Here is a 71,015-nt window from a genome sequence, read left to right on the forward strand (position 1 = left end):
ACGAAAGTAGAGCAAGGCTTTTACAGTAGAGCCAACTAGTCCACAAGTTTCCACCAAAGGGTCCCAGACCTGCACACTCATTACGTTTCCCTGCCTCTCTAACAGCTTCCAGGCCCTAGAAAATGAGCCTGGAATTACAGTGTGTGTGTGTCTGTGTGTGTGTGTTTGTGCGCGCTAGCTTATGTGCATTTGTGTGAGTGTGTAAGTACGCTACCAGTCAAAAGTTTTAGAACACCTACTCATTCAAGGGCTTTTCTTTATTTTTACTATTTTCTACATTGTAGAATAGTGAAGACATCAACACTATGAAATAGCACGTGGAATCATGTAGTAACCACAAAAGTGTCAAACAAATCCAAATACATTTTATATTTGAAATTATTCAAATAGCCACCCTTTGCCTTGATGACAGCTTTGCACACTCTTGGCATTATCTCAACCAGCTTCATGAGGTAGTCACCTGGAATGCATTTCAATTAACAGGTGTGCCTTGTTAAAAGTTAATTTGTGGAATTTCTTACCTTCTTAATGCGTTTTAACAAATCAGTTGTGTTGTGACAAGGTATACAGAAGGTAAGATGAAGGTCAGTCAATACAGAAAATTTCAAGAACTATGACATTTTCTTCAAGTGCAGTCGCAAAAACCATCAAGCGCTATGATGAAACTGGCTCTCATGAGGACCGCCACAGGAATGGAAGGCTAAGAGTTACCTCTGCTGCAGAAGATAAGTTCATTAGTTACCAGCCTCAGAAATTGCAGCCTAAATAAACGCTTCACAGAGTTCAAGTAACAGACACATCTCATCATCAATTGTTCAGAGGAGACTGTGTGAATCAGGCCTTCATGGTCAAATTGCTGTAAAGAAACCACTACTAAAGGACCCCAATAAGAAGAAGAGACTTGCTTGGGCCAAGAAACATGAGCAATGGACATTAGACAGGTGGAAATTTGTCCTTTGGTCTGGAGTCCAAATTGGCAATTTTTGGTTCCAACCGCTGTGTCTTTGTGAGACGCGGTGTGGGTGAACGGATTACCTCCGCATGTGTATTTCCCACCGTAAAGCATGGAGGAGGTGTGATGGTGTGGGGGTGCTTTGCGTGTGACACTGTTTGTTATTTATTTAGAATTCAAGGCAAACTTAACCAGCATGGCTACCACAGCATTCTGCAGCGATATGCCATCCCATCTGGTTTGGGCTTAGTGTGACTATCATTTGTTTTTCAACAGGACAATGACCAAACACACCTCCAGGCTGTGTAAGAGCTATTTGCCCAAGAAAGAGAGTGATGGAGTGCTACATCAGATGACCTGGCCTCCACAATTCTCCGACCTCAACCAAATTGAGATGGTTTGGGATGAGTTGGACCGCAGAGTGAAGGAAAAGCAGACAAGTTCTCAGCATATGTGGGAACTCCTTCAAGACTGTTGGAAAAGCATTCCAAGTGAAGCAGGTTGAGAGAATGCAAAGAGTGTGCCAAGGGGTGGGTATAATTTGTGGAACGTTCCAACAGGAATCCGTTCCAAAAACTTCGTAAATAACAAGGTTGCCAACAAGCAATGCATACAGAGTCGTATAACAGTAGAATGAGATACCGGGTGGGAGTGAGCTATGTAATTACGTTTTTCACTCACCACGTTTATTCGGAAAAAAATGTCTCTTCGTTCTAGTAGCCTCCACCATTTCTCATTCGTTGGTTTAGTTATTATTTCCGGTGTTCCTGCATTTGCGGGTGAACTCTGTTGCGCCTCAATTGGGGAATCGCTGTGGTTGAAATGTAACTAAGCAAGCCCCAGTATTTTATTAGCTAGGTGGCTTGTACACAATTGTTACCGATGATACTGTATATACCTACTCGTACTACAGAAGCATGCATTGTATTTTGCCAAGTTCTCTCTGTGTTAATCCTTTTCCCCAAATATAGCAGGTAACTTGTGTCTATGTCGATGTTTTTGAGTTCATCTTGCCTAGTTAAATAAAGATAAAATAAATTAGAACATGTAAAATATATACTTTGACCTATTTCAGGTAACCCCAAGATGCTTGATTCACTACACCTGCTTTTGAATAACTTTCCAGTCGTTTTTGCTTTACATTCCGACTTTTGAACGTCTGTTTATTGGACATATATATTAGTGTCTAATAAAAAATAGCAACTTATGTAAAGCATCCCATCTGTGTTAAGGTTAAAGTGTGTGTGTGTATATATGTATATATATATATATATACACACAGTGCCTTGCGAAAGTATTCGGCCCCCTTGAACTTTGCAACCTTTTGCCACATTTCAGGCTTCAAACATAAAGATATAAAACTGTATTTTTTTGTGAAGAATCAACAACAAGTGGGACACAATCATGAAGTGGAACGACATTTATTGGATATTTAAAACTTTTTTAACAAATCAAAAACTGAAAAATTGGGCATGCAAAATTATTCAGACCCCTTAAGTTAATACTTTGTAGCGCCACCTTTTGCTGCGATTACAGCTGTAAGTCACTTGGGGTATGTCTCTATCAGTTTTGCACATCGAGAGACTGACATTTTTTCCCATTCCTCCTTGCAAAACAGCTCGAGCTCAGTGAGGTTGGATGGAGAGCATTTGTGAACAGCAGTTTTCAGTTCTTCCACAGATTCTCGATTGGATTCAGGTCTGGACTTTGACTTGGCCATTCTAACACCTGGAAATGTTTATTTTTGAACCATTCCATTGTAGATTTTGCTTTATGTTTTGGATCATTGTCTTGTTGGAAGACAAATCTCCGTCCCAGTCTCAAGTCTTTTGCAGACTCCATCAGGTTTTCTTCCAGAATGGTCCTGTATTTGGCTCCATCCATCTTCCCATCAATTTTAACCATCTTCCCTGTCCCTGCTGAAGAAAAGCAGGCCCAAACCATAATGCTGCCACCACCATGTTTGACAGTGGGGATGGTGTGTTCAGCTGTGTTGCTTTTACGCCAAACATAACATTTTGCATTGTTGCCAAAAAGTTACATTTTGGTTTCATCTGACCAGAGCACCTTCTTCCACATGTTTGGTGTGTCTCCCAGGTGGCTTGTGGCAAACTTTAAACAACACTTTTTATGGATATCTTTAAGAAATGGCTTTCTTCTTGCCACTCTTCCATAAAGGCCAGATTTGTGCAATATACGACTGATTGTTGTCCTATGGACAGAGTCTCCCACCTCAGCTGTAGATCTCCGCAGTTCCTCCAGAGTGATCATGGGCCTCTTGGCTGCATCTCTGATCAGTCTTCTCCTTGTATGAGCTGAAAGTTTAGAGGGACGGCCAGATCTTGGTAGATTTGCAGTGGTCTGATACTCCTTCCATTTCAATATTATCGCTTGCACAGTGCTCCTTGGGATGTTTAAAGCTTGGGAAATCTTTTTGTATCCAAATCCGGCTTTAAACTTCTTCACAACAGTATCTCGGCCCTGCCTAGTGTGTTCCTTGTTCTTCATGATGCTCTCTGCGCTTTTAACGGACCTCTGAGACTATCACAGTGCAGGTGCATTTATACGGAGACTTGATTACACACAGGTGGATTGTATTTATCATCATTAGTCATTTAGGTCAACATTGGATCATTCAGAGATCCCCACTGAACTTCTGGAGAGAGTTTGCTGCACTGAAAGTAAAGGGGCTGAATAATTTTGCACGCCCAATTTTTCAGTTTTTGATTTGTTAAAAAAGTTTGAAATATCCAATAAATGTCGTTCCACTTCATGATTGTGTCCCACTTGTTGTTGATTCTTCACAAAAAAATACAGTTTTATATCTTTATGTTTGAAGCCTGAAATGTGGCAAAAGGTCGCAAAGTTCAAGGGGGCCGAATACTTTCGCAAGGCACTGTATATATATATATATATATATATATATACATATATACACACACACACTTTAACCTTAACACAGATGGGATGCTTTACATAAGTTGCTATTTTTTATTAGACACTAATATATATGTCCAATAAACAGACGTTCAAAAGTCGGAATGTAAAGCAAAAACGACTGGAAAGTTATTCAAAAGCAGGTGTAGTGAATCAAGCATCTTGGGGTTACCTGAAATAGGTCAAAGTATATATTTTACATGTTCTAATTTATTTTATCTTTATTTAACTAGGCAAGATGAACTCAAAAACATCGACATAGACACAAGTTACCTGCTATATTTGGGGAAAAGGATTAACACAGAGAGAACTTGGCAAAATACAATGCATGCTTCTGTAGTACGAGTAGGTATATACAGTATCATCGGTAACAATTGTGTACAAGCCACCTAGCTAATAAAATACTGGGGCTTGCGGTCATTAGTTACATTTCAACCACAGCGATTCCCCAATTGAGGCGCAACAGAGTTCACCCGCAAATGCAGGAACACCGGAAATAATAACTAAACCAACGAATGAGAAATGGTGGAGGCTACTAGAACGAAGAGACATTTTTTCCGATAAAACGTGGTGAGTGAAAAACGTAATTGCATAGCTCACTCCCACCCGGTATCTCATTCTACTGTTATACGACTCTGTATGCGTTGCTTGTTGGCAACCTTGTTATTTACGAAGTTTTTGGAACGGATTCCTGTTGGAACGTTCCACAAATTATACCCACCCTGTGCCAAGCTGTCGTCAAGGCAAAGGATGGCCATTTGAAGAATCTCAAATATAAAATATATTTTGATTTGTTCAACACTTTTTTGGTTACTACATGATTCCATGTGTTATTTCATAGTTTGTCTTCACTATTATTCTACAATGTAGAAAATAGTAAAAATAAAAACCCTTAAATGAGTAGGTGTTCTAAAACTTTTGACAGGTAGTGTATGTGTGCGTGCTTTCTTATGTGCATGTACAGTATGTGTGTGTGTGTGTGTGTGTGTGTGCGTGTTGGTACACTATCCCAGTGTCAATATTAAACAGGCTCATTTTTGTGATAAACTGACATCAATTATGACTGATTCTGGTGTCTGACTGTTATGTCATCCCTATGACAGTTTAAAGAAGCCCACCCACAGTTCAGTTATCGCATGTCTGAGCAAGTAGGACAAAAGTAGACCTGAAAAACATTGTTTCATGTGATTTCTAGACAGATTGGGGATTTAAATGGATTGAGAAAGAGGAAGGAGAAACCATGGAAACAATACATGTCGTGTTGCCTATATTTCTTTTGCTATCGGAAATCCTCTCATTATCATACACAAACAAATCACATCTGACATAACTATTGATAAACATTTTGCACTAATAGTACATTTCAAGCACGGGTGCAACTTTCACTGGGGACGGGGGGGACGACATGTCCGTCCTCCCACCACATTCTTAAAGTGCATTTTTGTCCCCCTCAAGTTTATTGGAATGTGATACAAAACAAGGAAATAGTGTGCTTTAGGACCATTCGGTTGCCTCCGAGCGGTCGGGTAGGCTGTTTGGAGTGATAAATATGTCCCACCCACTTCTTAAACCAAAGTTGCACCCCTGATTTCAAGTAATATCAAGCCATAAGAGAATACAAAATATGCCTCCTCACAGGTGCTTCCTCACTTGGTATAGCATTTACTTTGTACCGATAACCATTCTACCCAGGTTACCTTGACTGGTTTTCCTGATCATGGTGCAGTACTGTAGTGTTTGTCCACGCTGAAGGTCTGCTCATCAGTGAAACCCTCCCGGGCACAATACCCACAGGCAACCCCATGCCAGGCCTACCCCCTAGGATCAAAGACTCAGGAGCACGGAGAAGTAAGCCCAGACAAAGTACACAGACCTGAGCTTTCATTTATAATAGTCAATGGCAGCCACTCTTAGACATGAAAAGGAGCTCAATATAAAGTTGAAAAGGTCTGGCTAGCATGCATAGGGAGAGAGTCAAGCCAGGGCCAGTTACTCAATATTGATGCAAATCTCTCATATTATTCTAAATTGTTTCCCCCATCCCAGTGTAACTGGGGTCACTGGGCTCAAAACAGTGTTTCTCTGCATCACAACCCCTCTAACAGTCCAAACCGGTTGAGCCACCCAAAGGATTCAAAAATTGGATGGCTCCAACCACATTTCAAGCTAGCTGAGGGGTGCGCTCTAGTTATTTAAAACACTGTTACACCGGCTTTTGGGTGGAAAAATAAACCATTAAGATTCAGTTCTGCAATGCCCTCGTTTTTAAAACTGTCACTAGAACCCAGTTATGCACATGTGCTGGAGCAGTCAGACCCCACACAATCCCAGGGTATTGGTTTTAGCTCATGAAACCAGTAGGCCTATCGCATTCCTTGCAGGGTTGGGGATTAATTCAAATTGAAGTCAGTCAATTCAGGAAGTAAATACAAATTCCAGTGAACTGGCATTATTTCTGAAACAACTTCTCAAACTGAGAAGCATTTTTTGGGCAAAAGTGTCAATGATTGACTTAAAAGCACTTCCTGAATTGACCCGAAATGTTTAAATAAAGCTTAACATAGGTCATTGCAGTGCATCAGATGGCCAACACTAAAGACACTTTAAAACTGTTATTTTATTAAGGAAAACAGTGAAAGAGACGAGTTTGCGGTAAAAGCTTGTAAGGTACATTTTAAAACTCTTGAGACTGGACGTCTTTGGCATTGCTGCCGTTGTCTTTCGGTTGCTTGCTCTTCTTGGGGAGTAACACGGCTTGGATGTTTGGAAGGACACCACCCTCCGATATGGTGACCGCACACAGCAGCGTGTTCAGCTCCTCATCGTTCCGTACAGCTAGTTGGATGTGCCGTGGAGCAATGCGCGACTTCTTATTGTCACGGGCCGCGTTGCCCGAGAGCTCCAGGACTTCAGCGCAGAGATACTCCAGTATGGCAGCGAGGTAGACTGCAGCTCCTGTACCAATGCGGGCAGCGTAATGTCCCTTCTTCAGCAGACGGTGAATTCGGCCTACAGGAAACTGGAGACCTGCCCTGACAGTGCGACTTGTGTAAGTCTTCGATTTGGAGACAGCTTTCTTTCCACGACCGGACATCTTGTAGTTTGGAGATAAAGTACATGTTTATTAGTGGCTGTTGAAATTACTCAAACATTGACTCAAGTGCATCGCCAATATGCAAGCCCTCCTGGGAAGAGTTGTGAATGCAAATAAGCTAATGCACTGCCCTTCAGCTGGTGCCCACTCAATCACTACAATCCCACAGGCACACTATTTACACAGTTAACAGAACTACCAGAACACTTGCACTTTAAATCAAAATATAGAAAGTTACGAGGACAAGGCATTACACACAAATGAGAAATTAGCAAAAAACGACACATGTCTATACTCACGGCGACAGGCTGTTTGCAAAAACTAGAAGAAGCCTAAACTGGAAATAACAGCAGCCATAGAGCCTTTTTTATGAAGGGAATAACAAGTTTTCCCAAAGTCACATGTCGTAAATACTTATGTCTGATTGGATAGCCGATTAGAGGAAATTCACATGGGGTCCAATTCCAAATCGAGCCCTAGGCCCTACTCCTTACTACTCTGGATATATATACAGTACGTTAGCAGATCCGATAGGGTAGGTGGAAGTTGTACCATCTATTTTACACCTATTCTGTGTTCAGATCATTTCACATTAGTCTACCAGAAAATGTTATATTAGAAGAGTGTTTCCCAACTCCGGTCCTGAGTACCACAACAGTACACGTGTTTGTTGTACCCGGACAAGCGCAGCCGATTGTACTTGCCAACTAATCATCAAGCCCTTGACAAGTTGAATCAGGTGCTTTTTTTCCGGCGCTACATCAAAATGTGTGCTGTTGGAGGTACTCGAGGACCGGAGTTGGGAAACGCTATATCAGAAGAGAGGAAGGATGAAAGCCAGCATGATGATAATGGTGTTTTTGTGCCATCTAGTGAACAAGGATATTCAATTCAATTCAAGGGGCTTTATTGGCATTTATTGGCCAAAGCGTGGTAGATAATATACAAAAGTGAAATAAACAATAAAAATTAACAGTAAACATTACACATACAGAAGTTTCAAAACAGTAAAGACATTACAAACGTCATATTATATATATATATATATATATATATATATATATATATATATATATATATATATATATATGTATGTGTTTTATATATATATATATACAGTGTTGTAACAATGTACAAATAGTTAAAGTACACAAGGGAAAATAAATAAGCATAAAAATGGGTTGTATTTACAATGGTGTTTGTTCTTCACTGGTTGCCCTTTTCTTGTGGCAACAGGTCACAAATCTTGCTGCTGTGATGGCACACTGTGGAATGTCACCCAGTAGATATGGAAGTTTATCAAAATTGGATTTGGATATTACTCTCCGATGAAGTAGTCATGTTGAAGAAGTCCCGCCCACTTTGGCATGGATTGGTTGTTACTATGAAGGGGGCGTGTCAAGATTCAGGGTGAAACACCAATCGTATCAAATGTTTTATTGACGTAATAACGGAGTGCCCAGAGACTTCCGGAGACTTTCACACATGTGAAAAAAACATGGGGACACTATTTAGATGTTTTTCTCTATAGCTCGTATTTGTTCTTCGGTCAGCACCAAGAAATAACAATCTTTAGCGTTTTCTGTGATTGACTTAACATATTTTCTTAACCTGTTTTCAACATTTGTCGCGTTAGCAAACTTTTCAGCTCTCAAGTTAGGCAGCTAATTTAAGTTAGCCACCTTGGTAACATCTAGCTATCTATCATGGATTACTCGGACGAAAATTCGGTACAATTCCACGGGGATGAAGAGATTATAGAAGTCATCGACCTTAACGAAACAGAGCAAAACCCAGGTAATGATGGTTGCATGCTTAGCTAGATAACGTTAGTTGGTCAGAATCAGATGCTTCAAGGGGTGTAGTTTAGTTAATGTCCTTATAAATGTATGAGGACTTGCTACATGGACTGGCATTAATTGAGCAAAATAAATTGTCTCTTGGACGCTGGTGGCATTGTCTTGGTTAGACCTTTTATGAGTTAATGTCGTGGTATAAAATTAAGAGGTACATGTGTCAAGTACAGTAATACCTCACTCTGACGGTCAGATGATTTGGCGGATGAGTTCGAGGACGTGGACGTCGGAGAGACTGAGAACGGAGACGATGAACAGGAAGACTGGGATACCGACGACGAGATGGAGCAGGAAAAGGAGCAAGATGACAGCGAACTCACCTTTTCCAAACACACAGGTACTAGTTAGCTAACTATATCACCTGACTAGTGCTTTTCTTCAGTCTCTTCACAACTCAGTGGCAGTTGCCGGTAGTAGGTCCATCTCACTATCTTGTCCATCACCGCCACCACTATGTGGATAGGATTTGACCGTAAAGGGTGGATGACTTTACAGTCATTTCATGTATTGAAGGGAAGGAGACAGGGTAGAAGCTATTGGATAGGCCAGGGACATGTATGGGTCTCTTTTTTTTAATTTTCTTTCTGTTGTTACATTGACTTGTGTTTTCCAGGCTCCGTGTTCTGTGTGAGTCTGGACCCAGCCACAAACAGCTTGGCTGTGACCGGAGGAGAGGATGACAAGGCCTATGTCTGGAGAGTGAGTGATGGGGAAGTGCTGTTTGAATGTACAGGTGAGTCTCCATACTCTCCAAGCTGTCATCAATTAGTTGTTGTGCTTTTAATTTAGCTTTGACATCCCAATAGGACATTTCTTTATGCTACAGGATAGTTGAGCTCAGAATAAACAGATATTTGTGTTGCTCCCAATATTTAACCCCAGTCCTTCTTTTTCCACAACCGTAGGCCATAAGGACTCCGTGACAAGTGTTTTATTCAGCCATGATTCTTCCCTGGTGGCCACGGGGGACATGAGCGGGCTGATCAAGGTCTGGAAGGTGGAGACCAAGCAGGAGGTGTGGTCCTTCGAGGTGGGAGACCTGGAGGTGAGGGAGAACGCAGCCCGGCCCGAAACAGGGTGCACATATTTATTGTAGACCAGCAGGAACACACTGCCACACCTGATTCAGCCTGATTAAGCTAGGTAGTTAAATCAAGTTTTGGCATCTGATGTGTGTGTGTGTGTGTGTGTGTGTGTTAGTGGATGGAGTGGCACCCTTGCGCCCCGGTGCTGCTGGCGGGCATGGCGGACGGTAACGTTTGGATGTGGAAGATCCCAGGGGGTGACTGTAAGACCCTGCAGGGCCCTGGTTGCCAGTCGACCAGTGGAAAGGTCCTGCCAGACGGTGAGACTGTCTCCCCAGCCAAGCGTAAAGGACAATTCAGCACAGAACACTCTACCATGATCTGTGCTGCCAGGTTGAACATGTAACAACTTTGTCTTTTATCCACAGGGAAGAGAGCTGTGGTGGGCTATGAAGATGGCAACGTACGACTTTGGGACCTCAAGCAGGGAAATGCCACCCATGTGATTAAAGGTGAGTTTGGCCAAGTTGTCGCATGCCTGAACAGAGTATGTGACAATCCTCACTACTGCCAGACGGCAGGATGTGTGTCATGGTCACTGGGAATAGGTGTGGAATACCTCATGAAAATCAGTGTGGATTGTGTTTATTAGTGTGCATAGCTTACTTTCTATCTAGAGCAGATGACCAAACCCCAAATCCTAATCTTGACTTTTCTGAGAATAAAACAATAATAACTGCCACTGGACCAGCGGTAAGGAACAACTTCTATCCCCACTCAACTGTCTCCTCGCTTCTCTGGCCCACTCAGGTCATGATGGACACCAGGGGGCGCTGACGTGCCTGGCCTGTAACAAGGACGGCTCTCTGGTGCTGACGGGCTCCGTGGATGGCCGTGCCAAGCTCATCAACACTGCCACTGGCAAGGTGGGCAGCGGGCACTACTGTATTATAGAGAACACATAACTACTGTATTATAGAGAACACATAACTACTGTATTATAGAGAACACATACATACTGTATTATAGAGAACACATACATACTGTATTATAGAGAACACATAACTACTGTATTATAGAGAACACATAACTACTGTATTATAGAGAACACATACATACTGTATTATAGAGAACACATAACTACTGTATTATAGAGAACACATACATACTGTATTATAGAGAACACATAACTACTGTATTATAGAGAACACATAACTACTGTATTATAGAGAACACATAACTACTGTATTATAGAGAACACATAACTACTGTATTATAGAGAACACATACATACTGTATTGTAGAGAACACATCACATACTGTATTATAGAGAACTGATTTGAACACAGCAAACAATGACCTCATTGCGTGCCAATGATATCACCAGTGCTTCTTTGAATGACTGTATTTCTGCCCAATCACTGCTGATTGTCTTGAAATCTCGCTTGGTAGATAGCCAATGGGCTGAGGTAAACGGCAATATTTAATGTTTATATCCGGGAAGACCAGCTTTTGAACGAAATTCGAGCGTAACAGCCATTTGCCATTGGAATTTCTACCCGAAGGAGCCACTTTGTTTGCGCGAAGCAGTATTGAGTCAAGATCATTTTCCGCTATTTTATTGAACGAATTATGGCGAGTAAATCTGGAAAATCAAAGGCAAAGTCCAGGTATACAGATCTACATGATATTATTGACGAGATTGATAGAGAAAGTGACACAGAATTACAAGAAGATCTATCGGATTGTATGTCAAGTTTGGACTCCCAATTTGAAGACATGTTTTTGTATGGTGAAGATGCCATTCTCGATCGGTAAGTAATTCTCGTGCTGTTGTTTGAAATATTTGACATATACAGTGCCTTGCGAAAGTATTCGGCCCCCTTGAACTTTGCGACCTTTTGCCACATTTCAGGCTTCAAACATAAAGATATAAAACTGTATTTTTTCATGAAGTGGAACGACATTTATTGGATATTTCAAACTTTTTTAACAAATCAAAAACTGAAAAATTGGGCGTGCAAAATTATTCAGCCCCCTTAAGTTAATACTTTGTAGCGCCACCTTTTGCTGCGATTACAGCTGTAAGTCGCTTGGGGTATGTCTCTATCAGTTTTGCACATCGAGAGACTGAATTTTTTTCCCATTCCTCCTTGCAAAACAGCTCGAGCTCAGTGAGGTTGGATGGAGAGCATTTGTGAACAGCAGTTTTCAGTTCTTTCCACAGATTCTCGATTGGATTCAGGTCTGGACTTTGACTTGGCCATTCTAACACCTGGATATGTTTATTTTTTGAACCATTCCATTGTAGATTTTGCTTTATGTTTTGGATCATTGTCTTGTTGGAAGACAAATCTCCGTCCCAGTCTCAGGTCTTTTGCAGACTCCATCAGGTTTTCTTCCAGAATGGTCCTGTATTTGGCTCCATCCATCTTCCCATCAATTTTAACCATCTTCCCTGTCCCTGCTGAAGAAAAGCAGGCCCAAACCATGATGCTGCCACCACCATGCTTGACAGTGGGGATGGTGTGTTCAGCTGTGTTGCTTTTACGCCAAACATAACGTTTTGCATTGTTGCCAAAAAGTTCAATTTTGGTTTCATCTGACCAGAGCACCTTCTTCCACATGTTTGGTGTGTCTCCCAGGTGGCTTGTGGCAAACTTTAAACCACACATTTTATGGATATCTTTAAGAAATGGCTTTCTTCTTGCCACTCTTCCATAAAGGCCAGATTTGTGCAATATACGACTGATCGTTGTCCTATGGACAGAGTCTCCCACCTCAGCTGTAGATCTCTGCAGTTCATCCAGAGTGATCATGGGCCTCTTGGCTGCATCTCTGATCAGTCTTCTCCTTGTATGAGCTGAAAGTTTAGAGGGACGGCCAGGTCTTGGTAGATTTGCAGTGGTCTGATACTCCTTCCATTTCAATATTATCGCTTGCACAGTGCTCCTTTGGATGTTTAAAGCTTGGGAAATATTTTTGTATCCAAATCCGGCTTTAAACTTCTTCACAACAGTATCTCGGACCTGCCTGGTGTGTTCCTTGTTCTTCATGATGCTCTCTGCGCTTTTAACGGACCTCTGAGACTATCACAGTGCAGGTGCATTTATACTGAGACTTGATTACACACAGGTGGATTGTATTTATCATCATTAGTCATTTAGGTCAACATTGGATCATTCAGAGATCCTCACCGAACTTCTGGAGAGAGTTTGCTGCACTGAAAGTAAAGGGGCTGAATAATTTTGCACGCCCAATTTTTCAGTTTTTGATTTGTTAAAAAAGTTAGAAATATCCAATAAATGTCGTTCCACTTCATGATTGTGTCCCACTTGTTGTTGATTCTTCACAAAAAAATACAGTTTTATATCTTTGTTTGAAGCCTGAAATGTGGCAAAAGGTCGCAAAGTTCAAGGGGGCCGAATACTTTCGCAAGGCACTGTATATATTCAGTAATGAAATGTTTGTTGTGGCGCCATATGGCTCTACATTTTGGGTGTTTGTGTGTCTGTAAATATTATATGTATTTTATCTAAACATGGAACGGAACAGAACCTTACCTTAGTGATTTACGTTCCCTACTCTAATATAATCTGTGTTTCTGTGTCTTTATTTCACAGTCTGCTGTCTCCGGCTCCACACCTACCCCCGCCCTACCAGGTGGGAAGTCTGTGACAAAGAAGCGGAGGTGGGGAAGAGCGAAACCTGCAATCAGAGAGGAGGAGGGTCGTTGGCACTCTGTGCTGGAGGAGGATGTGTTGCCTACACCTCCAGTATTCAGACCAATAAGGCCATCAGGACCTCAGCTGGACATGACCTCTAAGTACAGCCCCATGCAACTTTTTCAGCTGTTTTTCACCTCGGCAGTTGTTGATTCCCTGGTGTCGAACACAAATAAGTATGGTGCTAAGAAGCAGGCAGGCAAGAAAGAGGGATGGAAGCCCATTTCCATGTCAGATCTTTTTTGTTTCATGTCAATGGTCATGTACATGGGTCTTGTGAAGCTAAAAACCCTGAAAGACTACTGGAAAACTGCTCCCCTCTATCAACTGCCTTTCCCCTCCACTGTCATATCATGCAAAAGGTTTCTGACAATCTCACGGGCGCTTCATATCAGTGACCCAGAAGTTGATGAGGACAATGAGAAGATGAGAGGCACAGCAAGGTTTGATAGGCTGTGCAAAATAAAACCTCTCTACCCCAGCATCGTTGAGGCTTCAAAACCTATTTTCAGCCTGCCCAGAACGTTTCCATCGATGAGAGGATGGTAGCTTCAAAGGCCAGAATTGGCCTAAAACAATACATGTGTAACAAACCAACTAAGCGGGGCTGAGCGGGGTACCATGCGATGGATCCGTGAAGATGGCCTGCTCTTTGTGAAGTGGATGGATACCAGAGAGGTGGTCATGTGCTCCAGTATCCACAAGTTGATATCACGTCGTCACGTCGTCAGGCGTGTGAAAGGTGCTACTGGGCCATGGACCACAAAAAATGTCCCCATTCCTGCAGCCATCAAGGACTACAACAAGAGCATGGGAGGTGTGGACCTGTCAGATGCACTGATTGGCTACTACAATGTTCTCCACAAGGCAATGAAATGGTACAAGACATTTTTCTATCATTTCATTGACATTGCTGTGGTGAATGCCTTCATCCTCCAGAAGGAAATGGCTAAGAGCTGTGGACAGCCCCCCATCTCACAGCTAGCCTTCAGGGAGCTGCTCATCCATGTCCCCTCTACCCCTGTCCCCTCTACCCCTGTCCCTTCTACCCCTGTCCCTTCTACCTCTGTCCCCTCTACCTCTGTCCCTTCTGCTCCAACCAGTTGTGTTCACCTGCCCCAGATTCATCTCTGCAGGCATGAATGTGCCTCGGGGCAAAAAGGGCACAGTAGGGAGACGTCGTTGTGTTCTGTGTCACAGGAAATGCCCCATCACCTGCACCAGCTGTTCAGTAACCCTCTGCTTTACAGCAGAAAGAGACTGCTATTGGGCATGGCATCAGAATAACAATATTTTGTAGAGGACTGAGGGTCTTCACAATATTGTACATTATACATTGAATGTGTGTAAATAGTTACCCTTGTTATTTTACATTTTTTCAAAATGTCATTTGGGGGGGGGTTAGAATTGCATTTGAGTGTTTTGTATATAGTCATTTACTTCAAAATGTTCTTCATTCAAACCACCCCCAGCATCCTATCTGTATGTTTGGATGTTCTTGTTCAGTTGAAAGATGATGCAGCAACAATAAAAACAGAAAACATATGTTTATTTCCTTGTATTTTCTTCTACCAGATCTATGGTGTTATATTCTCCTACATTCAATTCACATTTACACAAACTTCAGAGTGTTTCATTTCAAATGATACCAAGAATATGCATATCCTTGGTTCTGGGCCTGAGCTACAGGCAGTTAGATTTGGGCATGTCTTCAGGCGGAAATTGAAAAAAGTAGGGGGTAGCTCTAAGAGATTTAAATTAACAAACTATAGTTTTGGCAAGTCTGTTAGGATATCTACTTCGCGCATGACACAAGTAATTTTTCCAACAATTGTTTACAGATTATTTCACTTATAATTTACTGTATCACAATTCCAGTGGGTCAGAAGTTTACATACACTAAGTGCTTTGCTGCAGGAGGGACTGCTGCACTTCACAAAATAGATGGCAACATGAGGCAGGAAAATGATGTGGATATATTGAAGCAACATCTCAAGACATCAGTCAGGAAGTTAAAGCTTGGTTGCAAATGGGTCTTCCAAATGGACAATGACCCCAAGCATACTTCCAAAGTTGTGGAAAAATGGCTTAAGGACAACAAAGTCAAGGTATTGGAGTGGCCATCACAAAGCCCTGACCTCAATCCTATAGAACATTTTATGGGCAGAACTGAAAAAGCATGTGTGAGCAAGGAGGCCTTACAAACCTGAGTCAGTTACACCAGCTCTGTCAGGAGGAATGGGCCAAAATTCACCCAACTTATTGTGGGAAGCTTGTTGAAGGCTGCCTGACACGTTTGACCCAAGTTAAACAATTTAAAGGCAATGCTACCAAATACTAATTGAGTGCATGTTAACTTCTGACCTACTGGGAATGTGATGAAAGAAATAAAAGCTGAAATAAATAATTCTCCCTACTATTCTGACATTTCACGTTCTTAAAATAAAGTGGTGATCCTAACTGACCTAAGTTGGGGAAGTTTTACCAGGATTAAGTGTTAGGAATTGTGTGAAACTGAGTTTAAATGTATTTGGCTAAGGTGTATGTAAACTTCTGACTTCAACTGTAACTACTGTAGGATAGAGACCTCGTAACTACTGGAGCTACAGTAGAGACCACGTAACTACTGGAGCTACGGTAGAGACCACGTAACTACTGGAGCTACGGTAGAGACCACGTAACTACTGGAGCTACGGTAGAGACCACATAACTACTGGAGCTACGGCAGAGACCACGTAACTGCTGGAGCTACGGCAGAGACCACGTAACTGCTGGAGCTACGGTAGAGACCACGTAACTACTGGAGCTACGGTAGAGACCACGTAACTGCTGGAGCTACGGTAGAGACCACGCAACTACTGGAGCTACGGTAGAGACCACGTAACTGCTGGAGCTACGGTAGAGACCACGTAACTACTGGAGCTACGGTAGAGACCACGTAACTACTGGAGCTACGGTAGAGACCACGTAACTACTGGAGCTACGGTAGAGACCACGTAACTACTGGAGCTACGGTAGAGACCACGTAACTACTGGAGCTACGGTAGAGACCACGTAACTACTGGAGCTACGGTAGAGACCACGTAACTACTGGAGCTACGGTAGAGACCACGTAACTACTGGAGCTACGGTAGAGACCACGTAACTACTGGAGCTACGGTAGAGACCACGTAACTACTGGAGCTACGGTAGAGACCACATAACTACTGGAGCTACGGTAGAGACCACATAACTACTGGAGCTACGGTAGAGACCACGTAACTACTGGAGCTACGGTAGAGACCACGTAACTACTGGAGCTACGGTAGAGACCACGTAACTACTGGAGCTACGGTAGAGACCACTTAACTACTGGAGCTACGGTAGAGACCACGTAACTACTGGAGCTACGGTAGAGACCACGTAACTACTGGAGCTACGGTAGAGACCACGTAACTGCTGGAGCTACGGTAGAGACCACGGACCACAGAGGACAGGGGGAATGAAAACAGTACTTCTGGGTTTACATGGTGGGACAGATGACGTGATGACATGGGGAGATTGACATGCATTATTCACAAGAAATTGTTCTGTCATGTTCAAGGGACCAACATGGTATGGGTTTTCGAGATGTGCTGTCCTGCTACTTATCAGTTGGTATATGCTGTATAACTGGAATGTATCTAATGGGGTGTGTAGGTGTTGGGTGTGTTCTCTGTGGACGAGGGCAAAGCCAAAGCCTCTCAGGAGGATGCTGAGGAGACCAACTCGGTGGAGTCAGTGGGGTTCTGCAATGTGTAAGACTTCATGTTTTTAACATAAGACCAGAATCACAAGTTAACTTTAAATGAACTACATGGCATACGGTGTGTAACAGTTGACATGTTTTGAACGATGCCGTGTTCTCTGTTGTCCAGGTTGCCTCTGATAGCGGTGGCGTATCTGCATGGGACCCTGGCTATCTATGACCTCTCCTCACAGGTCCTCAGACACAAGTGTCAGCACCAGGTAAGAAACCAGCCATCCAACAGGCTCACAACCAAACCCACAATAATCCTCTGATCATGGATTGTAGAGACGTGTTGCTCTGCTATTTTCATATGCCTTGTTATATGCTCTATAACCGACTGTGTGTGTGTCAGGCTGGCATTGTTAAACTGCAGTGGGAGGAGTCATCCTCTGTGGTGTCCACCTGTAGTCTGGACGGGGCGGTGAGGCTGTGGGATGCCCGCTCGGGAACCATGGTGTCAGAGTACCGTGGCCACCAGGCGGAGATCCTCGACTTCACACTTAACAGGTACACACACCAACACACACGCTTATCACAGATCCTAACCTTTTCAATTAGGCTTATGCACAAAACGTCTGACCCTGTATCAGTGGTTATGAGGATCTTGTATTGTACTTACTTGGGCCAGAAAGGCTCCTATTCTCTTCTGACTCTCTCTCCTCCTCCCTCACAGAGAAGCCTCTATGGCGGTCACTGTCTCTGGAGACCACCGGGCCAAAGTCTTCTGCCTCCAACGACCAGACCGTTGATAAGAGGAGCAGAGGGAGAAAGAGCGAGAGAAATGTGGATGGACTCAATCCCGATCTCGCTTTGTCGACAATGCACCTTAAAGGCAATGTTCCCGTTTTTGTGGAGACCGTTTTAACGGTGGACACTGCATATATCGTCTCAATCCGAAGTTGTCCTTTAAATGGCGCATTGTCAACAAAGCGAGATCGGATTGAATCCCAGCCTTTCATTGTGTTTTCTCACAACTGAGGGTTTTTGAAGTGTCTTGTATCGATTGTGGTCTGTCTGATCTATAGTAGACCTGCAGTGTTCTAGAAAGTTCTAGAATTGCCAGCCATTCTACTCAGGTTTCTCAAGTAGAACCCACACAAAATATATGCATTCTAAGTGGTGTGGTAGTGTAGATGTTGGAACACGTCAACCTAGAGGCAATGAAGCATCTACCAGTAGACCAATGGGATACGTCGTGTGGTCTTTGATTTATTACTAAATACACTTACAATCTATACCTTGGTGTTCCCTGTGCGATTTGGATTGATGACAATTACGAATACACATTAAGGTAATAGAGCTACGTAGAGATGGAGATCTCGATGATGTCCCCATCATTTCTGGTGATTTGTGGAGTGTAATCCTCACTTTCCCCCTAAATCACCCCAATTATGTCAACTCAACCTTATGTAAATATATTGGGCCCAGTTGAAATACTTTAGAAATGAATCCGTCCTTTCTTTTCTGAAGTAATCACGAATCTGGATTGGTGGAAATAATGTGCTAACTTTGCTTTCCCCTACCCCATCACTGACCTTAAGGAAACATGGAAGGAAGGGTGCATCTCTGAAGTATTGGGACAGAGCCATGGGCTTTGTTCTGCTGTTTGTTGGAACCATTAAAGATGTTTTCAACCCAAGTCTCTAGGTTGTCCTGGTTCATTCCCAGCATCAGCTCTGCCTGAGAAGGCTTTGTGCAGACCGTCATTGAGTCCCATATTGTCTCTCAAATGGCACCCTATTCTCTATAGTGGTCTTCTTTTGACTAGTGCTGTGGTCAAAAGTAGTGCACTAAATAGGGAATAGGATGCGATTTGTTACACACTGTAGGGACCAGAACACTGCTGTGATTAGAGGTATGATAAGCATACTACAAAGTCAACTGCATCATCAAGAGATGATGTCATTTGTAATTTGTTGTTGTAAGCTTGGATCTGTGTGCTTGATCTAATGCATTCAGCCACGCTACAGGGTGCCCTAGCCAAAATAGCTTCTAGGCTATCTAACATTATACAGATATGACTCAGATACAGTGCATTTGGAAAGTATTTAGACCCTTTGACTTTTTCCACATTTTATGTTACAGCCCTTATTCAAAAATGTATCAAATAATGTTCCTCAATCTACACGCTACCCCATAATGACAAAGCGAAAACAGTTTTTTTTGTGGAAATATATTGAAATGAAACTGATACTGTATTTACATAAGTATTCAGATCCTTTGCTATGAGACTTGTAATTGAGTTCAGGTGCATCCTGTTTCCATTGATCATCCCTGAGATGTTTCTACAATGTGATTGGAGTCCACCTGTGGTAAAATCAATTGATTGGACATGCTTTGGAAAGGCACACACCTGTCTATATAAGGTCCCACAGTTGAAAGTGCATGTCAGAGCAAAAACCAAGCCATGAGGTCAAAGGAATTGTCTGTAGAGCTCCGAGACAGGATTGTGTCGAGCCACAGAGGGTACCAAAGAATGTATGCAGCATTGAAGGTCCCCAAGAGATGCTAAGCTACAGGAATGTTTTGCGTCTGAGTCTGTAATACCAACATGTTTCAAGCTGACCACCATAGTCCCTGTGCCTAAGAACACTAAGATAACCTGCCTAAACAACTACCAACCTGAAGCACTCACGTCTGTAGCCATGAAGTGCTTTGAAAGGCTGGTCATGGCTCACATCAGCACCATTATCCCAGAAACCCTAGACCCACTCCAATTTGCAAACTGCCCAAACAGATCCACAGATGATGCAATCTCTATTGCACACCACACTGCCCTTTCCCACCTGGACAAAAGGAACACCTATGTGAGAGTGCTGGTCATTGACTACAGCTCAGCATACAACATCATAGTGCCCTCAAAGCTCATCACTAAGCTAATGACCATGGGACTAAACACCTCCCTCTGCAACTGGATCCTGGACTTCCTGACGGGCCGCCCCCAGGTGGTAAGGGTAGGTAACAACACATCCGCCACGCTGATCTTCAACACGGGGGCCCCTCAGGGGTGCGTGCTCAGTCCCCTCCTGTACTCCCTTTTCACTCATGACTGCACGGCCAGACACGACTCCAATACCATCATTAAGTTTGCCGATGACACAACAGTGGCATGAGACAGCCTATAGGGAGGAGGTCAGAGACCTGGCTGTGTGGTGCCAGGGCAACAACTTCTCCCTCAACATGATCAAGACAAAGGAGATGATTGTGGACTACAGGAAAAGGAGGACCGAGCACACCCCCATTCTCATCGACGGGGCTGTAGTGGAGCAGGTTGAGAGCTTCAAGTTCCTTGGTGTCCATATCACCAACAAACTAACATGGTCCAAGCACACCAAGACAGTCGGAAGAGGGCACGACAAAACCTATTCCGCCTCTGGAGACTGAAAAGATTTGACATTGGAACTCAGATCCTCAAAAGGTTCTACAGCTGCACCATCAAGAGCATCCTGACTGGTTGCATCACTGCCTGGTATGGCAACAACAGTGGCCTCCATCATTCTTAAATGGAAGAAGTTTGGGAACCACCAAGACACTTCCTAGAGCTTGCCGCCTGGCCAAACTGAGCAATCGGGGGAGAAGGGCCTTGGTCACTCTGACAGAGCTCCAGAGTTCTTCTGTGGAGATTGAATAACCTTCCAGAAGGACAACCATCTCTGCAGCACTCCACCAATCAGGCCTTTATGGTAGTGGCCAGATGGAAGCCATTAAAAGGCAAAGGCTTGGAGTTTGCCAAACGGCACCCAAAGGACTCTCAAACCATAAGAAACAAGATTCTCTGGCCTGAATTCCAATTGCCACGTCTGGAGGAAACCAGGCACTGCTCATAACCTGGCCAATACCATCCCTATGGTGAAGCATGGTGGTTGCAGCATAATGCTGTGGGGATGTTTTTCAGTGGCATAGACTGGGAGACTAGTCAGGATCGAAGGAAAGATGATCAGAGGAAAGTACACCAAGATCTTTGATGAAAACCTGCTCCAGAGCGCTCAGGACCACCGACTGGGGCGACAGTTCACCTTCCAACAGGACAACGACCCTAAGCACACAGCCAAGACAACCCAGGATTGGCTTCGGGACAAGTCTCTGAATGTCCTTGAGTGGCCCAGCCAGAACCCAATCGAACATCTCTGGAGAGACCTGATAATGTGTGCAGCAACGCTCCCCATCCAACCTTACAGAGCTTGAGAGGATCTGAAGAGAAGAATGGGAGTAAAACATGTTTATGTTTTGGGTTCTAATGGGGGTACGACAGTAGAACTAAGCTGATGGGGCATTTTAAGTTATATTCTTCAAGAATCAGTGGCTATATATCTTGATTTTCTTCGTCAAATGTATTCAAGCTTTAAAAGGGGAAAGCACATAAATTGTAGGAAAATCTAGGTGAGGATAACCTCCTTTCTAGGAAGAGGCAGTGGCCACTAGTCCAGTGTTTCCCAGTGTTTTCCATTCCACCAGTACACCCAAGTAACAGTATACATTTTGTTGTAGTACACCTCATTCAACTTGACAACGAATCATAAAGCCCTTAATGAGTTGAATCAGGTGAGTTTTGTTTGGGGGGGGGGGGGGGGTTACAACAAAAATGTGTGCTGCTGGGTGTTCTGGAGGACTGGAATTGAGAAAGTTAGGCTACCATATTTTCCTGTGAACCCGAGGGGCTAAAATGATCTGTGTCATGACAAGCCCTTTCCCCCAGGAAAAGCCTCATAAGCAGATGTTTATGTCCTGTAAGAATGTAATGATATTGCTGTTTTATTGCAGTGGCCTATATATTCTACCCAGCAGGAAAGGCATTAGCCAACTAGCTACTGTTTTGTTGCTATGCCAATGCTTGTGAAATGTCTATCTCTTTACCAAACTGGTCTTTAGAGAGAGTGTGTGGGAGGGTCAGAGCTAGTATAACAGAAAGACCAAGGCATTATCACATTTTATGGGTGTGTTTAGTAGTTGTTTGTCAGGATTTGCAAAGACCCAAGTACAGTAACACTAACTATCCTCATCTTATTCCTATTTAATCATGTGTGGGTTTTAATGTAGCTGAAGGATAGTGCTATATCCTCTGTTGTGGTTGGTTGCCAGGCTCCAATGAGACTGTGTATGATTGGTCACGGATATGGTGATGAAACCCAGACAGGGACAATACAGGTCTGGAGAACTCTACAGTTAAATGCACAGGAAGCTACTGGGTATAACGTATGGCTTCCACCGCCATCACTCCTCTCCTCTCATCCCTCTATAGTCTATACTATATCCTCCTACATCATTCCACTCTCCTCCCAATCCTCCCATTTATCTGTCTATTCCTCGCTATTGCTGCCATCACTCCCTCCTCTTCTCATGTCGGAATTCTCCCCCTGCTCCTTCCATCACTCCATTCCATCCATAGCCCTCCTCCTTCCATCACTCCATTCCATCCATAGCCCTCCTCCTTCCATCACTCCATTCCATCCATAGCCCTCCTCCTTCCATCACTCCATTCCATCCATAGCCCTCCTCCTTCCATCATTCCATTCCATCCATAGCTCTTCTCCTTCCATCACTCCATTCCATCCATAGCCCTCCTCCTTCCATCACTCCATTCCATCCATAGCCCTCCTACTTCCATCACTCCATTCCATCCATAGCTCTCCTCCTTCCATCACTCCATTCCATCCATAGCCCTCCTCCTTCCATCACTCCATTCCATCCATAGCTCTTCTCCTTCCATCACTCCATTCCATCCATAGCCCTCCTCCTTCCATCACTCCATTCCATCCATAGCCCTCCTACTTCCATCACTCCATTCCATCCATAGCTCTCCTCCTTCCATCATTCCATTCCATCCATAGCCCTCCTCCTTCCATCACTCCATTCCATCCATAGCCCTCCTCCTTCCATCACTCCATTCCATCCATAGCCCTCCTACTTCCATCACTCCATTCCATCCATAGCCCTCCTCCTCCCCAATCGCTCCTTTTACCACTCACCTGCCTTCTTTTCTCTCTATTCCATCCATCATCTTCCTCCTGTCCTTTCTCTATTCCCCCCTCTTCCACACCTCCATTTCTCATCTCCATCAGAGGGGAAACAAAACAACGGTCTCCCAGGACAGTGTGCCCAAGCGCTTATTTCCTACATCTGGATATCTCAAACCAGCCCAACTGTGATGCTGTTGACACACTCGTTCTGAGTGCACCTGCACGCGCCGTGTGCCAATGTGCTTTAAATACCCAGTGTGGCATGACTTTCATATTTCATGTCAGTCACACAACAGAGACCCCTTTTGCTACGTACATACAAACGTTCACACAACATCCTCTCAACGTTACCTCAGTTTATGGGCATGACTGGGGTAAGTTGGAGCTGGCCTGGCGACCTGGTAAAAGTAACACCTGCGATGAGTGTAGTTGGTCTTAGAGCGATGTGAGGATTTTATGTTTGTCTGTCACAGTGCCACTGCTAACGTTAGGGTTTTTGGCCCCAAAGGTTAATGTGTGTGTGTGTTTATCACAAAAGGAGCTTCGCAGGGATTTAGCACCAGCCTGTCTCTAAGGATTTACAGCCTGTGAGAGGTAGTTCGTGGAATTCAATAGGGGTCGACCACAAAGAGGGTATGGGCTACTGTAGCAAACCGATACAGTGAGAAAGAGGTGGTTATACTACATGTAAAAGTCAACACATTTATTATTACAGCATGTTAATTACCCTTTACTAAGTCTGTTGACTGAGAACACGTTGATTCCTGGGAGATATGGGGAGAGTTGTGGCTGATAGCTTTGGAGAACCATATTATTTAAAGAAGTTTCTAGAGAACTAGATAAAAGGAGAATCATTTCTACTATTTTAGTTTTTTGCTCTTGTATTTCCTAGAAGACAGAAATCCTAAAAGTGAGGGAGCCTTTTGGTTTATGTCTGAGTGTTCTCTGTCATCTTCCTCTTTCAACTGACTGATAACCCTCCATATTGTGTTATGTGTGTGTGTGCTTGTGCATGATTGTATTGTGTGTGTGTGTGTGTGTGTGTGTGTGTCGTCCCTGCACAATGTCTCCTTAGCTAGCAGGCTTTGGAGAAGAGTTGTGTTTAAAAGCGTTATCACATTGGAAGCTACGGGCCCCCAGTGCTACGGACCAATCCGTCTCATTGCCAAGTCCAAACTATTGCTGAGGGAGTCTGTTTATACAGCATAACTGGCCGACTGGAAGCCGGGCCGTCCATCTACAGAGATGTTTAAAGATGACTCTTATTTGACCAGCTCTATAGATTAATATACTGTATATACCATTAGGTGTAAATGTTTGCAAAGGACATACAGTCATAGGAATCTTGTGTTGGATACAGGAGCATCTGGGGTTGTGGATTGAGAAGTAAGGAATGTGTGCTTGCGTTGGGGGCCGGTGGAAAAGGAACATCCGAAGAGGATAGTTGTAGACATGTAGTTCATCACATGATCTTCATCATAATGGCCAATAATTTCTTAATTTAAGATGGCCAATAAGGCATCATTTCATAAACACATCCGCAGTCCACACATTTCCCAAATGTATAATGTGAATACTCCCTTTAGCTCTGTTGTGGCACCTGACTGACAGCAACTCACTGCTTACAGGCAGTGCTCCCACTTCCCCTCTCTGAGTGTACTTCCCCTTTAAGACCCAGCATCTGTTAGGAAGCCCCTGCACTCAGCTCCTCTCTGCCTCACCACAAGGGCTTTCTGAGGGGCAGCAGGACAGTTCTCTGTAGCGTTGGCTAGATTCACCACAGGGAGTGTGAGTAGTGTGACAAGTCATTTAGAGAGTGTGGAAGGTCACAGAGGAGAAAGGGTGTTATTTGGGATCTACAGGTTGTTGATATAAATAATACCTGTCTGTGGCATACACCTGTTCCCTAATCAAATGACGATACGGCGTTTCTCCTTCACAGGGAACCAACGACTGAATCTCTTGTCCTACAAAGGTGAGCTTTGTCTTCAACACCATTTTCTTGTAATGGACATATGAATCAAGACTTATGAATCACATGAGCATTTAGACTTGACTAAACCTTAATTAAAATGGTCAAATTACTGTAAAATGAAAATGTACATTTGCCTTTTTAACTGTAAAATGATCAAAAGCAAATTAGTATTTTGTCATAGGAGGATTTTCTAATAGGAGAAACACAGTTACATCTGGCTATAACCCAGTGTTTTGTAATCCTGGTCCTGTTTTAGCACTACACACCTGATTCAAATGATCAACCCATCATCGAGATTTGATGACTTTAATCAGGTGTGTTAGTGCTAAGGCAAACACTAAAATGTGCACTCCTTTGGATCCACAGGACCAGGATTAAGAAACACTCCTCTCTAACCTACCATTTCTCTGAGCAATGGATCTTATTCAGGGCTGGGCAACTCCAGTCCTCAGGGGTCGGAGTAGTGTCACACTTTATCCACATCCCTAGTAAACACAGCTGATTTAAACTCATTGAATTCTAAACTGACGATCATGATTAGTTGATTATTGGAGTCAGGTGTGTTAGATGGCGCTGGGGCAAAAGTGTGACACCTATCAGGCCCCCGAGGACTGGAGTTGCCCATCCCTGATCTAAATGAACACTCCATTTTGAAAGAATGGAAGCCATTCATTTAACCTCTTTGTATAGGGTTGACAAGGGAGCACAGGTTATGCGTTAGTCCATGGGAGAATCCTGTATGTTACAGTTCAGCCATACAAGGACATTAACCCACGGTCTCTTACAAGGACATCTGTTACCACGCCACTGTCAAACTGCATGGAGTCTTTTCTCTGTCTGTGTTATAAAGCAGTTTTTTACTGGTTCCTCTAAGCAAAGGAGTCAAAAGGTTGGCTTTGCACAAATCAAATTGCATTGGACACATACACATGGTTAGCCGATGTTATTGCGAGTGTAGCGAAATGCTTCTACATCCGACAGTGCAGCAGTATCTAACACGTAATATCTAAAAATTCCACAACAAAACCTAATACACACAATCTAGTAAAGTAATGGGATGAGAATATATAAGTATAAAATATATGGATGAGCAGTGACAGAGCGGCTAAGATGCAATAGATAGTGAAGAATAGATAGTGAAGGATACAGTTTCTACATATGAGATGAGTAATGCGAGATATGTAAACATTCTTAAAGGGGCGTTATTAAAGCGACTAGTAGTAATGATAATAGTATATTCTATTAAGCAGATGCTTTTATCCAAAGCGACTTGGAGTCATGCGTGTTCCCAGGTGGTCCCGGGAATCAACATATATTCTGGCATGTTGATTTATTACCTTTAGGCACATTACAACACATCATTAAGAAGAGCTTCAACTCGTAAAGTAGGGCTACAGATGTAGGATCTTAATCTGAGACAATTTTCTACAGCAGGAGGATAATTCTGCAGCAACAGGAAATGAGCATTATGTGGACTAGAATTTAATGAAAAAATAAAATAATTGTAGAAGTTAGTACGTTTTTCGTTAGTATTTTATTAGGGTCCATGTTTGCTACAGCCAAAGCTGCAGCTCCTCTTCCTGGGGTCCACACAAAACATAAAATATGACAAAGTTCAGAACACCAACAGACAATTACAGCTGAAGGACAGAACTACATAAAATGACAATACATAGCACTAATAGACAGGTACAGAGCTACATTTTTAAAATAAGAATACACACTCATATTATCATGTCTTAGCAATCCATGTACACACAATAGTGGCTACACTGCAGTCATCCATTTTGTTACAGTTGCTTAACGTTACAATTGCAGCTCCTGATCCTGATCCCTCAGAACCAGTTGTTCTGTAAACACTAGCGAGAATCTCACAACATTAGAAACCACCCGTGTACAATATGATTCATAGATGCTACTGAATGCAAGTGCAACGAAAAAACAACAATGGAAAAGCAACGGTTCTTCCAGCTAAGGCTTCAACCACTGTTTTCACCATAGCAGCCGGGCCATTCAGCTCATAAATGAGCTATCAATTAAGTTGTCTCCCCGCTAAGGCTTCAACCACTGTTTTCACCACAGCAGCCGGGCCATTCAGCTCATAAATGAGCTATCAATTAAGTTGTCTCCCCGCTAAGGCTTCAACCACTGTTTTCACCATAGCAGCCGGGCCATTCAGCTCATAAATGAGCTATCAATTAAGTTGTCTCCCCGCTAAGGCTTCAACCACTGTTTTCACCATAGCAGCCGGGCCATTCAGCTCATAAATGAGCTATAAATTAAGTTGTCTCCCCGCTAAGGCTTCAATTTAATCCTTCACTTCAGCAATCGTGTTGGAGTTTTCTGAGGCTAAAGTTTCAATTTAGTCCTTCAATTTAGCTGCATATGTGGTCTTTTTAGAGAGCCATCTGTTCAAATCAAGTCTGGCATTTTAAAGTGGAAATTACATACTTTAGAAGCCTTTTTAAACCTTGAATACACTACAGGTTTGCAAGAAAATTCTCAGCTACAAATGCGTGATCAAATTAAGATCCTGCATCTGTACATGAGGGTGTTACTGTATGTGAGACATTGTATCTCACATAGAAATGTGTTTAGGAACGCTTAGCTTTTTCCAGTGTGGTGTCACTTTCTACAACCCTGCATTAGTTGTGTTTGTCTAGATACTGGACCCTCAGCCAGCTGGGTGTTTAATAACTAACCACAGAGTCTGACCTGATGGGGTCTGTTCAGTACACTCGTGGAAAAAAAGGGTTCCAAAAGGGTTCTTTGGTTGTCCTCATAGGAGAACCCTTTTTGGTTCCATTTAGAACCCTCCGTGGAAAGGGTCCTACCTGGAACTCAAAGGGGTTCTACCTGGAAGCAAAAGGGTTCTTCAAAGGGTTCGCCTATGGGGACAGTCCAATAACCCTTTTAGGTTCTAGACAGTACATTTCTTTCTAAGAGTGAAGTGTGCAAGCTTACGAAACAAATGCATTTAGATAGAGTATATGCAATTGCTTGTCATATAGAATATATCTATTATATTTCTATCAAAACATTCAGATAGAAATGTATAGCATATACAGTAATATAGGGCTTTCATTGTGTCAACTCTAACCCCCCCATCCAAATATGATTACCTGTCATACACAGTAATATAGGGCTTTCATTTTGTCAACTCTACCCCCCCATCCAAATATGATTACCTGTCATATACCGAAATATAGGGCTTTGATTTTGTCAACTCTACCCCCCCCCCCCCCCCCCCAGTTGTTGTCCTTCTCTCTTCCTGTCTATTCAGACCAAAGGCTTGATATTACATTTCCTTTGGGATCAATCTACGTGAACCGCAGCAGTCTGCAGGAAGAAAACAAAGACACTCGTCTTTTAAACATTCCTCTCTCTTACGCTGGGGCAATGGAGAGGAAACAGTAATCCTGCGGCCATGATGACTGTTGTAATTGTGTTTAAAGAGATAACATCCATGTACATCTATCTACAAGTGGAGAGACAGAACACGAAGACACTGTGTTTTACCTAAAGAGGCCATTTAACCAATAAACTAGGGTTATTCAATTACAGACCCTCAAGCCCTGATGTACTGCTGGGACTCTTTTCTGCCTGATTTGTTAATCAATTAATACCATTGATACGTGATGCTAGAGACAGAGGCTATTTCAGGGGTCCAAGCCTGTCTTACTTGACAGACTGGGTTTACAGCATCATATTGTAACGATTCTCGTCCTCCTCTTCTGAGGAGGAGTAGTAGAAGGATCGGAGGACCAATGGTAAGTGTCCAAATTGTATTTATTATATGAACACAAAACAAAAACAACGAGAACGAAACAGTCCTGAACAGTGAAATACAAAACACAGAACAGAAAATATTCACCCACGAAACATTGGTGGGAAAAGGCTACCTAAGTATGATTCTCATTCAGAGACAACTAACGACACCTGCCTCTGATTGAGAACCATACCAGGCCAAACGCAAAATACAACATAGAAAAACAAGCATAGACTGCCCACCCCAACTCACGCCCTGATCATACTAAAACAAAGACAAAACAAAGGAACTAAGGTCAGAACGTGACAGTACCCCCCCCCCCCCCCCCCCAGCTCAGGACAGACGGGAGACCCTGGCCGCTCAGGACAGACGGGAGACCCTGGCAGCTCAGGACAGACAGGAGACCCTGGCCGCTCAGGACAGACGGGAGACCCTGGCCGCTCAGGACAGACGGGAGACTTTGACAGCGCTGGGCAGGAGGAGGACTCTGGCAGCACTGGACAGGCGGGAGCACCTGTAGGAAGGAGACGGAGAGACAGCCTGGTGCGGTGGGGACCGTGAAGGCGCACTGGAGCTCTCACCGGATAGACCGGACCATGAAGGCGCACTGGTGAAGGCGCACTGGAGCTCTCGAGCACCGAGTCTGCCCAACCCTACCTGGCTGGAACTCATTGAGTTCCCTGAATTCCTATCGGACCTTGTAGTCATAGCAGATAATATTCTAATCTTTGGTGACTTTAATATTCACATGGAAAAGTCCACAGACCCACTCCAAAATACTTTCGGAGCCATCATCGACTCAGTGGGTTTTGTCCAACATGTCTCTGGACCCACTCACTGTCACAGTCATACTCTGGACCTAGTTTTGTCCCATGGAATAAATGTTGTGGATCTTAATGTTTTTCCTCATAATCCTGGACTATCGGACCACCATTTTATTATGTTTGCAATTGCAACAAATAATCTGCTCAGACCCCAACCAAGGAACATCAAAAGTCGTGCTATAAATTCACAGACAACACAAAGATTCCTTGATGTCCTTCCATATTCCCTCTGTCTACCCAAGGACGGCAGAGGACAAAAATCAGTTAACCACCTGAGGAACTCAATTTAACCTTGCGCAATACCCTAGATGCAGTTGCACCCCTAAAAACTAAAAACATTTATCATAAAAAACTATCTCCCTGGTACACAGAAAATACCAGAGCTATGAAGCAAGCTTCCAGAAAATTGGAACGGAAATGGCGCCACACCAAACTGGCTTGGAAAGTACTGCCGTGCAGTACCGAAGAGCCCTTACTGTTGCTTTATCATCCTATTTTTCCAACTTAATTGAGGAAAATAAGAACAATCCGAAATTCCTTTTTGATGCTGTCGCAAAGCTAACTAAAAAGCAGCATTCCCCATGAGAGGATGGCTTTCACTTCAGCAGTGATAAATTCATGGACTTCTTTGAGGAAAAGATCATGATTATTAGAAAGCAAATTACGGACTCCTCTTTAAATCTGCGTATTCCTTCAAAGCTCAGTTGTCCTGAGTCTGCACAACTCTGCCAGGACCTAGGATCAAGAGAGGCACTCAAGTGTTTTAGTCCTATATCTCTTGACACAATGATGAAAATAATCATGGCCTCTAAACCTTCAAGCTGCATACTGGACCCTATTCCAACTAAACTACTGAAAGAGCTGCTTCCTGTGCTTGGCCTTCCTATGTTGAACATAATAAATGGCTCTCTATCCACCGGATGTGTACCAAACTCACTAAAAGTGGCAGTAATAAAGCCTCTCTTGAAAAAGCCCAACCTTGACCCAGAAAATATAAAAAACTCTCGGCCTATATCGAATCTTCCATTCCTCTCAAAATTTTTAGAAAAGGCTGTTGCGCAGCAACTCACTGCCTTCCTGAAGACAAACAATGTATACGAAATGCTTCAGTCTGGTTTTAGACCCCATAATAGCACTGAGACTGCACTTGTGAAGGTGGTAAATTACCTGGCATTAATTAATTAATTAATTAATTAATTAATGGCATCAGACCGAGGCTCTGCATCTGTCCTCGTGCTCCTAGACCTTAGTGCTGCTTTTGATACCATCGATCACCACATTCTTTTGGAGGGATTGGAAACCCAAATTGGTCTCCACGGACAAGTTCTGGCCTGGTTTAGATCTTATCTGTTGGAAAGATATCAGTTTGTCTCTGTGAATGGTTTGTCCTCTGACAAATCAACTGTAAATTTTGGTGTTCCTCAAGGTTCCGTTTTAGGACCACTATTGTTTTCACTATATATTTTACCTCTTGGGGATGTCATTCGAAAACATAATGTTAACTTTCACTGCTCTGTGGATGACACACAGCTGTACATTTCAATGAAACATGGTGAAGCCCCAAAATTGCCCTCGCTAGAAGCATGTGTTTCAGACATAAGGAAGTGGATGGCTGCAAACTTTCTACTTTTAAACTCGGACAAAACAGAGATGCTTGTTCTAGGTCCCAAGAAACAAAGATCTTCTGTTGAATCTGACAATTAATCTTAATGGTTGTACAGTCGTCTCAAATAAAAGTGTAAAAGACCTCGGCGTTACTCTGGACCCCAATCTTTCTTTTGAAGAACATATCAAGACCATTTCAATGACAGCTTTTTTCCATCTACGTAACATTGCAAAAATCAGAATCTTTCTGTCCAAAAATGATGCAGAAAAATTAATCCATGCTTTTGTCACTTCTAGGTTAGACTACTGCAAAGCTCTACTTTCCGGCTACCCGGATAAAGCACTAAATAAACTTAGTTAGTGCTAAATACGGCTGCTAGAATCCTGACTAGAACCCAAAAATGTGATCATATTACTCCAGTGCTAGCCTCCCTACACTGGCTTCCTGTCAAGGCAAGGGCTGATTTCAAGGTTTTACTGCTAACCTACCAAAGCATTACATTGTCTTGCTCCTACCTATCTCTCTGATTTGGTCCTGCCGTACATACCTACACGTACGCTACGGTCACAAGACGCAGGCCTCCTAATTGTCCCTAGAATTTCTAAGCAAACAGCTGGAGGCAGGGCTTTCTCCTATAGAGCTCCATTTTTATGGAATTGTCTGCCTACCCATGTAAGAGACGCAAACTCAGTCTCAACCTTTAAGTCTTTACTGAAGACTCATCTCTTCAGTGGGTCATGTGATTGAGTGTAGTCTGGCCCAGGAGTGGGAAGGTGAACGGAAAGGCTCTGGAGCAACGAACCGCCCTTGCTGTCTCTGCCTGGCCGGTTCCCCTCTTTCCACTGGGATGCTCTGCCTCTAACCCTATTACAGGGGCTGAGTCACTGGCTTACTGGGGCTCTTTCATACCGTCCCTAGGAGGGGTGCGTCACTTGAGTGGGTTGAGTCACTGATGTGATCTTCCTGTCTGGGTTGCCCCCCCCCCCCTTGGGTTGTGCCGTGGCGGAGATCTTTGTGGGCTATACTCGGCCTTGTCTCAGGATGGTAAGTTGGTGGTTGAAGATATTCCTCTAGTGGTGTGGGGGCTGTGCTTTGGCAAAGTGGGTGGGGTTATATCCTTCCTGTTTGGCCCTGTCCGGGGGTGTCCTCGGATGGGGCCACAGTGTCTCCTGACCCCTCCTGTCTCAGCCTCCAGTATTTATGCTGCAGTAGTTTGTGTCGGGGGGCTAGGGTCAGTCTGTTATATCTGGAGTACTTCTCCTGTCTTATTCGGTGTCCTGTGTGGATTTAAGTGTGCTCTCTCTAATTCTCTCTTTCTCTCTTTCTTTCTCTCTCTCGGAGGACCTGAGCCCTAGGACCATGCCTCAGGACTACCTGACATGATGACTTGCTGTCCCCAGTCCACCTGGCCGTGCTGCTGCTCCAGTTTCAACTGTTCTGCCTTATTATTATTTGACCATGCTGGTCATTTATGAACATTTGAACATCTTGGCCATGTTCTGTTCTAATCTCCACCCGGCACAGCCAGAAGAGGACTGGCCACCCCACATAGCCTGGTTCCTCTCTAGGTTTCTTCCTAGGTTTTGGCCTTTCTAGGGAGTTTTTCCTAGCCACCGTGCTTCTACACCTGCATTGCTTGCTGTCTGGGGTTTTAGGCTGGGTTTCTGTACAGCACTTTGAGATATCAGCTGATGTACGAAGGGCTATATAAATCAATTTGATTTGATTTGGTCTCTAGACCAGAGAGCAGTTTGCGTTTACATTTACATGTCGGTCATTTAGCCAACATTCTTATCCAGAGCGACTAACAGGCAGTTTGTTTTTGAGCTCTGAATATATCATGCTCCATGACCTCTGGTCTCACTGTATTCTGTCTGTCTGTCTTCACCCAGGCTTCCTGCAGTTTAATGGGAGCTGTGGAAGTCTCCGTAGCAGTGGGGGCAAAGGTCTGGCACGCTAAGGACAACTGTGGAGGAACACAACCACCGCAACCGCAGCCATGGATGACCTGGCTAATGACTCTGCTGTGCGGCCGCTGCTGTCGGAGGCACGTCTCATCTACGCCATCACCGTGCCCCTGTCCACCGCCATCATCCTGGCCAACCTGGTCATCATCCTGGGCATCTCCTGTAACCGTCAGCTCTACAACACCCCAAACTACTTCTTCCTGAGCCTGCTAGTGGCTGACCTGTGTACGGGCGTGGCCCTACCGTTCATCCCCTGGATGGGACTCAACCGTCCACTGAGTTTTAGCTCCTGTCTCCTGGTTCATATTTTTCCTAATTTCTTGTTCCTGGCGTTCCTGTTTAACCTGGTGATAGTTCATTATGAGAGATACATGTGCATCATGAGTCCGTTACATTATAGTAGCTTCTGGGTTCACCGCCACTTCCCGCTGGTGCTGCTCGCCGTGTGGGTGCCGCCACTGCTCTACGCCTCCCTGCCCGCCTTCGGCTGGAACAACCGGGCCGGCCCAGGGTGGAACGGCTGCTGCTCGTTTAACGACACGGGCACGCTGGGTGCGCCGGTGAACTGTTCCACCGTGGTGGTAGCGGCGCCGGGCGGCTCCGAATGCTGTTCTTACAGACGGGTCTTCCCCAACGCCTTCATCTACCTTGAGGTGTACGGGCTGCTGGCGCCTGCCATCCTGTCCATCGCGGGCATGACGGGACGTGTGCTGTGGATCACCCGGGGCCAGATGAAGGACATCTGCCGGCTGCACCGCTCCGTGGCGACCAGGGGGGGCGGTCAGGCCTCGGAACGGGAGCAGCGGCTCAACCTCCGCTACACGCGGTGCGTGGCTGCCGTGTCGCTGACCTTCCTGGCCTGCTGGGTGCCCTACATCATCTACATACACGTCTCCGTGGTGTTTCTGCTCAGCAAGGAGATGCGCGGGAACTCCACCACACACATCGTGCTGTCGTGCACAGGGATCGGGAGCATGGCAGTGATGCCGCTGGTCCTGGGGCTGGCCAACAGGCAGTACACGGACCCGGTGAGGAAACTCCTCCATAAACTCCGAGACAGATGGAGGAGGAGACAGGATTCTGAGGATATGGCTCTCTGAGTAGCTAGGACAGGACTGCTCTCACTTTGGGGATGGACGTGTGGGATTATAAATGGGGATTATAGCATATGGATGATGAAGCATTCTCTACTCCTGGATGAGGGCAGTGGCGCCCCGAGTCTGTGGACTCTAGCTGTAAGGGAGTAGCAGAAAGACCCCATTCGAGGTGCAGGACTGGTAGGGTTGCCCCACCTCTCCCATGTCTGTCAGTTTATAGTCACAGCATGTGTGACTCTTGCCATTGGGGCCATTGAGCGCGTTATGTTTAAATCCATCAGTATACATGTGTACACTACTTGGGTAGTCATAATAAATTCAAAACAATCACTGTAAAAGTCACCAATCTTTCTATTTTTCAAGTTGATTGAATCCATTTGAGAGAAACAGAATGTTATGAATTATCAACAGAGACGTCTATGATGATGAACTGGGCTCATTTGGATATGAAAGAGCAGATGGGACGAATTAAGATGGATCTAAATGACTACTCCATCAATCACTACAGCATCTCATCTCCTCCCCCTCTCGTTCTCTCTCTCCCTCTTTCTCTCTCCCTCCCTCTCTCTCTTTCTCCCCCCCTCTATCTTTCTCTCTCTCCCGGTCTCTCTCTTTCCCAACTCTCTCTCCCTCTCTCTCTCCCTCCATTCCTCCCTCTACTTATCTTTCTCTCTCTCTCCCTCTCTCTCTCCCTCCATCCCTCCCTCTACCTATCTTTCTCTCTCTCCCCCTCTCTCTCTCTCTCTCTTTCCCTCCATCCCTTCCTCTACCTATCTTTCTTTCTCTCTCTCCCCCTCCATCCCTCCCTCTACCTATCTTTCTTTCTCTCTCTCCCCCTCCATCCCTCCCTCTACCTATCTCTCTTTCTCTCTCTCTCTTTCCCATATCTGTCTCCTTTCTCTCTCTCTCTCCCTGCATCCCCGCCTCTACCTATCTTTCTCTCTCTCTCTCTCTCTCTCTCTCTCTCTCTCTTTTTCTCTCTCCCTCTCTCTCTCCCTGCATCCCTCCCTCTACCTATCTTTCTCTTTCTCTCTCTCTCTTTCTCTCTCTCCCTCTCTCTCTCCCTCCATCCCTCCCTCTACCTATCTTTCTCTCTCTCCCTCTCTCTCTCCCTCCATCCCTCCCTCTACCTATCTTTCTCTCTCTCCCTCTCTCTCCCTGCATCTCTCCCTGTACCTATCTCTCTCTCTCTCTCTCCCTGCATCTCTCCCTCTACCTATCTCTCTCTCACTCTCACACACACACTTTCTCTCCCTCCATAGTCTTTCTCTGGTGCTGGTATGTGCTCTGAACAGGGGAGAGAGGGGTGTGCTCTGTGCTCCTCCGCAGTCCAAAATACATCTGGAACACAGGGGAGTGATTAGACCTCTGAGATTCTAATATTTAGATCACATTTGAAAAGAGCCAGACAGGAACTGAAGTTCTTTAGGTTACACCATATCTGGGAAGATGATCGTCTTTCCAAAATTGAAATGAAAACAAGAATGGTTCTTTCATTGTCTGCTTATTTGTAAGTCTGTATTAGTGTGCTAAGAATCCTTGAAGGAAGACTGTTTTATCTACTGCTTTCTAATAGCCCTCAAACAGGGTTGGTCATATTCACAGTTTAATGTGCAAAGTTTATAACGCTACTTTATTGCCTACTCGGCAAATCAAGTATACATTTTCTATGTCTTTGTTGAAACTATAACTCGTGCATATGGGGAAAACAAGAGAACTTCAGTGTGACTATTCACACTAACTATTTGACGTGTACACATCTTTTCAAATAGACTAGAGGGTGAGAGAGAGTTAAGTCCGGGTAAGAGCCAGCCATGAGTAACTATAAAAGGTCTGAATTTTTACATGACGTTGAGAGAGACAGATTATTAACATGGGGTCAGAATTTTTTAAGTACAATACTGTGCCTGTGTGTATGTCTTTTTGTTAGTGTGTGTTGCATTTGTCTGAGTGTGTGTGCTAGAGAGGGAGGAGTGATGGAGTGAAATATGGTAAGTGACCGGGCAGTCTCCCAGACATCCTGCTCTCCATCATATCCCTATCTCATCATCAGCTGGTGTTCCCAACAAGCCTCTCTCTCTTTCTTTCTTTGTCTCTTTCTGTCTCTCTGTGTCTCTGTCTCTCTGTGTCTCTCTCTGTGTGTCTCTCTCTGTGTGTCGCTCTCTCTCTGTGTGGCTCTCTCTCTGTGTCGCTCTCTCTCTGTGTCACTCTCTCTCTCTCTCGGTCGCTCTGTCTCTCTCTCTCTCTCTGTGTGTGTTTCTCTCTTTCTTTCTTTCACTCTCTTATCTCCATCCACCCAGAACAGTCTGTATACCACATGGAACTACAGTCTTTACTTTAAACACTAAATGAGAAAGGGTCCTCATGCTAGTGTTTAACATGACCGTTGTCAAATTAGACAGTTGTGTTTATCATGACCGTTGTCAAATTAGACAGTTGTGTTTATCATGACCGTTGTCAAATTAGACAGTTGTGTTTAACATGACCGTTGTCAAATTAGACAGTTGTGTTTATCATGACCGTTGTCAAATTAGACAGTTGTGTTTATCATGACCGTTGTCAAATTAGACAGTTGTGTTTATCATGACCGTTGTCAAATTAGACAGTTGTGTTTATCATGACCGTTGTCAAATTAGACAGTTGTGTTTATCATGACCGTTGTCAAATTAGACAGTTGTGTTTATCATGACCGTTGTCAAATTAGACAGTTGTGTTTATCATGACCGTTGTCAAATTAGACAGTTGTGTTTATCATGACCGTTGTCAAATTAGACAGTTGTGTTTATCATGACCGTTGTCAAATTAGACAGTTGTGTTTAACATGACCGTTGTCAAATTAGACAGTTGTGTTTATCATGACCGTTGTCAAATTAGACAGTTGTGTTTATCATGACCGTTGTCAAATTAGACAGTTGTGTTTATCATGACCGTTGTCAAATTAGACAGTTGTGTTTATCATGACCGTTGTCAAATTAGACAGTTGTGTTTAACATGACCGTTGTCAAATTAGACAGTTGTGTTTATCATGACCGTTGTCAAATTAGACAGTTGTGTTTATCATGACCGTTGTCAAATTAGACAGTTGTGTTTATCATGACCGTTGTCAAATTAGACAGTTGTGTTTATCATGACCGTTGTCAAATTAGACAGTTGTGTTTATCATGACCGTTGTCAAATTAGACAGTTGTGTTTATCATGACCGTTGTCAAATTAGACAGTTGTGTTTATCATGACCGTTGTCAAATTAGACAGTTGTGTTTATCATGACCGTTGTCAAATTAGACAGTTGTGTTTAACATGACCGTTGTCAAATTAGACAGTTGTGTTTATCATGACCGTTGTCAAATTAGACAGTTGTGTTTAACATGACCGTTGTCAAATTAGACAGTTGTGTTTAACATGACCGTTGTCAAATTAGACAGTTGTGTTTATCATGACCGTTGTCAAAATAAAAAGTTGTTTTCATCAAAAGGAGATACTGAATGTAAGTACTTATATGACAACAGTGGTGGTCCCGGGGTTCTAGGAAGTGTATCTCTGTCTGTGTGGTGACAATAGGCCCATGTATATGACAACAGTGGTGGTCCCGGGGTTCTAGGAAGTGTATCTCTGTCTGTGTGGTGACTATAGGCCCATGTATTCCTTGAGTTCAGGGCTGAGTTGTATCGGGTGACAGACATACTCCTTAAACAAACCCTACACATATTTGGTTCCTTAATATTTTCTCTTTATTTTGGACCTGGTTCAGTGACATTCAAGCTTTGGAGGACATGGCCTTCCCAGTCACACGAGCACAAGAGAGCACAGATAAATTGTCCCACCACAAACGTAATGAAAAAGAGCACAGGACACATTTTGTAAGAGCTCCTGTTACTGTTGCACATGGTCTTCGAACTGCAGTTGAAAACAAAGTTTGTAAATTTAACACCGTAGCTTATTAAACAATGACCTTAACGTAAAACAAAAGACTCAGCAAGGTTTTTTAGATGGAAAAGAGACAGAGAAAGAAGAACAACACCGTGTTACTATAGCGACAGCAGAGTGACGGTGGGCTTGGTTAATTGTCGGAGTAGTGTAAGCTCTTGGACATGACCCTGCCCGCCTCCACCTCAATTCTGATCAGCAGACGCTTCCTGGGGCTGGTTGGGGGGCCACCGGCATCTAATGGGAGGGGCTTCAGAGTCAGGAGGGGCTTCGAAGGCAAATCAATGTCTGCGTGTAAGCAAGAACTGGGATTGGTCGGTTTGTTTTAGTAATCTGAGCAAAAGAGATATGATTTGATTTTAGTAGGACACACACAGATCATGACACAACACAGGTCACAGTTCCTTCCTATCGGATCTTTCTCTTCTTACTCACCCTTCTACACATTTACTGAGGATGGGAAAGAACTACTCGGCAGTGGTGTAAATTACTTAAGTAAAAATACTTTTAAGTACTACTTAATTAGTTGTTTGGGGTATCTGTACTTTACTATTTCTATTTTTTTTTTTACAACTTTTACATTTACTCCACTACATTCCTAAAGAAAATAATGTACTTTTTACATTTACTCCACTACATTCCTAAAGAAAATAATGTACTTTTTACATTTTCCCTGACACCCAAAAGTATTTGTTCCGTGTTTAATGCTTAGCAGGACAGGAAAATTGTCTAATTCACGGACTTCACAAGAGGACATCCCTGGTCATCCCTACTGCCTCTGATCTGGCGGACTCACTAAACACACATGCTTTGTTTGTAAATGATGTCTGAGTGTTGGAGTGTGCGTCTGGCTATCCATACATTTTAAAAACAAGAAAATCGTGTTGTCTGGTTTGCTTAATATAAGGAATTTTAAATGATTTATACTTTTACTATTGATACTTAAGTACACTTAAAACCAAATACTTTAACATTTTTACTCAAGTAGTGTTTTACTGGGTGATGTTTACTTTTACTTTAGTTATTTTCTTTTAAGGTATCTTTACTTTGACTCAAGTATGACAATTGGGTTCTTTATCCACCACTGCTACTCTGAAGAGGAAAGTATCATGTAGATGCTACCTAGAGGGTCTAAGGTTAAATAAACTAATGAAGAAGAGGGTGAATCACTGGAGGGAATAAGAAGAGCTTTTACCTTGATGACGTATATGGTCATTCATTCTGAAATGACAGAGAGAATACGGGCTAAGTATAGGCAGGATATCTCTCTCTCTCTCTCACTCTCACTCTCACACACACACACACACACACACACACACACACACACACAGAGCAGTCACACACACACACACAACCCCCCTACATCCCCTGTCACTTCACACACTTCCCTCCTCCGGTCCTCCCCTGTGTCACTCACCTAATCTCCTCTCCCTCCAGTAGCTTCCTGTAGGTGGCGATCTCGATGTCCAGGGCCAGTTTGAGGTTCATCAGTTCCTGGTACTCCCTGACCTGACGGGCCATGTCCTGCTTGGCCCTGCGGAGAGCGTCTTCCAGCGCAACAATATTATCCCTGGCCTGCTCCAACGCATTCTGCTCATCCACCTCCACATCCTCAATGTCCTTCTCAACAACTATTTTCTGAACAGGGGAAGAGAGGGAGGGTCAGAGGAAAAGGGTCGGAGGGAGAGGGTCAGGGAGAGAGGGTCAGAGAGAGGGGGGAGGGGGGTCAGAGGGAGAGTGGGAGAGAGAGGGGTAAAGGGAGGGGGGACAGTGTGTGTGTGTGTGTGTGTGTATGCGTGCAAGAGCGTTTCACCTGCTTCTTGAGGGTCTCCAGCTCTGCCTTCAGTCTCTGTATTAGACGAAGCATGTCAGCAATCTCCTTCTTCACATTGCGTACATCCTGCTCATACTGCTCTGCTGTCAGCACTATGTCATCCATCTGAGAGGGGGAGGGAGGGAGAGAGAGGGAGGAGAGGGGAAGGAGGGAGAAAGAGAGAGGGAGGAGAGGGGAGCGAGGGAGAGAGAGGGAGGAGAGGGGAGGGAGGGAGAAAGAGAGAGGGAGGAGAGGGGAGGGAGGGAGGGAGAAAGAGAGAGAGGGGAGGGAGGGAGAAAGAGAGAGGGAGGAGAGGGGAGGGAGGGAGAAAGAGAGAGGGGGAGAAAGAGGGAGGGAGGGAGGGAGAAAGAGAGAGGGAGGAGAGGGGAGGGAGGGAGAAAGAGAGAGGGAGGAGAGGGGAGGGAGGGAGAAAGAGAGAGGGGGGAGAGGGGAGGGAAGGAGAAAGAGAGAGGGAGGAGAGGGGAGGGAGGGAGAAAGAGAGAGGGGGAGAAAGAGGGAGGGAGGGAGAAAGAGAGAGGGAGGAGAGGGGAGGGAGGGAGAAAGAGAGAGGGAGGAGAGGGGAGGGAGGGAGAAAGAGAGAGGGGGAGAAAGAGGGAGGGAGGAGAGGGGAGGGAGGGAGAAAGAGAGAGGGGGAGAAAGAGGGAGGGAGGAGAGGGGAGGGAGGGAGGGAGAAAGAGAGAGGGGGAGAAAGAGGGAGGGAGGGAGGGGAGAAAGGATCGAGGGGAATCAGTGAACATATTTAAGATCACGTACACATCACTCTTGTTGCATCGTCAACATCATTTACTGTGATACATAATGTTGGTGTGTGTGGCTCTGATGTGTAACTGTGATTAAGTTGCAAAACAAAAGTTATTATTTTTGTTTATTTATTTTTACCCCTTTTTCTCCCCAATTTCGTGGTATCCAATTGTTTTAGTAGCTACTATCTTGTCTCATCGCTACAACTCCTGTACGGTCTCGGGAGAGACGAAGGTTGAAAGTCATGCATCCTCGATACACAACCCAACCAAGCCGCACTGCTTCTTAACACAGTGCGCATCCAACCCGGAAGCCAGCTGCACCAATGTGTCGGAGGAAACACCGTGCACCTGGCAACCTTGGTTAGCGCGCACTGCGCCCGGCCCGCCACAGGAGTCGCTGGTGCGCGATGAGACAATGACATCCCTACCAGCCAAGCCCTCCCTAACCCGGACAACGCTAGGCCAATTGTGCATCGCCCCACGGACCTCCCGGTCGCAGCCGGTTACGACAGAGCCTGGGCTCCGATGGCACAGAGTCTCCGATGGCACAGCTGGCGCTGCAGTACAGCGCCCTTAACCACTGCGCCACCCGGGAGGCCACAAAAGTTATTCTTGACGGACAATAGATACCACTCACCACCACTCACCCCACCACTATTCACCACTCACCCCAACCACCACTCACCCTCACCACCACCACTCACCCCAACCACCACTCACCCTCACCACCACCACCACTCACCCCAACCACCACTCACCACTCACCCCAACCACCACTCACCCTCACCACCACCACTCACCCCAACCACCACTCACCACTCACCCCAACCACCACTCACCACTCACCACCACCACTCACCACTCACCCCAATCACCACTCACCCCAATCACCACTCACCACTCACCACCACCACCCACTCCTCACCACCACACATCCCCACCACTCCTCACCAGTCACCCCCACCACCAGTCACCCACACCACTCCTCACCACTCATCCACACCACTCCTCACCACTCACCACTCACCCCCACCACCCCTCACCACCACTCACCAACAGCGGTTGAGAGCGTTGGGCCAGTTACCGAAAGGTCGCTGGTTCAAATCCCAGAGCCGACCAGGTGAAAAATCTGTCAATGTGCCCTTGAGCAAGGCATTGAACCTTGGCATTGAACCCTGTAAGTCTCTCTGAATTAGAGTGTCTGCTAAATGACCTAAAATATAAAAAATCCTCACCTTTTTCTGGTTCCACAGCTCTGCCTCCTCTCTGGCACGGGAGGCCATGTCCGCGTACTGTTTCTTGACGCTGTCGATGATCTCGTCCATGTCTAGAGATCTCATGTTGCTCTCCTTCACGACCACCGTCTCATTCTGAATATGAGACTCCAGCTCCTTCAGCTCCTGTCACACCACAGCCAGGACAACAATACTACATTAGAGAAGGAGATCTGGGCCTCCCGAGTGGCGCACTGGTCTAAGGCACTGCATTGCAATGCTAGCTGTGCCTCTAGAGATCCTGGCTCGAGTCCAGGCTCTGTCCAGGCTCGGGATCGGGAGAGCCATGGGGCGGCGCACAATTTGGGGAGGGTTTGGCTGGCAGGGATGTTCTTGTCCTATCGCGCACTAGCAAGTCTTGTGGCGGGCTGGGCGCAATGCACGGGGTCACGGTCGCCAGGTGTACGGTGTTTCCTTCGACACATTGGTGCGGCTGGCTTCCGGGTTAAGTGGGCATTGTGTCAAGAAGCAGTGCGGCTTGGTTGGGTCGTGTTTCGGAGGACGCACGGCTCTCAACCTTTGCCTCTTCCGAGTCCAAACGGGAGTTGCAGCAATGGGACAAGACTGTAACTACCAATTGGATACCACGAAATTGGGGAGAAAAAGGGGTAAAGAGAAGGCGATCTGGGCTGCGTCTCATTCCAGGTAACGGCCTCCTTCGCTCTGCCCTAGTTGGCAGATTTGAGATGGTTTGTGCACTGGTTAGGTGTAAGTTGCAATAGTTCCACACAGCGCCATGCAGTAAAGAGAGTTTGGCAAACTTTTACACTGGGCGCCATGTTAGCTATATATGGTTCTGGTTCCACCTAGCCTCTGATTGGCCGATGGGTGTGTCAGTCAGCCTACCTCCTCATAGCCCCGCCTCAGGAAGTCCAGTTCTCCCATCAGGTCCTCCAGTTCCAGAGCCAGATCCACGGCTGCCAGGTGGCCCTTATCCACATCCTTCTTGTTGATCACAAAGTCATTCTCCAGATCCGACTTCTTCTGGATCTCATCCTGGTACCTGGAGGACCACAGAGTGGATAATGAAGAGGACGTTGTTTTGATAGGTTACATTTGAGTCATTTAGCAGACGCTCTTATCCAGAGCGACTTACAGGAGAAATTAGGGTTAAGTTCCTTGCTCAAGGGCACAGATAGATTTTTCACCTAATTGGCTTGGAGATTCAAACCAGCAACCTTTTGGTTACAGGCCCAATGCTCTTAACCTCTAGGCTACCTGCCGCCCAGGTCTGATATGACTGAGATGGGAGCTCAGGTGAGTGCACACACCTGCGCGCACGACACACCACACCACGGCACGACACAACACACCACAACCAAGACACAACACACCACGACACACCACACCACACGCATCCTCAAACCCCTTTGACTGACATGTCAATTTATCATCCTACTGTCAGACCATCTGCAGCTTTGTTTCCCTCTCACCCCCACAAGTCAGACAGACACCCTAGCATAGCATTCCTGTGTTGAGCTGATCCAGACTGGGTAAGAGCCCAGGATGGATGGGATGAATGGGCCCAGGTCCCTAAAAGTTCCACATTTTCTCCACTCTCAGAGCCATGTCTGTGGGTACTGTGTAACACAGAGGTCCATGGTTAGGGGGTAGAGTGGAGTAGAGTGGAGGGGCTGGGGAGTGTACACTGACTACAGTACATTTACCTCCCCCCACAGACATAGTGCAGGGCACACCAGAGCTCCCCTGTATATACTTAACTAAACCCAGTGGACAGAGGCTTATGTAAGCATAAAGAATTAGCACCTCCAACTCTTGAGGCCTGGGGACCCAGGTGGAAAAATGCTCCGTAGCCTAGCGTGAGAAAACGCTGTTTGTCACTTTAGACTGATGAGGTTCCTGTTGTGGACTGTGGCATTTCCTGTAGGCCTGGTGACCTGTACAATATCTAAACTCTGATTTATATTATACCATTGACTGTCCTAGTTGTCTCCCTAGGCCTGCTTCACAGGAATCAGGTGTTGGGTGGTTTGTTAGGGCTTTCTGAAATGGTCGATACATTCATCATTTAGATCTATCTTTTGCAGTGCATGTTGTCCAATTCAAAGCCATTCTATTGTATTGCACTGTATTATTTTCTATTGTATTCCATTATATTCTGTTCTATTTGATTCTATTAACTCTTAACTACGAAAGGCTCTGTGAAGGCTCTGTGAAGGCTCTGTGAAGTCACTGTGAAGGCTCTGTGAAGTCACTGACTTGTTGCGTGTCTGGTCCACTTCGTCCTGGCAGCGGGCCAGCTCCTGCTTCAGTTTCTGTTTGTCCCGGGCCAGTTTCTGGATCTGCTGCTGCAACTCGTTGGCCAGCTGTTGGACCACAGCGTCCACGTTGCCTTGGTAGTCCTCCTGCTCCTTCAGGATCTTCAGACGCGTGTCCAGGACCTTGTTCTGCTGCTCCAGGTTTTGCACCTAAAGGGAGAGGGAGAGAGAGTATATTGGATCAGAAACTCAATCAAGGTTGTTGCATCTGAAACCAGTCAGAGTAAACTACAATGAGTTATAGAAGGAAACAATCTCCTATCCATTTTTATTCATGTCACTGGGGGATTGTGGGTTAAGATTTGTATGCCTCCACTTCTCTGCTAGCAGGAATTGAACAGATATTGAAAAAGTGACTCTACAACCTGTTAGTCTTGTGGGATGCCATTGTGTGTGTGTGTGTGCGTGTGCTTGTGTGCGTGCGTGTGCACATATGTGGAGCCTCAGTGATGAAGGGTCTCATTACACTAACTGGGCAACACCAGATCTGCCCACGGGTATACTTCCACTGTGTGGGTGGCAGCAACATGCATTAGGTTTACACCCAGACTCTCATGGCCGTTAAATATAGAACCAATGTGTGATTCACTACAACATACTCACATTATAGTCTGTTAACAACAAATAGGCCCCCACACTCACAAATGTAACCCAACAAAAATATGATATAATATTGACTAAATCCAAGTCCAAAAATCTATATAAGAAAATAGATTTGGAAAATTTGCAAGAGATGAAAAACAATTCCATTTTGAAATGGCATTCTGTTATTGGCCACAAGGTGGCACCTTATGGCGTTTTCAACGGCTATGATCGATGGAGAGAGAGAGAATGAAAGAGAGAGAGAGAGGGAGAGAGAGAGAGAGAAGAGAGAATGAAAGAGAGAGAGAGAGGGAGAGAGAGAGAGAGAAGAGAGAATGAAAGAGAGAGAGAGAGGGAGAGAGAGAGGCTCAGAACGCGGAGCAGAGAGCAGGAGACTCTATGTCTGGCACGTTTTCTTTACAGCTGTGAGTGATGGTGATGAGACTGCTAGAGCACCTCTCTCTGGGTAGGATGTTATGGCTACATAAACCCCGCTGCTGGGATGATTACAGAGGCTCTTATTTTAGTGAAGGTAGGCTTCTAATTATGTAAAGGTGGTAATGAAGTATAATGACAGTTAAGTAGAATGTATAAAAATGTAGGCCTGTAGATAATTAGAAATATACATTTGTTTTATCTCAAGATGTGTTTTGGGTCTATCTAATGCATAAATTAAGCATCAAATCAAATATCATATGGCTGAAATAATTATGTAGGATTGCCATACATGTGTTTCTCTATTACCAGCAGACTTCAGACAGACCTATTGCATCAATGTATTGATTTTGTAAAATGATCAATCCAATCAATAATAATAACAACAGAATAATAAAATAACACACCTTGTCAATGAACGCTATAAACTTGTCGTTGAGTCCAACCATCTGGTCCTTCTCCTGGCTCTTGGCTGACTGGTCCTTCGGGTCCACCTTGGGGTTGTTGGGCTCTAGAAGGTCCTTGTTAGTGGCGACGTTCGGGTAGCTTTTGGGCTTGTTACCCGAGGGAGTGTCGGACTGGCTGCTGTATCCGCCTGGTTTGGACATCTTGTCTTTGTGTTCTTGTCAGAATGACAGAGAGAAGGAGTCTCAAGTATCACACTCACGAGTTTAGGGAAAGGCACCTCTTCTCAGGTTATCACCCGATTTTAATGTGGGCAAGGACCAACCCTCCCCACTCAGGTGTCCGCCTCTGTCCAATCAGCTGAGGTGGAACTCTAAATTTCATAGTAAAAACAACAAAGCCACAAAGGAAAACTTGAATGTTTACTCTAAAGCTGTTTGCCCGGGGGTGTGCTGGACGTACTACAGCCAATCGTATCTTTGGGGCCAGTGTCAGGTGTTGAGCAGTGGTATAACAACAGCAGTCCCTCGCATCTCTCAATCACTACCTGTACAGGTGACTATCGGTTCCACACTGCCTCTCTATTTTCTTTCTCAACTACTGCCATGTCTAGGAACAGTGCCTTCAGCATGTTCGGTGGGGCCGGGGGAAGAGGCTCCAGGGTGTCTGTGGCCAGTCTGGAGGGGCTACGGAACGCGATGCGCTCTGACCCGGAGAATTCGAAGGAGGTCTCTCCTGCCCCCGGGCCCGCCCCGGATGATAAGAAGACCATGAAGGGTCTCAACGACCGTCTGTCCGGCTACCTGGGCAGGGTGAGGAACCTGGAGGAAGCCAACAAAGATCTGCAGGACCAGATTCAGGACATCTTGGACAAGAGAGGAGACCCCAACGGCCGCGACTGGGATGTGGTTGAGAAACCATTGAATGACCTCAGGAAGAAGGTGATTTTTCACTCAGTTAATTATTTAATATGATTAATTAGACTGATTTATTCCGCATTTTTTCCCATTAAATGATCAATGTACAGTACTGTATGTCTATGTCAACTGAGCTTATTCACCTGATAGTCACTTGATCTCTGTCTGTGAATCCTTTGGTGTGTTTACTGGATTCTCAATAACTGGCCCATGTTCTCTCGGTTTCAGCTCCGTGACATGACCATGGATAATGCACGTTTGTTACTGCAAATGGACAACACCAAACTGGCCAATGATGACTTCAAAAACAAGTGAGACATGACATGCTATCACCTGGAGATGTATTTAAAGTACTTAGTAGTACCTTCAATTCATTACAACAAAATAGGACAAAAATACACAAAATAAAATGTATATTATTGGATTATTATTATTATGACATTCTAATAAAAAATAATAATATAATAATATGGTGCTCATTTACATGTAGCAGTCTTTGCTAAAACCCAATGTTGCTTTTTACATTGTATGGTGCTAAGAGGTACTGATACATGCTCCTGTCATCTCCTCTGCAGGCTGGACAACGAGAAGCAGGCCAGGAAGACTGTGGAGAAGGACCTGATTGGTCTGAAGAAGGTGATGGACGACATCAACCTGAACCGCATGCAGCTGGAGAGCCAGATCGAGTCTGTGAAGGAAGAGCTCGCCTTCCTCAAGAAGGACCATAAGGATGTAAGGGCACACACTCATTCCCCCACTGTTCCCGGAACAGTTTTGAGATTTACCTCATAATGGTTAGGTTTATAACTGGGGAATGGGAGAGATGATCCTAGAGCAGATTTTACTTGAAATAGCCCATAACAACTATTGTATTCTCCCCTGCGGCATGCAGGACGTTGATGAGCTGCGTAAGAAGATCAAGGACTCCAACGTCCTCGTGGAGTTTGACTCCCAGGACAACAACCTGAGTGACACACTCAACAAGATCCGCTCCCAGTACGAGAAACTGGCCAAGAAGAACCTCAAGGATACCGACGACTGGTACCAGAGCAAGGTATGAAGATTTACTTCCTTATCAATGAACCGCACTATAGTAGTTTGTTTGATCATTAATTATCTAATTCCTTCGCTTGTTTGTTTGTTCATTCCTTAATTCATTAATCTCTCTCTCTCTCTCTCTCTCTCTCTCTCTCTCTCTCTCTCTCTCTCTCTCTCTCTCTCTCTCTCTCTCTCTCTCTCTCTCTCTAATTCCATTTCCTTTATTGGCATGACGTAACAATGTACATAGTGCCAAAGATTTACAATTTTAGCATAATTCAATTAATAATAATCAATATTGTCAAGGGGACAGCAGTAACTACAATAATCAAGGGTCAAAATAACCTTAACAACATTGTACAATTACAATAACAATAAGCATATGTTGGTATGTCAGACACTGACTCATCTTACGGCAGGCAGCAATGTACTGTAGTGCGCTGCCAACCCATAGCTCTCTGCGTCCTCCCCCAACAGGACGGGCAGCCTATTCTCATCAGAGAGGTCTTTGAAACCTTGAATAAGGGTTTCAAATTGGGGAAAAGGGCACTCTCTAATTGTTTTATATTTTTTGACAATTTGTCAGGAAATGCAGCTCTGTCTCAGGTTCTCCTGTGGTGCCGTGGTTGCACAGCCTTTCCTCTACACGGAGCCAGGTTTTCCTGGGTCTACCCTTCTCAATGGCAAGGCTGTGGAGGCTAACACCAGGGGCTGAGGATTTCTATAGAATAGTGGCCAATTTGTCGATTTAAATATTGAAGAGCGCAGGGCTCAGATTGCAACCCTGGCGAAGGACCCCCCCCCTGTTTAAAGAATAAAGTTATTTTCTGGCCAATTTTGAATCTCAATGTATTACCAGTATACATTGAACTAATTATGTAATATGTTTTACCCATTACACCACTTTCAATAACTTTGTAGAACAGTCCTGTATGCCAAATAGAATCAAATGCTTTTTGGAAGTCGATAAAGCAAGCGTATATTTTGGTGGACATGTTTATCTATCAGGGTGTAAATATGATCGGTCGTGCGATGTTTTGGTATAAATCCAATTTGGCTTTTACTCAAGACATTGTGCTTATTAAGGAAGTTTAGAACTCTTACATTTATAATACTACAGAAAACCTTCCCAGTTTACTGTTTAATACAAATGCCTCTGTAATTGTTAGGGTCAAATTTCCTATAGATTTGGGTTATGAGTCCTTGATTCCAAATGTCAGGGAAATAACCTACACTCAGGATCAAATTAAACAGTTTTAATATAGCCAGTTGACAGTTTGCACTGGTGAGTTTGAGCATCTCATTTAGGATGCCATCAGGTCCACATGCTTTTTAAATTTGAGGGCCTGAAGATTCTTATACAGCTCCTAGTCAGTAATAGTTTAGTTTCTTATACAGCTCCTGGTCAGTAATAGTTTAGATTCTTATACAGCTCCTAGTCAGTAATTGGGGAGTCCAATGGATTTTGATTGTCCTTTATAGCTTTTTCTAATCCATTCAAATTCTCATGAATTTGGTGTTGTTCTGCATTTGCATGAATTTGAACGATGTTGTAGAATGTTTTAAAATGGGTTGTCCATATGTAACAGTATAACTTTAGACCGTCCCCTCGCCCATACCCGGGCGCGAACCAGGGACCCTCTGCACACATCAACAACAGTCACCCACGAAGCATCGTTACCCATAGCTCCACAAAAGCCGAGGCTCTTGCAGAGCAAGGGGAACCACTACTTCAAGGTCTCAGAGCAAGTGACGTCACCGATTGAAACGCTATTTAGCGCGCACCACCGCTGACTAAGCTAGCCGTTTCACATCCGTTACACTTACCTGTATGTCACCATTTTGTATTGCTAATTCCTTAAATTTAAAAAAAAAAAAAAATTGTGGGGGGGGGGGGGGGTTCCAATTTTGCCAGAAGTTGTTTGTGTTTATGGACTCCTCAATTAGTGTCAGCATCTTGCTGTTGTACTGTGCTTTTTTGATTTTGAGTTCGGTTCTCTCTCTCTCTCTCTCTGACAGTTTGACAGCATCAAGGTAGAGGTGGTTGAGAATAATGAGGCTCTGCATTCAGGCAAGAATGAGCTCAAAGACCTGCGCAGACAGAGACACCTTCTGGAGATAGACATACAGTCTACAATGAGCATGGTAAAACATACCTACCTGCACCATCTCTCTCTCTCTCTCTCACATCACCTGACCAATGACATCACACACACCGGACAATACCCAACATCGGTAAGCCCCATACACAACCTATACTGTCCTACACGCTTAGAAAAAAGGGTTCAGCTATCCCCATAGGAGAACCACTATTGGTTCCAGGTAGAACCATTTTGTGGTCAATGTAGAACCCTCTTTATAAAGGGTTCTAAATGGAACCAAAAGGGTTCTACCTGCAACTGAAATAGTTCTTCAAAGGTGTCTCCTATGGGGACCGCCAGATAACACTAAATAGCACATTTTTATCTAAGAGTGTAGGTCAACTGTAAACTGGGTCAAGGTAAAGCTGACCATGCTAAACAGGGGTCAACTATGCACACACACATCCCTTAACCTACAGAGAATGCAACACCTCTATATAGGGATGTAACATAGCTGTGTTGTCGACACAAGAACCAGCCATCCTGGTTATTACATTGAACTCTGTCATTACAAACCAGACTGAACTTCATGACCTGTCATCAACATGGTCGCCACCTGGAACATATGTGAACTTGATTTATCAACAACAACTAATACAAAACAGTCCAACATCCGATAGCATTTCACAATGCCTTGCTGGGTGTCTTTATAGTCAGGAAATAAAAATAAAAATAGTGAGTTCAAATGGATTTGATTGGTCCCTGTGCCTGTCCGTCACATCTGCTCACAAATTGATGGGTCTCTTTCCTTGTCCGTCACAGGTCCACTCCCACGAGGAATCTCTGAAGGACATGGATGGGCGGTACAACCGTGAGATGACTCGCCTCAATAAGATCCTGCTGCAGTTGGAGGGAGAGCTGGTCCAAGTGAGGACGCAGGTGGAGAGGCATGTGGATGACTACCAGGAGCTGCTTCACGTCAAGATGAAGCTGGAAGCCGAGATCGAGAACTACCGCAGCCTAATGCACGACATCGCCCCCGACGACAGGTGAGCTAACGATGCACAAACCCAGAGGGAATGGAGGCTCAATACTCATGACTTGATGTGGGTTGTCATAGCCAGTATTCCCAGTTAGCCCATGGCTTATAATGAGGTACCTATACATAGGATCAAACAACATTCAGTTTATATAGGGTCTGTAGCACATTTGCAGTAAACCTGGTATTATATTTCAAGTTGCCGGTTAAGTGGTGTAATTTATCCTCTTCCCCAACAGCGTGGACTTTTCTTTAGAGCAGGCAGTGAATTGTGGTAAGTACTGGACATCGGCCCTACTGAACCATCTGATCTGATGTATAGGGAGAAGACACCAGGGAATCCAACATACCATTATATCACTGTCCATCTTAGATGTCTCACGGAACAATCAGTCACAGTCTAACATCACTCCAGATTGCTGTTCATTCTCAGTTATGGCTAGTATCACTCTGTCTGCACTACCTACCTATGTCACTGTATAACTAACTGCATGATGTCAAAGACAATGTTCTTAACATGTTGTAGACAGATACAATGGTATTCTGATTGTGAGTTGTTCCTTGTACGATTGTAAGACATTGAGTCATTGATTCATTTGATCCCAATGTTATGTGGATGTGTTGCAGAGGTGGTGTCTATTCGATTCATGCAAGCATCTGATTCAAGTAGGATGTGCAATTTGATTTGAACATGGCAATATACTATACATTGCTAACAATATACTATACATTCCCAATTCAAATTGTATGTCTACTTCTATTAGAGTCTGGTGGAACCGTCCTGATCACACAATAGCTCACATTCTGATTTAGCTCACAGAAACAGAAACAGTGAGCTTAGCAATCAGGATGGTTCCACAAGGCTACTTCAATTCCTCAACTGAAAAACATCCTACAAAATGTTCAGACTGAGATCTTCTTCCTCTTCCCTGACTCCACATCAGAGCCGCCCCAGCCACCTAAGAAAGCCTTGATGAAGGATGAGGTTGATGGAAAGGAGGTCCCCAAAAAGACAGAAGCTGCGGCAACTCAGAAAAGTTTCCCTCCAATCCAAGAGGCCCCCAAAAAGAAGACCGAAGCCCCTGCAACTCAAGAGAGCCTCCCTAAAAAGACAGAGGCGTCTACAAAGGCAGCTAAGGCTAAGACACCAACAACCGAAGCAGGCACCAGCTGAGGATAAACCAAAGAAAGATTCCACCTCTTGTGTCTTCCTCCTCCGATGCAGACAATAATGACCATAAAGAGAAACCCACAAATAAGTCTGCCCCCTGAATCCCCCTCCTCACCTCAACCCCGATCCCTCTAGTCTTTTCTCTTTGTGTTTTGAAGCCCAGCATCGTAACTAATGATGTTGTGTACAGTTTGAAGTAGATTTGGTGTTATTCCACTGCGTTCTTTCTCAGATGTTTCTCTACAAAATAAATACGTTCAACACATTGTTCTTGACTCTGTATCATCAATGCCTTCCAGTTGTCTTGTTCAAGACATTGAAAATTGTTTTTATTACCAATAAGTTGTGTAATATTCCCTGGGTAGTAAGCGTAGTGTTGAAGTGGTGGGCCTACAGTGCCTTGCGAAAGTATTCGGCCCCCTTGAACTTTGCGACCTTTTGCCACATTTCAGGCTTCAGATATAAAACTGTATTTTTTTTGTGAAGAATCAACAACAAGTGGGACACAATCATGAAGTGGAATGACATTTATTGGATATTTCAAACTTTTTTAACGAATCAAAAACTGAAAAATTGGGCGTGCAAAATTATTCAGCCCCTTTACTTTCAGTGCAGCAAACTCTCTCCAGAAGTTCAGTGAGGATCTCTGAATGATCCAATGTTGACCTAAATGACTAATGATGATAAATACAATCCACCTGTGTGTAATCAAGTCTCCGTATAAATGCACCTGCACTGTGATAGTCTCAGAGGTCCGTTAAAAGCGCAGAGAGCATCATGAAGAACAAGGAACACACCAGGCATGTCCGAGATACTGTTGTGAAGAAGTTTAAAGCCGGATTTGGATACAAAAAGATTTCCCAAGCTTTAAACATCCCAAGGAGCACTGTGCAAGCAATAATATTGAAATGGAAGGAGTATCAGACCACTGCAAATCTACCAAGACCTGGCCGTCCCTCTAAACCTTCAGCTCATACAAGGAGAAGACTGATCAGAGATGCAGCCAAGAGGCCCATGATCACTCTGGATGAACTGCAGAGATCTACAGCTGAGGTGGGAGACTCTGTCCATAGGACAACAATCAGTCATATATTGCACAAATCTGGCCTTTATGGAAGAGTGGCAAGAAGAAAGCCATTTCTTAAAGATATCCATAAAAAGTGTTGTTTAAAGTTTGCCACAAGCCACCTGGGAGACACACCAAACATGTGGAAGAAGGTGCTCTGGTCAGATGAAACCAAAATTGAACTTTTTGGCAACAATGCAAAACGTTATGTTTGGCGTAAAAGCAACACAGCTGAACACACCATCCCCACTGTCAAACATGGTGGTGGCAGTATCATGGTTCGGGCCTGCTTTTCTTCAGCAGGGACAGGGAAGATGATTAAAATTGATGGGAAGATGGATGGAGCCAAATACAGGACCATTCAGGAAAAAAACCTGATGGAGTCTGCAAAAGACCTGAGACTGTGACGGAGATTTGTCTTCCAACAAGACAATGATCCAAAACATAAAGCAAAATCTACAATGGAATGGTTCAAAAATAAACATATCCAGGTGTTAGAATGGCCAAGTCAAAGTCCAGACCTGAATCCAATCGAGAATCTGTGGAAAGAACTGAAAACTGCTGTTCACAAATGCTCTCCATCCAACCTCACTGAGCTCGAGCTGTTTTGCAAGGAGGAATGGGAAAAAATGTCAGTCTCTCGATGTGCAAAACTGATAGAGACATACCCCAAGCGACTTACAGCTGTAATCGCAGCAAAAGGTGGCGCTACAAAGTATTAACTTAAGGGGGCTGAATAATTTTGCACGCCCAATTTTTCAGTTTTTGATTTGTTAAAAAAGTTTTAAATATCCAATAAATGTCGTTCCACTTCATGATTGTGTCCCACTTGTTGTTGATTCTTCACAAAAAAATACAGTTTTATATCTTTATGTTTGAAGCCTGAAATGTGGCAAAAGGTCGCAAAGTTCAAGGGGGCCGAATACTTTCGCAAGGCACTGTAAAACTGTTGGACTTAAAATAGGGGCTGTGTGTTGACTGTTCACCCACAGAAACATTGACACTGATCTGAGGAAGTGAGGACTGGAGTTCTGAGGAATTGGATCTAGATCAAACAGAGCTGTTTTCACAGAGAAGTTAAAGTGAAACCAAAGACAACAACAGTAAACATGTCGTCTCCCATGAATGACAACTATGGTTGATGACATGTAAGATCAGATTCTGTGAAACAAGGACTGGAGTTCTAATGAATTGTGACTATGGCATGAGGCCAGGTGTCAGCAGGTAGCCTAGTCAAGACAGACGTGTACAGCCATAACAGACATTTAGGTAACCTTTTCTGCTGCTTTTCAGACACGGTTGGTTCCCACCCTGAAGCACTACTTGTGTACTAATTAAAACTCTAAACAATTACAACACAGTCACTATTGGTCACTCTATTATGGATTACTCTTCTAAGATTTATTCATTACAGAATGTTGTCAGTTATTAAAGAGTATATTTGTTAACTGCAATGTAGAGATTTGTAGACCTAGATATCGCCAATCCTAAAAGCACACATAAAATAAACAATTCCAATTTATTTACATACAGTGCCTTGCGAAAGTATTCGGCCCCCTTGAACTTTGCGACCTTTTGCCACATTTCAGGCTTCAAACATAAAGATATAAAACTGTATTTTTTTGTGAAGAATCAACAACAAGTGGGACACAATCATGAAGTGGAATGACATTTATTGGATATTTCAAACTTTTTTAACGAATCAAAAACTGAAAAATTGGGCGTGCAAAATTATTCAGCCCCTTTACTTTCAGTGCAGCAAACTCTCTCCAGAAGTTCAGTGAGGATCTCTGAATGATCCAATGTTGACCTAAATGACTAATGATGATAAATACAATCCACCTGTGTGTAATCAAGTCTCCGTATAAATGCACCTGCACTGTGATAGTCTCAGAGGTCCGTTAAAAGCGCAGAGAGCATCATGAAGAACAAGGAACACACCAGGCATGTCCGAGATACTGTTGTGAAGAAGTTTAAAGCCGGATTTGGATACAAAAAGATTTCCCAAGCTTTAAACATCCCAAGGAGCACTGTGCAAGCAATAATATTGAAATGGAAGGAGTATCAGACCACTGCAAATCTACCAAGACCTGGCCGTCCCTCTAAACCTTCAGCTCATACAAGGAGAAGACTGATCAGAGATGCAGCCAAGAGGCCCATGATCACTCTGGATGAACTGCAGAGATCTACAGCTGAGGTGGGAGACTCTGTCCATAGGACAACAATCAGTCATATATTGCACAAATCTGGCCTTTATGGAAGAGTGGCAAGAAGAAAGCCATTTCTTAAAGATATCCATAAAAAGTGTTGTTTAAAGTTTGCCACAAGCCACCTGGGAGACACACCAAACATGTGGAAGAAGGTGCTCTGGTCAGATGAAACCAAAATTGAACTTTTTGGCAACAATGCAAAACGTTATGTTTGGCGTAAAAGCAACACAGCTGAACACACCATCCCCACTGTCAAACATGGTGGTGGCAGTATCATGGTTCGGGCCTGCTTTTCTTCAGCAGGGACAGGGAAGATGATTAAAATTGATGGGAAGATGGATGGAGCCAAATACAGGACCATTCAGGAAAAAAACCTGATGGAGTCTGCAAAAGACCTGAGACTGTGACGGAGATTTGTCTTCCAACAAGACAATGATCCAAAACATAAAGCAAAATCTACAATGGAATGGTTCAAAAATAAACATATCCAGGTGTTAGAATGGCCAAGTCAAAGTCCAGACCTGAATCCAATCGAGAATCTGTGGAAAGAACTGAAAACTGCTGTTCACAAATGCTCTCCATCCAACCTCACTGAGCTCGAGCTGTTTTGCAAGGAGGAATGGGAAAAAATGTCAGTCTCTCGATGTGCAAAACTGATAGAGACATACCCCAAGCGACTTACAGCTGTAATCGCAGCAAAAGGTGGCGCTACAAAGTATTAACTTAAGGGGGCTGAATAATTTTGCACGCCCAATTTTTCAGTTTTTGATTTGTTAAAAAAGTTTTAAATATCCAATAAATGTCGTTCCACTTCATGATTGTGTCCCACTTGTTGTTGATTCTTCACAAAAAAATACAGTTTTATATCTTTATGTTTGAAGCCTGAAATGTGGCAAAAGGTCGCAAAGTTCAAGGGGGCCGAATACTTTCGCAAGGCACTGTAAAACTGTTGGACTTAAAATAGGGGCTGTGTGTTGACTGTTCACCCACAGAAACATTGACACTGATCTGAGGAAGTGAGGACTGGAGTTCTGAGGAATTGGATCTAGATCAAACAGAGCTGTTTTCACAGAGAAGTTAAAGTGAAACCAAAGACAACAACAGTAAACATGTCGTCTCCCATGAATGACAACTATGGTTGATGACATGTAAGATCAGATTCTGTGAAACAAGGACTGGAGTTCTAATGAATTGTGACTATGGCATGAGGCCAGGTGTCAGCAGGTAGCCTAGTCAAGACAGACGTGTACAGCCATAACAGACATTTAGGTAACCTTTTCTGCTGCTTTTCAGACACGGTTGGTTCCCACCCTGAAGCACTACTTGTGTACTAATTAAAACTCTAAACAATTACAACACAGTCACTATTGGTCACTCTATTATGGATTACTCTTCTAAGATTTATTCATTACAGAATGTTGTCAGTTATTAAAGAGTATATTTGTTAACTGCAATGTAGAGATTTGTAGACCTAGATATCGCCAATCCTAAAAGCACACATAAAATAAACAATTCCAATTTATTTACATACAGTGCCTTGCGAAAGTATTCGGCCCCCTTGAACTTTGCGACCTTTTGCCACATTTCAGGCTTCAAACATAAAGATATAAAACTGTATTTTTTTGTGAAGAATCAACAACAAGTGGGACACAATCATGAAGTGGAACGACATTTATTGGATATTTCAAACTCTTTTAACAAATCAAAAACTGAAAAATTGGGCATGCAAAATTATTCAGCCCCTTTACTTTCAGTGCAGCAAACTCTCTCCAGAAGTTCAGTGAGGATCTCTGAATGATCCAATGTTGACCTAAATGACTAATGATGATAAATACAATCCACCTGTGTGTAATCAAGTCTCCGTATAAATGCACCTGCACTGTGATAGTCTCAGAGGTCCGTTAAAAGCGCAGAGAGCATCATGAAGAACAAGGAACACACCAGGCAGGTCCGAGATACTGTTGTGAAGAAGTTTAAAGCCGGATTTGGATACAAAAAGATTTCCCAAGCTTTAAACATCCCAAGGAGCACTGTGCAAGCGATAATATTGAAATGGAAGGAGTATCAGACCACTGCAAATCTACCAAGACCTGGCCGTCCCTCTAAACTTTCAGCTCATACAAGGAGAAGACTGATCAGAGATGCAGCCAAGAGGCCCATGATCACTCTGGATGAACTGCAGAGATCTACAGCTGAGGTGGGAGACTCTGTCCATAGGACAACAATCAGTCATATATTGCACAAATCTGGCCTTTATGGAAGAGTGGCAAGAAGAAAGCCATTTCTTAAAGATATCCATAAAAAGTGTTGTTTAAAGTTTGCCACAAGCCACCTGGGAGACACACCAAACATGTGGAAGAAGGTGCTCTGGTCAGATGAAACCAAAATTGAACTTTTTGGCAACAATGCAAAACGTTATGTTTGGCGTAAAAGCAACACAGCTCATCACCCTGAACAACTATCCCCACTATCAAACATGGTGGTGGCAGCATCATGGTTTGGGCCTGCTTTTCTTCAGCAGGGACAGGGAAGATGGTTCAAATTGATGGGAAGATGGATGGAGCCAAATACAGGACCATTCTGGAAGAAAACCTGATGGAGTCTGCAAAAGACCTGAGACTGGGACGGAGATTTGTCTTCCAACAAGACAATGATCCAAAACATAAAGCAAAATCTACAATGGTATGGTTCAAAAATAAACATATCCAGGTGTTAGAATGGCCAAGTCAAAGTCCAGACCTGAATCCATTTGTGAATGCTGTTCACAAATGCTCTCCATCCAACCTCACTGAGCTCGAGCTGTTTTGCAAGGAGGAATGGGAAAAAAAATTCAGTCTCTCGATGTGCAAAACTGATAGAGACATACCCCAAGCGACTTACAGCTGTAATCGCAGCAAAAGGTGGCGCTACAAAGTATTAACTTAAGGGGGCTGAATAATTTTGCACGCCCAATTTTTCAGTTTTTGATTTGTTAAAAAAGTTTGAAATATCCAATAAATGTCGTTCCACTTCATGATTGTGTCCCATTTGTTGTTGATTCTTTACAAAAAAATACAGTTTTATATCTTTATGTTTGAAGCCTGAAATGTGGCAAAAGGTCGCAAAGTTCAAGGGGGCCGAATACTTTCGCAAGGCACTGTATTTACATAGTGTGTGTGTGAGAGAGATAGGAGAGTGTGTGTGCATTTTGTGTTTAATTTTTCCTTGTCAGCCACCCATCTCTGCTTTTCTGCCTTATAAAAAGCTGAGGTCTGGAAGTCCCTCCAGGAGTAGTTGTGATTTTCCGTTTGGGTTTTGTGGGGAGTTATTTTCTGTTTAGCTGTTTTGTTGCCTGACAGAACTGTGCGCTTTTGTTTTTTCTACTTTGTTATTTTGTTGCGGTGTTCAGTTTATTAAAAACCCTGAACGCCTACCACGCTGCACCTTGGTCTCCTTCTTCAACCCACGTGAGTCGTTACAGTTACATACATTCATTGTGGATAAGAAACGTTAGTTTGGCCAGGAACAATGTGGATGGTTAGCCAGGGAATAACCTTGGTACATAAAAAATATTTTTGCAAGACAATAAACATATCAGCCTGCCACTCCTGGGAACCATGTTCATACAGTTGAAGTCGGAAGTTTACATACACTTAGGTTGGAGTCATTAAAACTCATTTTTCAACCACTCCACAAATGTCTTGTTAACAAACTATAGTTTTGGCAAGTCAGTTAGAACATCTACATTGTGCATGACACAAGTAATTTTACCAACAATTGTTTACAGACAGATTATTTCACTTATAACTCACTGTATCACAATTCCAGTGAGTCAGAAGTTTACATACACTAAGTTGACTGTGCCTTTAAACAGCTTGGAAAACTCCAGAAAATGATGTCATTGCTTTAGAAGCTTCTGATAGGCTAATCTACATCATTTGAGTCAATTGGAGGTGTACCTGTGGATGTATTTCAAGGCTTACCTTCAAACTCAGTGCCTCTTTACTTGACATCATGGGAAAATCAAAAGAAATCAGCCAAGACCTCAGAAAAAGAATTGTAGACCTCAAGTCTGGTTCATCGTAGGGAGCAATTTCCAAATGCCTGAAGGTACCACGTTCATCTGTACAAAAAATAGTACGCAAGTATAAACATCATGGGACCACGCAGCCGCCATACCGCTCAGGAAGGAGACGCGTTCTGCCTCCTAGATATGAACGTACTTTGGTGCGAAAAGTGCAAATTACCCCAGAACAACAGCAAAGGACCTCGTGAAGATGCTGGAGGAAACCGGTACACAAGTATCTATATCCACAGTAAAACGAATCCTATTTCGACATAACCTGAAAGGCCACTCAGCAAGGAAGAAGCCACTGCTCCAAAACCACCATAAAAAAGCCAGACTACGGTTTGCAACTGCACATGGGGACAAAGATCGTACTTTTGGAGAAATGTCCTCTAGTCTGAAAAAACAAAAATAGAACTGTTTGGCCATAATGACCATCGTTGTGTTTGGAGGAAAAAGGGGGAGGCTTGCAAGCCGAAGAATACCATCCCAACCATGAAGCACGGGGATGGCAGCCTCATGTGGTGGGAGTGCTTTGCTGCTAGAGGGATTGGCACACTTCACAAAATAGATGGCATCATGAGTTAGGAAAATTATGTGGATATATTGAAGCAACATCTCAAGACCATCAGTCAGGAAGTTAAAGCTTGGTCTCAAATGGGTCTTTCAAATGGACAATGACCTCAAGCATACTTCCAAAGTTGTGGCAAAATGGCTTAAGGACAACAAAGTCAAGGTATTGGAGTGGCCATCAGAAAGCCCTGACCTCAATCCTTTCGAAAGTTTACGGGCATAACTGAAAAAGTGTGTGCGAGTAAGGAGGCCTACAAACCTGACTCAGTTACACCAGCTCTGTCAGGAGGAATGGGCCAAAATTCACCCAACTTATTGTGGGAAGCTTGTGGAAGGCTACCTAAAACGTTTGGCCCAAGTTAAACAATTTAAAGGCAACGCTACCAAATGCTAATTGAGTGTATGTAATTGAGTGTATGTAAACTTCTGACCCACTGGGAATGTGATGCATTTATATACTATTATTACTATTATACTATTATTCTGACATTTCACATTCTTAAAATAAAATGGTGATCCTAACTGACCTAAAACAGGGAATTTTTACTAGAATTAAATGTTAGGAATTGTGAAAAACTGAGTTTAAATGTATTTGGCTAAGGTGTATGTAACTTCCAACTTCAACTGTATGTGAGCGCTGTTGGGGCCCAGCTTCAGATGACAAAACCTGTACACACTGCCAGAGGGTTGCAGCTCTGCCCACTTCCTTTGTGTCACACATTTCAACCAGAGAAATATCCAATAAACCAAAAACCTTGCTTTGTCTGTGAATGTACTTTATTGCACAAAATCTTCAAATAAAATGGAGCAAACATAAAATAATAAGTAGTTATATTTTGATTTACATTGACAGAGAAAGAGAGAGAGAGAGACAGAGAGAGAGAGAGAGAGACAGAGTGTGTGTGTGAAGGTTGTGTTTTATTTTTTCTTGTCAGACACCCATCTCTACTTTGTCAGTCTGCATGCACTTCCGGGTGAGGCTGTCAGGGGCAGTGGTGGAGTGCAAGGCAGATCTGAAAGAGAGATGCACAAAGTGACAGTACGTATACCGCTCAACAGCATGTTTGTGTGTGAGCATGTCTGTTGGTGTGAGTGAGCGTATGTGTATGTAATATAATTCTGATTGACCTGTATCCACCTGGGAGTCTTCAAAGTGTCTCCCGTCACGGCCAGTGTAGTGGGAACTGGTGCAGCCGGGAAATAAAATACCACAGCAGAGGACTGCTGGCAGGGTGGGTGGCAGATCTAAAAGAGAGGCACAATTGTATTAACTGACAATGATAATATAACTAAACAGAGTGAATGACTAAGATTCAATCCGATCAAGTCTTAACAGGTAATATCTGACACCGGCATAGCTGATGTTTTGTCGGAGGTGTAACTGTGTTGGAGCCGTCAAACAGGTGAGCAACGACACTTGTGATCATCGTCACGAAGCCACACCGTCCCCCTCGCGTTAGATGTTGAGAAGGAGAAAGTATAAGCTCAAATTGAAAAACATGAAATGAAATGAGGATTTCTATCATTTTAATGGAGGTGTAGATCCCATCTCACATTCCAGTGTTCTGACTGAGAAACAAGGATGCCTGGGATACCTGTTAACTCTGTATAGCAGGTGCAGGGCAGACAACTGCAGATGTGAGGGCTGTAGTTGAGCGAATAGGGGTGTAAGATCTAAAAGAGAGGGGTACAATTTTCTTAAGTGGAAATAATTATTCAACAAAACAGAAAGAGTGATTGAGTGTGTGTGATAATTACTTGTACCACATCACACTGCTTCAGGTCCACAGGCCTCTGGAAATTCCATTGTGGCTCTCCAGGCCTGGAGCAGCTCAGTGGAGACACAGTTAACTGTCACCCGTCTAGCCTGCTTGGCAGATCTGAAAAATAGGCATTATTTTAATGACAAAGCCTTGTCTACACACTAACCTAAATTGTGTTTTTGTTCATATCAGGCAAGCACGCAGTAGACTTCATTTTCCCAACTGCTCATTGTACTTACCCTGGCAATCTGTGGTGTGTGTGTGTGTGTGTTAGTGTTATTGTGACTCGGAAGTGTGTCAACCTGACCACATCCACGTCCTTGGACATTGAGACCTTTGGAAACAATTACTATCAACCGTGAACAATAAAAAGGATATCAAAAGTTCAGATTTGGTTTGACAAATAGGCTGAATCATGAGAAGTTACAAACGTCTTCCTAGGTCCCTGCCTTTCTAAGGAGTTTTTGCTAGCCACTGTGCTTCCACATATGCATTGCTTGCTCTTTGGGGTTTTAGGCTGGGTATATATATAAGCACTTTGTGACAACTGCTGATGTAAAACGGGATTTATAAATACATTTGATTGAATGCCTGTATATGCTTCTATTCATGTCAGTAACTCTCAATCTAAATATGAGTTATCTTGCATTTCCTCAATAGGAAGTTGTACCTTAAGTAAAACACTTTTTCCTGGTATTTCCTGCTGGGGACAGGGGGCTTTAGGTTTGGGAATGGAGGACCTAGAGAACTGTAATATTTACAATAACGAGCGCTTACATTTATGAATGAAATGAGCTGTGTATCTAATCTGATTGAGAAATGCTGATGTGTATTTTCTTTGGAAAATCTGCCACTGAAACACACAATTCTATCTAGTGAGAGAGCACACAAACTTTAGCTTATTTTACCAGGTTAACAATAACATACTTTTCTCAAGGGAGACCTGGCATAGAGGGCAGAGCTCTCAAGTAAAAGACATATCCAAAGCAGCTGCTATGGTATGGATACATTTAGATCTGTGTGTATTGTTGTTAATTGTTAGATATTACTGCACGGTTGGAGCTAGGAAAACAAGCATTTCGCTACACCCGCAATAACATCTGCTAAATATGTGTATGTGGCCCATACAATTTGATTTCAGTTCCCTCGACATATTCCACATTTTGTTGTGTTACAGCCTGACTTTTCTCACTCATCTACACACTACCCATAATGTCAAAGTGAAAACATGTTTTTAGACATTTTTGAAAATGAAATACCACATAAGGATTCACACCCGAGTCAATACATGTTAGAATCACCTTTGGCAGTGATTACAGTTGTACGTCTTTCTGGGTCTCCAAGTCTCCAAGAGCTTGCCGCACCTGGATTGTGCAACGTTTGTCAACGATTATTTTCAAAATTCTTCAAGCTTTGTCAAACTGGTTGTTAATCATGGTGTGACAACCATTTTCAAGTCTTGTCATAGTAATTTGACTATTTCCTACTTTGTAGAATAATAGTGAAAACATCAAAACTATGAAATAACACATATGGAATTATGTAGTAACTAAAAAAAAGTGTGAAATGAATCCAAAAATATGTTATATTTGAGATTCTTCAAAGTAGCCACCCTCTGCCTTGATGACAGCTTTGCACACTCTTGGAATTCTATTAACCAGGAACTATTTGTCTGTTCGGGCAGACATACAGGGCCTTTGGAAAACATTCAGAACCCTGGACTTTTTACACATTTTGTTAGGTTACAGTCTAAAATGTATTCAATTGTTTTATTCCTCATCAATCTACACACAATACCCCATAATGAAAAAAGCAGAAGCAGGTTAAGACATTTCTGCTCATTTATATATATTTTTAAACAGAAGTATCACATTTACTTAAATATTCAGACCCTTTACTCAGTACTTTGTTGAAGTACCTTTGTCAGTGATTACAGCATCGAGTCTCCTTGGGTATGATGCTACAAGCTTGGCACATCTATATTTGGGGAGTTTCTCACATTCTTCTCTGCAGATCCTCTCAAGCTCTGTCAGGTTGGATGGAGAGCATGGCTGCACAGCAATGTTCAGGTCTCTCCAGAGATGTTTGATCAGGTTCAAGTCCATGCTCTGGCTGGGCCACTTAAAGACAGACTTGTCCCGAAGCCACTCCTGCGTTGTCTTGGCTGTGTGCTTAGGTTTGATGTCCTGTTGGAAGATTGAACTTTCACCTCAGTCTGAGGTCATCAACAAGGATCTCTCTGTACTTTGCTCCATTCATCTTTGTCTCAATGCTGACTAGTCTTCAGTCCCTGCCGCTGAAAAACATTCCCACAGCATGATGTTGCCACCACCATACTTCACCGTAAGGATGGTGCCAGGTTTCCTCCACGCGTGACGCTTGGCATTCAAGCCAAATAGATCAATCTTGGTTTCATCAGAACAGAGAATATTGTTTCTCGTGGTCGGAGTCTTTCGGTGCCGTTGGCAAATGCCAAGCAGGCTGCCATGTGCCTTTTACTGAGGATTGGCCACTCTACCGTAAATACCTGATTGGTGGAGTGCTGCAGAGATAGTTGTCCTTCTGGAAGGTTCTCCCATCTCCACAGAGGAACTCTTGAGCTGTCAGATTGACCATTGGGTTCTTATTCACCTTCTTGACCAAGGCCCTTCCCCCAATTGCCCAGTTTGGCTGGGCAGCCAGCTCTAGGAAGAGTCTTGGTGGTTCCAAACTTCTGCCATTTAAGAAGGATGGAAGCCACTGTGTTCTTGGGGACCTTCAATGATGCAGAAATGTCTTGGTATCCTTCCCCAGATCTGTGCCTCGAGAAAATCCTGCATCGGCGCTCCACGGACAATTCCTTCGACCTCATGGCTTGGTTTTTGCTCTGACATGCACTGTCAATTGTGGGACCTATATAGACAGGTGCCTTTCCAAATCATGTCCAATCAATTGAATTTACCACAGGTGCACTCCAATCAAAACACATCTTAAGGATGATCAATGGAAACAGGATGCACCTGAGCTCAATTTTGAGTCTCATAGCAAATGGTCTGAATACTTATGTAAATAAGGTATTTATGTTTTTTTCCACATTTTCAAAAATGTAAAACATTATTTTGTGTTGCTTTTCATTATGTGGTATTGTGTGTAGATTTAATCAATTTTGGAATAAGGCTGTAATGTAAAAAAAAAAAAATGTGGAAAAAGTCAAGGGGTCTGAATACTTTCCGAAGTATAGCTTTCTGGCCAGCAGGCAGGACCTAGCTGTCAGGCAGGCTGGACCTAGCTATCATGTTTTCTATTCATCGTAACTAATAATGTTATGTATGGTTTGAAGTAGATTTGGTGTTATTCCACTGCGTTCTTTCTCAGAGATGTTTCTCTACAAAATAAATATGTTCAACACATTATTCTTGACTCTGTATCATCAATGCCTTCCAGTTGTCTTTTTCAAGACATTGAAAATGTTTTTATTACCAATGAGTTGTGTAATATTCCCTGGGTAGTAAGCGTAGTGTTGAAGTGGTGGGCCTAAAACTGTTGGACTTAAAATAGGGGCTGTGTGTTGACTGTTCACCCACAGAAACATTGACACTGATCTGAGGAAGTGAGGACTGGAGTTCTGAGGAATTGGATCTAGATCAAACAGAGCTGTTTTCACAGAGAAGTTAAAGTGAAACCAAAGACAATGCAACAGTAAACATGTCGTCTCCCATGAATGACAACTATGGTTGATGACATGTAAGATCAGATTCTGTGAAACAAGGACTGGAGTTCTAAGGAATTGTGACTATGGCATGAGGCCAGGTGTCAGCAGGTAGCCTAGTCAAGACAGACGTGTACAGCCATAACAGACATTTTGATGACCTTAGTGGTGTAAAGTACTTAAGTAAAAAATACTTTTAAATCAAAAACTTAAATCAAACAGAGAGAGAGGGAGATTTGTGGCCCATTGCCATGAGAAAAGGACAAGTGGAGCATAAACAACATTGTAATTACACCCTTTATCTGTTTAGTAGTAGTAGTATGAGTAGTAGTAGTAGTAGTAGTAGTAGTAGTAGTAGCAATAGTAGTAGTAATAGCAATAGTGGTAGCAGTAGTAGCAGTAATAGCAGTAGTAGTAATAGCAGTAGTAGTAATAGCAGTAGTAGTAATAGCACTAGTAATAGTAGCAGTAATAGTAGCAGTAATAGTAATAGTAGTAATAATAGTAGTAGTAATAGTAGCAGTAGTAATAGTAATAGTAGTAGTAACACTAGTAATAGTAGCAGTAGTAATAGTAATAGTAGTAGTAATAATAGTAGTAGCAATAGTAGCAGTAGTAATAGTAGTAGTAATAGTAGCAGTAGTAATAGTAGTAGTAATAGTAGCAGTAGTAATAGTAGCAGTAGTAATAGTAATAGTAGTAGTAATAATAGTAGTAATAATAGTAGTAGCAGTAGTAGTAGTAATAGCAGTAGTAGTAGTAGCAGCACTAGTAATAGTAGCAGTAGTAATAGTAATAGTAGTAATAATAGTAGTAATAGTAGTAATAATAGTAGTAGCAGTAGTAGTAGTAATAGTAGCAGTAGTAATAGTAGTAGTGATTCTGGCAGATTCTGCAACTTCGGGCACTTTGACCGTGCAAACTTTCAGAAATTTAAACTTATTCAAACACCATTTTACCAGTACTGTACTTGTCTTTGATTTGTCTAGAAACTATATCTGATAATGGCTGCGATCGTACTATTCAGGAATGTATATATTTTTGTCATTTTCCCCAGACAGCCATAGACAAATGTCATTTCCATCACGTCATTGAACATCCATTATCTATTATCCATCCATTATCTATTTGAAGTGATTAAGGTTTTCCTAATATTAATAATTCAACATGACACCTGAATGTATAAACTTGCCTGGTGACAGCTGAAAACATTTATCATGAAAAATAAGAGATTTCCACCCAACCTTTTTGTGAGATTATGATAACCATATGATTTCCATATCGAAAACAAATACATGTAAATTATACATAATATACTAATTTACCTCAAAAATATGGGTTTTTGATGGGTGACAAGGTGCGGTGGAAATTACATGAAAACAATATTTTATTGCAAACATTGTGAGCAACCATTGTTATACATTTAATTAATTTAAGGCAAAGTAAGATTCCAAAACACTGGAACTAGCACCTTTCAACATGAGAACAATGTGTTGTCCTTGACTACACTTTGATGCTACAAATAGAATTTCTAACACATAGTTGAAATTGGAAGTTCACATACACCTTAGCCAAATACATTTAAACTCAGTGTTTCACAATTCCTGACATTTAATCCTAGTAAAAATTCCCTGTTTTAGGTCAGTTAGGATCACCACTTTATTTTAAGATTGTGAAAATGTCAGAATAGAGAGAATGATTTATTTCAGCTTTTATTTCTTTCATCACATTCCCAGTGGGTCAGAACACTCGATTAGCATTTGGTAGCATTGCCTTTAAATTGTTTAACTTGGGTCAAGAATTTTGTGTAGCCTTCCACAAGCTTCCCACAATAAATTGGGTGAATTTTGGCCCATTCCTCCTGACAGAGCTGGTGTAACCGAGTCAGGTTTGTAGGCCTCCTTGCTCGCACACACTTTTTCAGTTATGCCCACAAATATTCTATGGGATTGAGGTCAAGGCTTTGTGATGGCCACTCCAATACCTTGACTTTGTTGTCCTTAAGCCATTTTGCCACAACTTTGGAAGTATGCTTGAGGTCATTGTCCATTTGGAAGACCCATTTGCGACCAAGCTTTAACTTCCTGACTGATGGTCTTGAGATGTTGCTTCAATATATCCACATAATTTTCCTAACTCATGATGCCATCTATTTTGTGAAGTGCACCAGTCCCTCCTGCTCCAAAGCACCCCCACAACAAGATGCTGTCACTCCCGTGCTTCACGGTTGGGATGGTGTTCTTCGGCTTGCAAACCTCCCCTTTTTTCCTCCAAACACAACGATGGTCATTATGCCAAACAGTTCCATTTTTGTTTCATCAGACCAGAGAACATTTCTCCAAAAAGTACAATCTTTGTCCCCATGTGCAGTTGCTTTGTCCCCATGTGCAGTTGCTTTGTCCCCACTGTAGTCTGGCTTTTTGAGGTTTTGGAGCAGTGGCTTCTTCCTTGCTGAGGTGCCTTTCAGGTTATGTCGATATAGGACTCGTTTTACTGTGGATATAGATACTTTTGTACCTGTTTCCTCTAGCATCTTCACAAGGTCCTTTGCTGTTGTTCTGGGATTGATTTGCACGTTTCGCACCAAAGTACATTCATCTCTTAGGAGACAGAACGCGTCTCCTTCCTGAGCGGTATGATGGCTGTGTGGTCCCCATTGTGTTTAGACTTGCGTACTATTGTTTGTACAGATGAACGTGGTACCTTCAGGCGTTTGGAAATTGCTCCCAAAGTCAAGCAAAAAGGCACAGCGTTTGAAGGTAGGCCTTGAAATACATCCACAGGTACACCTCCAATTGACTCAAATTATGTCAATTAGCCCATCAAGCTTCTAAAGCCATGACATGGTTGGGGCCATCACGACTCATGGTTTTCACAAAAGCACCACTATCTGCGAGAAAGCCTTGCACGATACCAGGGCAAACGTCCTGATCATACTCCACCACACACCACTGGATAAACAGAGCTGTTTCCAGTGAAGCTAAAGTGAAATCGAAAGACAACGCAACAGTAAACATGTCGTCTCCCATGAATGACAACTACAGTTGCTGAAGTGTAAGATTAGGTTCTTTGTAAGACGTGTGGCATGACAGAGTTGGCAAGAGCACAAGCAAACAGATGTACCGTTTCTGCTGTACTGATGATAAAATAAAGTAGGCAGGCCTCTCCACGGTATTACTCCTCACCAGTTTGACAGCTCTACATAACATTCCACCAATCCCTCAGTGGTGCCAACTTGTAACGAGTGGTACTTTACCCTTGACTGAACTCTCTCACATTGCCCCCATTGTCACGTTCCCTAGCAACAGGTAAAAATCCATGTTTTTGTTATCTCAAGATAGTGTGTTGTCAAAGGAGACACAGCTACCCCTGGAAAAGAAACTCATGGCTGACAATGATAAGGACATGATGGCAGGTATCAACAGGTAGCCTAGCGGTTAAAGAAGCCAGCAACCGAAGGGTTGCCAGGTCGAATCCCGGGTCTTAAGGGAAAAATCATGCGGGAAGTTAGCTGGCAATGGGAGGGTTGCAGGTATCAAATGCTAGATGTGATCGCCTGCCGTTGCGGCCTTGAAAAAGGCACTTAACCCCCTCAATTGCGCCGTAGTATGGCAGCCCCCTTCTCCAACCCGTGTACCTTTTTGTCTTTCGGAGGAGTTGGGATAAAGTGCAAGTCACATTTCCGTTGGACCTTGTACCTGTACAATTGGACAAATAAAGTAATGTTAATGTGAGATTAAGGTCTGTGAAACCACAACACAGAAAATAAGGATTTTTATAAGACTGGTTTATTTTTCCAATGACAATGGTACAGACAACATGGAAGCATAGAGAGGGGGAAGGAGAAAGAGAGGGGTTCTGAAGTTATGGACACCATCAGGGAGGGAGGGAGGGGTTCTGAAGTTATGGGCACCATCAGGGAGGGAGAAAGGAGGGGTTCTGAAGTTATGGGCACCATCAGGGAGGGAGAAAGGAGGGGTTCTGAAGTTATGGACACCATCAGGGAGGGAGGGAGGAGGGGTTCTGAAGTTATGGGCACCATCAGGGAGGGAGAAAGGAGGGGTTCTGAAGTTATGGACACCATCAGGGAGGGAGGGAGGAGGGGTTCTGAAGTTATGGACACCATCAGGGAGGGAGAAAGGAGGGGTTCTGAAGTTATGGACACCATCAGGGAGGGAGAAAGGAGGGGTTCTGAAGTTATGGACACCATCAGGGAGGGAGGGAGGAGGGGTTCTGAAGTTATGGGCACCATCAGGGAGGGAGAAAGGAGGGGTTCTGAAGTTATGGGCACCATCAGGGAGGGAGGGAGGAGGGGTTCTGAAGTTATGGACACCATCAGGGAGGGAGGGAGGAGGGGTTCTGAAGTTATGGGCACCATCAGGGAGGGAGAAAGGAGGGGTTCTGAAGTTATGGACACCATCAGGGAGGGAGGGAGGAGGGGTTCTGAAGTTATGGACACCATCAGGGAGGGAGGGAGGAGGGGTTCTGAAGTTATGGACACCATCAGGGAGGGAGGGAGGAGGGGTTCTGAAGTTATGGACACCATCAGGGAGGGAGGGAGGAGGGGTTCTGAAGTTATGGACACCATCAGGGAGGGAGGGAGGAGGGGTTCTGAAGTTATGGACACCATCAGGGAGGGAGGGAGGAGGGGTTCTGAAGTTATGGACACCATCAGGGAGGGAGGGAGGAGGGTAGAGTACCAAATGGAGTAAAAGATATATCAAAACATTTCATATATATATTTATATAGGACTAATAATTATCATTTAACTATGCAAAGCAAGGAATGCCCTTTTTATTTGTTTCAGCCTCGATTTCTACTAAGAGACAACTTTATTCAAAGAAGAGAACTTTATTTAAAAAAGACAGGATGGACACGCGCTGGGCGGGGCTTTATGGGCCTGTGATCCTGTCCAATGTGGAGTCGAGTCTCAGTGTGGCACGAATGGGGACGTGTCCAGGGGTCAGAGTGCGCGTGTGGACCAGCCTCAGCGGGAGAACGTCTTGCCCCTGAAAACAGACATCAAAAAAACAGCCAGAAATCAATTTTAAAAAAATCTTGCCACAAAGACACTTTATTGGCAGCTCGCCCTAAAGCCTATTCTACAGAGGGCTTGGCATTACTGCTTCTAGGTTTTATTCCGTCAATGTTTTAAAGGAAAATCCTCTCGCCACGAGGTCCAAGGTAGGCTCCTCGCTGGCGCTGACTAGGTTCCATGACATTGTCCACACAGGGCATCTGAACACACATGTTGATTGTCATAACATTTTGGGTGTCATTTTTTAACTTTTTTACACCTATGGTGTTCCAGGTCAAAAAGAAATTAATGGGTGAGACTACAATTAGTGTATACAATTGAGTTCAGGCACATGCCCGTTCAGATGGACACACTTC

General features: G+C 43.6%; 6 protein-coding genes across 7 annotated transcripts in view; 3 read left to right on the forward strand and 3 right to left on the reverse strand.

Annotated features, from left to right (window-relative positions):
• Positions 1-6,488: 6,488 nt before the first annotated feature.
• On the reverse strand, positions 6,489-7,386 carry LOC110495458 (histone H2A, orphon). The gene is made up of 2 exons (XM_021570732.3): positions 7,283-7,386; positions 6,489-6,983 (listed from the first exon to the last, which is right to left on the reverse strand). The coding sequence occupies exon 2, from the start codon at positions 6,981-6,983 to the stop codon at positions 6,564-6,566; it is 420 nt and encodes a 139-aa protein (XP_021426407.1). The 5' UTR covers positions 7,283-7,386; the 3' UTR covers positions 6,489-6,563.
• A 1,035-nt stretch (positions 7,387-8,421) lies between these two features.
• On the forward strand, positions 8,422-18,997 carry LOC110495457 (angio-associated migratory cell protein). 2 transcript variants are annotated; one of them, XM_021570731.3, is made up of 11 exons: positions 8,422-8,780; positions 9,033-9,176; positions 9,453-9,572; positions 9,745-9,884; positions 10,040-10,184; positions 10,293-10,376; positions 10,675-10,790; positions 17,268-17,365; positions 17,486-17,576; positions 17,711-17,865; positions 18,032-18,997. In XM_021570731.3, the coding sequence occupies exons 1-11, from the start codon at positions 8,690-8,692 to the stop codon at positions 18,105-18,107; spliced, it is 1,260 nt and encodes a 419-aa protein (XP_021426406.2). In that variant the 5' UTR covers positions 8,422-8,689; the 3' UTR covers positions 18,108-18,997. The 2 variants fall into 2 exon arrangements, with proteins under 2 accessions (XP_021426406.2, XP_021426404.2); XM_021570729.3 differs by lacking the exons at positions 17,268-17,365; positions 17,486-17,576; positions 17,711-17,865; positions 18,032-18,997 and adding an exon at positions 13,488-15,134.
• Positions 18,998-29,853: 10,856 nt separating this feature from the next.
• On the forward strand, positions 29,854-34,891 carry LOC110496915 (G protein-coupled bile acid receptor 1-like). Its single transcript, XM_021572929.3, has one exon. The coding sequence runs from the start codon at positions 33,489-33,491 to the stop codon at positions 34,554-34,556; it is 1,068 nt and encodes a 355-aa protein (XP_021428604.3). The 5' UTR covers positions 29,854-33,488; the 3' UTR covers positions 34,557-34,891.
• A 3,367-nt stretch (positions 34,892-38,258) lies between these two features.
• On the reverse strand, positions 38,259-46,835 carry LOC110495456 (intermediate filament protein ON3-like). The gene is made up of 8 exons (XM_036951918.2): positions 46,032-46,835; positions 44,549-44,757; positions 43,175-43,331; positions 42,290-42,454; positions 40,291-40,416; positions 39,895-40,115; positions 39,673-39,698; positions 38,259-38,810 (listed from the first exon to the last, which is right to left on the reverse strand). The coding sequence occupies exons 1-8, from the start codon at positions 46,230-46,232 to the stop codon at positions 38,803-38,805; spliced, it is 1,113 nt and encodes a 370-aa protein (XP_036807813.1). The 5' UTR covers positions 46,233-46,835; the 3' UTR covers positions 38,259-38,802.
• zgc:92380 (keratin) lies at positions 45,533-52,542 on the forward strand. Its single transcript, XM_021570724.3, has 8 exons — positions 45,533-46,970; positions 47,175-47,257; positions 47,522-47,678; positions 47,839-48,000; positions 50,004-50,129; positions 50,888-51,114; positions 51,344-51,378; positions 52,049-52,542. The coding sequence occupies exons 1-8, from the start codon at positions 46,635-46,637 to the stop codon at positions 52,276-52,278; spliced, it is 1,356 nt and encodes a 451-aa protein (XP_021426399.3). The 5' UTR covers positions 45,533-46,634; the 3' UTR covers positions 52,279-52,542.
• Positions 52,543-69,392: 16,850 nt separating this feature from the next.
• LOC110495454 (actin-related protein 2/3 complex subunit 2-B) overlaps positions 69,393-71,015 on the reverse strand; it is a 15,943-nt gene continuing 14,320 nt past the window's right edge. The window contains exon 10 of the mRNA XM_021570723.3: positions 69,393-70,630. Coding sequence (XP_021426398.1) covers positions 70,609-70,630 — 22 coding nt within the window. The 3' untranslated portion in view covers positions 69,393-70,608. The remainder of the gene's footprint in view (positions 70,631-71,015) is intronic.

The sequence above is a fragment of the Oncorhynchus mykiss genome, chromosome 18, assembly GCF_057628025.1.
Source record: "Oncorhynchus mykiss isolate SJ-2025 chromosome 18, ASM5762802v1, whole genome shotgun sequence".
NCBI lineage: Eukaryota > Metazoa > Chordata > Actinopteri > Salmoniformes > Salmonidae > Oncorhynchus > Oncorhynchus mykiss.

Excerpts from the sequence above, each read along its gene's own strand:
- zgc:92380 (XM_021570724.3), top strand. The coding sequence starts at position 46,635 with ATGTCTAGGAACAGTGCCTTCAGCATGTTCGGTGGGGCCGGGGGAAGA. Across the intron at positions 47,258-47,521 it reads AATGATGACTTCAAAAACAA|GCTGGACAACGAGAAGCAGG; the intron begins GTGAGACATGAC and ends TCTCCTCTGCAG. Across the intron at positions 51,379-52,048 it reads AGAGCAGGCAGTGAATTGTG|AGCCGCCCCAGCCACCTAAG; the intron begins GTAAGTACTGGA and ends ACTCCACATCAG.
- LOC110495458 (XM_021570732.3), bottom strand. The coding sequence starts at position 6,983 with ATGTCCGGTCGTGGAAAGAAAGCTGTCTCCAAATCGAAGACTTACACA.
- LOC110495456 (XM_036951918.2), bottom strand. The coding sequence starts at position 46,232 with ATGTCCAAACCAGGCGGATACAGCAGCCAGTCCGACACTCCCTCGGGT. Across the intron at positions 42,455-43,174 it reads TGAGGCGGGGCTATGAGGAG|GAGCTGAAGGAGCTGGAGTC; the intron begins GTAGGCTGACTG and ends GTGGTGTGACAG. Across the intron at positions 39,699-39,894 it reads CTGGAGGGAGAGGAGATTAG|AATGAATGACCATATACGTC; the intron begins GTGAGTGACACA and ends CTGTCATTTCAG.
- LOC110495457 (XM_021570729.3), top strand. The coding sequence starts at position 8,690 with ATGGATTACTCGGACGAAAATTCGGTACAATTCCACGGGGATGAAGAG. Across the intron at positions 9,177-9,452 it reads CACCTTTTCCAAACACACAG|GCTCCGTGTTCTGTGTGAGT; the intron begins GTACTAGTTAGC and ends TGTGTTTTCCAG. Across the intron at positions 10,185-10,292 it reads TGGAAAGGTCCTGCCAGACG|GGAAGAGAGCTGTGGTGGGC; the intron begins GTGAGACTGTCT and ends TTTTATCCACAG.
- LOC110496915 (XM_021572929.3), top strand. The coding sequence starts at position 33,489 with ATGGATGACCTGGCTAATGACTCTGCTGTGCGGCCGCTGCTGTCGGAG.